Source organism: Oryx dammah, unplaced genomic scaffold (genome assembly GCF_014754425.2).
Source record: "Oryx dammah isolate SB20612 unplaced genomic scaffold, SCBI_Odam_1.1 HiC_scaffold_23, whole genome shotgun sequence".
In the NCBI taxonomy this organism is placed as follows: domain Eukaryota; kingdom Metazoa; phylum Chordata; class Mammalia; order Artiodactyla; family Bovidae; genus Oryx; species Oryx dammah.
The window spans coordinates 7,910,874-7,977,071 of record NW_024070207.1 but is presented as its reverse complement, the minus strand read 5'-3'; the positions used below and the strand labels follow the sequence as shown (position 1 = coordinate 7,977,071).

Here is a 66,198-nt window from a genome sequence, read left to right as displayed (position 1 = left end):
ATTCTTGCAAACGAGATGTTCTGCCCAGTGTAGGAAACAAGGTATAAAGAAGGTTGAAAAGTGCTTGCAAACGAGACTCTCAACCAGGGCTGAACATTCTTGCAAACGAGATGTTCAGCAAAAAATCCTGTTTGTTCCCGTGGGAAAAGAACATTTCTTGCACACAAGGATGTTTCTCTGATTCCTCAAAAGGAACAGACCCAGGGCCAAAACGGATTCTAAGTTGATAAAGAAGTTCCCCAAAACAAAGTCTTAGCTGCAGTAAATAAGTCAAGGTAAAGGTTATCTCGCCCTGCGCCTGCGCACTGTATAGTGTCTAAATCATAGTGCTTGGCAACTTGCCCTGTAGGTTGTTGTGCAAGGGATATAAAATAAAGCAGCTGTAAAAAGCAAGTGTTAAAATATAAAGATTCAAACCACTCTGCAGTGTTGGTGTTTCATTCCGTCGCCAGCATCTGGCGCCCAACGTGGGGCATGACGGGGCACGACGGAACTGAAAGGGTAAGCACCCCGGGGCAAAACGCTGAAGGGGGGACTTTCGAGAAAAAGAAAAAATTATGGGGAATTCCCCGTCTTTAAAGTCACAATATATGGAGCTGGTTAAGGGGCTCCTGCATTCTATAGGAATTAAAACGTCTACTCGCCGCTTGAGTGAGTTGTTCTGTCTTATAGAGCAACATTGCTATTGGTGTCAATATCAAACAAAAGTATAGCTAAATTTGAAGGAATGGAAAGTGGTACAGAAGGAGTTAAGAAGGCAGCATCAAAAAAGAAATGTGATTCCTTTAAGGCTGTGGACTCTATGTAGCGCTGTAACACAGGCTTTAAAATTAATGGCTGCTGACAGTGAGGCCGCCTCATATTATCTTGAGGAGGGGCTTCACCTCCGCCTCCGCCCAAACCTCCAGATGATAGTACAGATTCATCCACTGAGACAGACAGAAATGTGAGTTCAGGGGAAGATTCAGATTCTGTAGACAGTCGGTGGTTTTGGAAGCACCGGAAAAAGTATATTTTGGGAAATGCTTATTAATGACTCTCGTCCTTTAATGTCACTGATTATTGAAGATAAACAGTTTAAAAGATTAGTGGATACAAGAGCAGATGTTTCAGTTATTTCTCTCCAGCAGTGGCCTAATGACTGAAAAAAAGAAAAAAGTCCTCGTTTTAACAGGCTTAGGATCTATAGCAGATGTGTAAAAAAGTGCCCAACCTTTGTCATGCCAATTGTCTAATGGAAAGAAAGTATTTATTTCTTTTTGCATTGTTAATATACCTATTAATATCTGGGGAAGGGATCTTTTCTTTTCTTTAGGAGCAACGCTCACCATCTCGTCGGAAAACCTGTAGCCACTGCTCAGATTCCTCGAGCTCAGTGGCCACTTCCAAAAGTGAAGCTCCAGGCTTTAGAACAATTAGTAGAAGAACAACTTCAATTTGGCCATATCGAACCTTCCACGTCTCCTTGGAATTCCCCTGTTTTTGTCATTAAGAAAAAAATCTGGTAAATGGAGAATGTTGACTGATTTAAAGAAAGTTAACAAATGTGTAAAACCTATGGGAGCTTTGCAATTAGGTCTCCCTTCTCCTGCTTTGATTCCACAGAATTGGTCTTTGATGGTTTCAGATTTGAAGGATTGCTTTTTTACTATTCCTTTGCAATTGGAGGATAGAAATAAATTTGCTTTTACTATTCCAGTGTATAATCATGGGCAGTGTCAGGGAACCTTACTATTGGATGGAAAACTTTACTTTAAATATTAATGATCCTAGAGGGCCATTTCAAGTTCATTTGCATATTAATAAATCTTACTCTGCTATAGCATGTAAAAAATTTCCTTATTCTTTACTGTATGGACAATGGATTTAAAATGAAATTTTGGGAGTTATATCATGTTCTGATTGTAACTTGACTCAATGTATAAATCGTTCCTGGTGGGAAAATGTTGAAAACAAGATGGTCCATTCCAGTAATTACTCTTTGGTCATTGTGAAAGCACGGACTGAACTCTGGTTGCCTGTTAATCTTACTCGACCTTGGTCGGACTCTTTTGCTGTCACTCATCTTGTGAATGCTACACAAACTCTTCTCTATCGATCCCAAAGAATGCTTGGCATTGTCATCGCATCAATTCTCGCCTTGGCTTCAGTAACAGCAACAGCAACTGTAGCAGGTCTTGCTTTGCATCAGGGTATACAGACTGCTGATTTTGTCAGGGAGTGGCATAAAGATGCTCATTTATTGTGGCAACAACAGCATGATTTAGATGCTCAATTGGCTACTGATGTATTAAATTTACAACACACTGTTTCCTGGTTAGGAGATCAAGTGACTGTGTTAGCTACAAAGAGTGTGTTAAAATGTGATTAGAACTCATCTCACCTATGTGTAACCCCTGTTCCCTTTAATATGAGTGAGGGTTGGGAAAAGGTGAAAAGGTCTTTGGTGGGACACCAGAATTTAACTGCTAAAATTATGGAATTGGAACAAACTATATTGTCAATTTTTAGTAAGACGCTGCCTGATATTCTTGGTTCTGATATACTGAAGAGTCTTCAAGAAGGATTAGATAACCTTAATCCTTTAGGGCATATATCTACATCGTTAACAACATCCTTTGTAAATACTTTGTTAATTGTTGCTTTATGTTTTATTGCTTTTATAGTCTACAGGCGCTAGCAAAAAGGAAAACAATTGAAAAAAGAAGCTTTGCGTATTCAAGCGCTTATTCAGCATCTAAAAGAAAAGAAAGGGGGAGATGTAGGGAACAAGGTATAAAAAAGGTTGAGAAGTGCTTGCAAAGGAGACTCTCAACCAGGGCTGAACATTGTTGCAAACGAGATGTTCAGCTAAAAATCCTCTGTTTGTTCCCGTGGGAAAAGAACATTTCTTGCACACAAGGCTGTTTCTCTGATTCCTCAAAAGGAACAGACCCAGGGACAAAACGGATTCTAAGTTGATAAAGAAGTTCCCCAAAACAAAGTCTTAGCTGCAGTAAATAAGTCAAGGTAAAGGTTATCTCGCCCTGCGCCTGCGCACTGTATAGTCTCTAAATCATAGTGCTTGGCAACTTGCCCTGTAGGTTGTTGTGCAAGGGATATAAAATAAAGCAGCTGTAAAAAGCAAGTGTTAAAATATAAAGATTCAAACCACTCTGCAGTGTTGGTGTTTCATTCCGTCGCCAGCATATTTGTAATTTTTTAAGGAATCTCCACACTGTTCTCCATAGTGGCTGTACTAGTTTGCATTCCCACCAACAGTGTAAGAGGGTTCCCTTTTCTCCACACTCTTTCCAGCATTTATTGCTTGTGGACTTTTGGATCGCAGCCATTCTGACTGGTGTGAAATGGTACCTCATTGTGGTTTTGATTTGCATTTCTCTGATAATGAGTGATGTTGAGCATCTTTTCATGTGTTTGTTAGCCATCCATATGTCTTCTTTGGAGAAATGTCTGTTTAGTTCTTTGGCCCATTTTTTGATTGGGTCGTTTATTTTTCTGGAATTGAGCTGCATAAGTTGCTTGTATATTTTTAGATTAGTTGTTCTTCAGTTGCTTCATTTGCTATTATTTTCTCCCATTCCGAAGGCTGTCTTTTCACCTTGCTTATAGTTTCCTTTGTTGTGCAGAAGCTTTTAATTTTAATTAGATCCCATTTGTTTATTTTTGCTTTTATTTCCAGTATTCTGGGAGGTGGATCATAGAGGATCCTGCTGTGATTTATGTCGGAGAGTGTTTTGCCTATGTTCTCCTCTAGGAGTTTTATAGTTTCTGGTCTTACGTTTAGATCTTTAATCCATTTTCAGTTTATTTTTGTTGATATCTTTTCTGAATACATTTCCCCACATGGACAGCTAGATATTATGGTCAGAACTCCCTTCAGCTCATTTTGCATTACTTTTTATCCTGTTTTGGCATGTTTCCTTCTCTCTTATGCCACACTTATGCCATCTATTTCATAGTTTCCTTCCTTAAAGCCTTCTAAAGTGTTCTCGGACCTCTACCTGTTTTAACCTCAAGTGTCTTAAAGAATCTCCCAGACTCTGCTTCTTATGGGCATATTATTATTATTTTCCTTCCTGAAGCATTTGCATGGTCCTGCCAGCATTGGACAACTCCCAAATGATGTTAATTGGAGTACTAGATCTTCTCAACCTTTTTATTACCAGATTCACACATAATTTCTTATGTTATTCACAGAGATGGAAAGCCATATTCATTGCCTGTCAGATTGACCAATTTAGAACTCTCAGAGGGTATCCACATTTTCAAGATTTGAGGTCCAGGTGACCCACAAATTATTTTCTCTGTGTACTTATTTTTTTTTCTTTTTTCCTTTTGATGCACTACACAGATTGTGTGATCTTATGTCCCTTACCAGGGATTGAACTTGGGCCTTGGCAATGAAAGTGCTGAGTCCTAGTCATTGGAAATTCCCATCCTCCATGTACTTGTATTTGTTATTGTTGCTTAGTCGCTAAGTCATGTCCAACTCTTTGTGACCCAGTGGACTGTGGCCTGCCAGTCTCCTCTATTCATGGGATTTCCCAGGCGAGACTCCTTGAGTGGGTTGCCATTTCTGTCTCCAGAGAATCTTCCCAACCCAGGGACTGAGCCCATGTCTCCTGTATTGGCAGGCAGATTCTTTACCAATGAGCCCCTGGGAAGCCTAATGTACTTATGTTAGTCCTCCAAATTTTGTGTTTCTCGAAAAATACAAATGATTTCTTAATAACATACTCTGTGCCTTATTCAATTAAAGTAGATGATAAAATGGTTTCATATACTTGTTTTTTCATCCTGTTCCTTAGGCCTACCTCTCCTCCAATTGTAACTCCATAATAGAACTTTTTTTGTGGGTATTTACCCAACCCCAAGAGTGATTAGTAAGCTGATGATTTATGCCTGTACCTTTCCAACATTGTCAGTCTGACCTCCACTTTTCCTAGCCAACGCTTTTCTTTCTAGAGTTAAACAGGTTATTTTTGCAAATTTGGTTAAGTCTGTTTTCCATTATGCCTGTACCTTTCCAACATTGTCAGTTTGATCTCCACTTTTCCTAGCCAATGCTTTTTTTCCTAGAGTTAAACAGATTATTTTGGCAAATTTAATTAAGTATAACTGTTTTCCAAGATATCTGCAAAATACAAGTGTCAAAATCTCAGATGACTGTTTTGGTTATGCAGTTGTCTATGTGATTCCCTTTCCCAACCCTGATGCTACCCTATATTTTCATTGTATAGAACTGACTAATTTCTTTCTTTACATTTGCTGATTTTCAATATCTGTAGCCTCAGGCCTATGTTGGCTTCAGAAGTTGTGAGACTCTTTCTTAAGCATACACTTTTGTCAGATTCCCAATAGAAAACTTTACAGTAGGTTGTTCCTGTCATTTGCAACCTGACAAAGTCAATAATGCTGCTCAGGAACCCAATTTATGTTTTGTTAGTTTATATAGTTTGTGGTTAAAAATTATGAAACCATTGGAAATTGGAACCATGACTGATTATTACATAATTGTTTTTCACATTTATTTGTGATTATGATACTGTGCTTATGTTTTAAAAGCATTCTTACCCTTTAGTGAAAAACATTATTATCCTTTAGCAGGCTTCCCTGGTGGCTCAGCAGTAAAGAATATGCCTGCAATGCAGGAGACCTGGGTTTGATCTGAAAGTTGAGAGTTCCCCTGGAAGAGAACATGGCAACCCAGTCCAGTATTCTTGAGGACTAGGACTGAGAGTCTTAGTTCCTTACTGCCTGTTGACTGTAAGATACTCCCCCTTCTTTGCCGTATGGGTCTCTCCAATATAGCAGCTTGTTTCCTCAAAGCCACTAAAGGGAGTAGAGGGCAGGGAGTCTCCTAGAAAGACAGAAGTCATAATCTTCTGTAACACAATGACAGAGGTGACATCACATTGCTTTTGCTGTATTCTATTGATTAGAAATAAGACTTAGTGGTTTTGCCCACATTCAATAGGAGAGACAATTAAACCATGGAAGCTTCCCTGGTGGCTCAGACAGTAAAGAATCTGCCTGTAATGCAGGAGACCTGGGTTCAATCCCTGGGTCGGGAAGATTCCCAGGAAGAGGGCATGGCAACCCGCTCCAGTATTCTTAGCTGGAGAATCCCATGGACAGAGGAGCCTGGTGGGCTACAGTCCATAGGGTCCCAAAGAGTCGGACATGACTGAAATGACTTAACATGCGTGTGTGCATGAATACTGTATCTCTGGGTAACTTGAAATATACATATCTCTCTGTCAACGAGAATTTTTTATGTACCTCTATTGCATTTATAAGCTCACTCTAGAGTTCTTTGGATCTGGATCTATTTCTTTTCTGCACAAGTAATCCATATGCCTTAAGACAAATGTAGTTGAGTACAAGGGAAAAAAAATCACCCAATATCCCACAAAAGATAACCACTGTTAACTTTTTAGTGTATATACTTTCAACTTTAATTTTTATATAGTAAACCTAAAGGTCTTTTAAATTTTCTCCTGCTTTGCATTTTAATGCTTCTTTCCACTGAATTCAGATATTCATCTTTATGTTCTTCTAATTATTATGGTTCCTACTGAAGAACAGAGACCATAATAAGTATATACACACTAGTAGCCTTTTAGACATTAATGTGCATCTGAGTCACCAGGGAAGTTTGCTAAAAACAGAAGTTCCAGAACTCCATCCAGTAGATTTGGATGGGTACATTTTTAAGAAACTCCTCAGGTGATTCTCACACAGGTGGCTGATGATCATAGTTTTAGAAACACTAGGACAGTATTAAATGAATCCAGTGTTCCTTTAGGAATTGAAAATAACCTCTTCTAGAGAACTGAAGTTACATATCCAAGATTATTTTATTCAGGGACTGAATGAGACAAAAAGTCAGAGCTCTTGATGCAATCATTATTCATTGTATTTTGCCAAGTGCCTACCTTATGTCAGGCAGAATCACAAACTGACTAGCAGAAAGTGCAGCCCTGAGCGGGAGGAAGGATGCTGGACTGGGGAGATCTATCTTTGGAAGTGAAGTCACTCAGGCGTGTCTGACTCTTTGCGACCCTGTGGACTGCAGCCCACCAGGCTCCTCCGTCCATGGGATTCTCCAGGCAAGAATACTGGAGTGGGTTACCATTTCCTTCTCCAGGGGATCTTCTCGACCCAGGGATCGAACCCGGGTCTCCCGCATTGGAGGCAGACGCTTTAACCTCTGAGCCACCAGGGAAGCCCTCTATCTTTGGGGACTCTGCTAAATATTTGAAGGGAAAATCTGAGGGTAGGGGGAAATCTCAGGGGAAAATCTGAGGTTCTTGCTTAATATGTGGAGATGGGGACAAAAATAGGTAAACACAGTTCAGACACACCAGGCCTTGTTTCACAGTCATGTGAAGCAAATATAGTTTCCAATTTGTAAAGAATTCCTGGGTTTATTCATCAGGCTTAAAGATTCAAATTTCATAACCAAGTCTTTATTAAGTGACTCTATAGCTCTCATAAGGTCATTAAAAATAGCTCCACATCTTCCCAAACTACAGAAATTATAAAAGACATCAACTCATGACACAGAAATGAGTCCCTGTATTAATCTTTTGGTACATTAATTTCAGCATTTTTTTCTTTATGTATTAGATAAATATTAAATTTGAAATAAAAAAGAATACATACAGAAATTGCTTTTTTAAACTGCTTTATTTACTTCACAATATATAATAAGCATCTTGCCATGAAACAGGTAAAATTATCCTGTTAAGAAAATCTTACAGACTGGGTCAAAACATTCAACTAGAAGCTGGTAATCTGAGACCCACCAGAAATGAGTGGCATCAAAAGGTTTATGACAAAGGTACATCGTGAATATGTAAGTTTAGGAAGCAAGTGTGTCTCCCTATTAACATCAGGATTTAAGGCATAAGGCAAAACTCATCATTATGTTCATGGTGAGGGGGGTCAGTGCTAACTGCCCGCAAACTGTGACTCAACTGTTTTTCCTTCAGCTTTTGCATGAGTTGTCTCATCTCCTCCCCAATCCTTTCTATATTCTCTTCTCTCATCCTCGCCTGTGGCTTTCCAAGCCTCTGAGTCATGTCCCATCTATAATGTAGAATGGGCTGCCTAACACGGAACCGTCTGCGATTTCCTCTAGGTACACAATATTCACCAGCTCCCAAAGAGAAGGCCAAAGGCTCTCCTTTATTAGCATCTTGCTCTTTTTCATCCTTTTTTTCATTTTCTTCGTTGGCATTTTCCATGGTGAGATTTTTCAGCACTTGTTCCTCTTTGGGCATCACTGCTCCTAGGAGACAAAAGACAGGAAAAGCGACTGCATTTTTGGTGGTCAGATCAGCACCGAGGACAGAGGCCTTACTAGGAATGTTCAGAGGTCTAGATATCATGGTTTCCTTTCTTTCTTTTTTTTTTAATTTTCACACCTGAAAGGCTTCGTGCGTCCTCTAGGGGGCCCCCAGGTCCGAGCCCTCCCCATTCCTTCTCAGTTCTTTTCCCTCCCTCTTCCCAAACCCACCATTTCCCCTACAGATCCATCCCCTAGGCCATTTCAAACATCAACATGGAGGTCGGGGCTTGGGGACGTTGAGAGGGGGTATGACGGGGTTCTGCACCCCTCTACGCACATTGTCCCCTGCACCGACCTTAGCCTATCCTTGCTGTCTCCTCCTCCTCCCGATTCCTGCTGCAAAGTGAGTTGCTGCAACACTTGACGCGTAGAGCCGCAGGCCTAAGAGGATGGAGGGAGGGAGGACTGTCACCAAGCTCTCGGTGCTGAACCACCGCTCCTTCCCCGCCCCCGCCGCCCCCCGCGACCGTCGTCTCCCGGCCCGCGGCCAGGTGCCCCATCCCCGCCCCACTCCCGGGTTCACCGTGGCCCTGCGGAATCAGGGATGATTTCCCATCGCTCTTAGTTGCTCTGCTGCCCTCCCTGGAACCCTGTCCCTCCCCGCCCCCCGCACGCCCACCCCAGGGGGCCCCTATTTCTGTTCCCAGGAAAGCCGGGGTGTGGAAAGAACTCGCCGGGACTCTCCGCACTGAACCCCTGCGCGGGCCTCAAGGGTTGGTTGGCCACTGCCTCCCTGGCGTCAGCGCGCGGGCCCCGGAGCCCTTACCTGCTCCGCTTGCCGCGGGCCCGATGCCAGCCCGCTGAGCTCAGGGCAGCGGGGAGCTGATAACCAGACAGGAGTGACGCCTGCACCTAAGGCTGCAAGGCTCGGCAGCTCGCGGTCACGTGAGGGCCCCGCCTCATCGCCGAGCTCGCCTTCCGATCCCCCTCCCCTAACCCCCAATAGGACCCGCCCCTCCACCTCTGCACGCAAGAACCTCCCAGTCCACACAGCTGTGTGCTAGGCCCTGGGCTCAGCTCAGTCTTCTCCAATCTGAGACCCATCGGTGGCCTCGCTGCCCTATCGTTGGGGTTTGACCTTCTCTAGGTACAATGGAGTGTCTACATCTCCCAACCACTCCAAGGCCTTGGTGTTAATTTTGGCCTTTTCTGCTTTTTTTTTTCTCTTGTTCTGCTTAGCTGTATATTGACTTCCTACTAATTTCTCTTTATTTCCATTTTAATAATCAGTGTGTCTCAAAAAAACCCTGAGAATTAGGAAATTTCATTTTTGAAAGACATGTTTCAAGCTGGGGAAGTAAAACAGAAAAAAAAAAAACCCTCATTATTTATGTTCTCTTGCACCTCACAGAAAATATTTTCTGTGGATTCCACACCAGCTTCATTTTGAGAACTTTCTAAATTGTTTCATGGAATAAAAAAAAAAATGGGGGAATCTTTCTAAACACACACAGTTGGTGTTTTGAAAATGATCCGTGAAGTTAACCTTTAAGGAGAAGTATGTTTGCCAAATCTTGGCTGTTTTATGTAAGTAATCTACCATTTTTCCCCTTCTGGGACAGATTTCAAATCTTATTAATAAACATTTATATTTTATTCTACTATAATAAACATTCATTAAATATGGAAAGTATTTGCTGGTAATTGAAGTCATCTGTTGAAATTTAACAGCTATTATTAAAGATGCTTTTGAAGACCTCAGCAAAGGGAAGGGCCTTGAGACAGAAGCACGTTGAGGGATACAGAGATAATGGCCTCACCCCATCCTGTCAAGAGATTGGGAAGGGACTGGTCTTCCTGCTGTCACATTCCAGAATATCTCATTTCCTACATTCAAGCTCCTGGCAGTTGCTTACTCCAAAAATATAGATGGGCAGGTGACCAGGGTCATGACCTGAGTAAATTCCTTTGGTTTCTTCCTTCTATTTTTCACCCAAATCCAACCTAGAAACATAGCTCCCAGATAGATGAGGGAAACTAGATGGGGCTCTTCTACACCTCTGTGGTGGGGGATTCCAAGAATTGCAAAAAAGTAATTGCCATGGAGAGAAGCACTGTAAATTTCCTCATTGTGGACATGTCAAGAATGGTGGAAATCTACATATTTTCATAAACCATATAATATGTGTTCTTTGGGTGCTCTCTTCTTCATTTAGCATAACGTTTTCAAATCTCATGGCAACATATGATTAATCATTTGAGGAACTGCCAAATTGTTTTTCAAAGTGGTTGACCACTTTACAGTTCTACCAGCACTGTATGAGAATTCTGAATTTGCCACATCTTCACCATATATTGTCAGCTGAAACTGTATCTACTCATATTAGTGGGCATAAAGTTTACAATGTGAAAGCTGTGAGTTCAGTTTTATTTGAGGACTTATTGAGGACCATAGCTGGGAGACAGCCTCTCAGCTAGCTCTGGGGAACTGCTTTGAAGATGTGAGAAGTCAGTATATTTCTGATTTTCATGAAGGAGGTATGTGCAATCAAGCACAAATCTCAGTAGAAGGTTGTTGCTACTCACGAGGACCAGATATCTCTGATAATGATTTTAAATGCTTTGCTAGGTATGTGAAGATGCAAAAAATCAGGTTCATAAAATTGTGTCCCCAAAATATTTAGTTATCTGAAGGATCTGAAGGCCTATTCTGCCAGTTTTCCCAGCGCAGAGAGTACCTCACTCCTGAGCGCCTTGAAGGATGTGTTCAAGGTCAGTGATTGCAGTAGCTAAGTGACATCATTCTTACAGAACTAGATAGGTGAGCGACCTATTTTTGTTGTCAGTGCTCCTACCTCTCCTCCTCTTCCCACTCCATGGTAATCAATTCAACCATGTTTTGGGAGGTATTTCATGACTATTTTATCCCACAGAGATAGGAATGGTCATTCCTAGGTCAGGCAAAGATTTCATTGATAGGTCACTCAGTGTGCTATTACTGGACTAGGCACTGTTAGTTCAGTTCAGTCGCTCAGTCGTGTCTGACTCTTGCAACCCCATGAATCACAGCACGCCAGGCCTCCCTGTCCATCACCAACTCCCGGAGTTCACTCAGACTCACATGCATTGAGTCGGTGATGCCATTCAGCCATCTCATCCTCTGTCGTCCCCTTCTGCTCCTGCCCCCAATCCCTCCCAGCATCAGGATCTTTTCCAATGACTCAACTCTTCGCATGAGGTGGCCAAAGTACTGGAGTTTCAGCTTTAGCATCATTCCTTCCAAAGAAATCCCAGGGCTGATCTCCTTCAGAATGGACTGGTGGATCTCCTTGCAGTCCAAGGGACCCTCAAGAGTCTTCTCCAACACCACAGTCCAAAAGCATCCATTCTTCAGTGCTCAGCCTTCTTCACAGTCCAACTCTCACATCCATACATGACCACAGGAAAAACCATAGCCTTGACTAGACGGACCTTAGTCGGCAAAGTAATGTCTCTGCTTTTGAATATGCTATCTAGGTTGGTCATAACTTTTCTTCCAAGGAGTAAGCGTCTTTTAATTTCATGGCTGCAGTCACCATCTGCAGTGATTTTGGAGCCCAAAAAATAAAGTCTGACACTGTTTCCACTGTTTCCCCATCTATTTCCCATGAAGTGATGGGACCGGATGCCATGATCTTCGTTTTCTGATGTTGAGCTTTAAGCCAACTTTTTCACTCTCCTCTTTCGCTTTCATCAAGAGGCTCTTTAGCTCCTCTTCACTTTCTGCCATAAGGGCGGTGTCATCTGCATATCTGAACTTATTGATATTTCTCCTGGCAATCTTGATTCCAGCTTGTGTTTCTTCCAGTCCAGCGTTTCTCATGATGTACTCTGCATAGAAGTTAAATAAGCAGGGTGACAATATACAGCCTTGACATACTCCTTTTCCTATTTAGAACCAGTCTGTTGTTCCATGTCCAGTTCTAACTGTTGCTTCCTGACCGGCATAGGGATTTCTCAAGAGGCAGGTCAGGTGGTCTGGTATTCCCATCTCTCTCAGACTTTTCCACAGTTTATTGTGATCCACACAGTCAAAGGCTTTGGCATAGTCAATAAAGCAGAAATAGATGTGTTTCTGGAACTCTCTTGCTTTTTCCATGATCCAGCAGATGTTGACAACTTGAACTCTGGTTCCTCTGCCTTTTCTAAAATCAGCTTGAACATCAGGAAGTTCACGGTTCATGTATTGCTGAAGCCTGGCTTGGAGAATTTTGAGCATTACTTTCCTAGCATGTGAGATGAGTGCAATTGTGCAGTAGTTTGAGCATTCTTTGGCATTGCATTTCTTTGGGATTGCAATGAAAACTGACCTTTTCCAGTCCTGTGGCCACTGCTGAGTTTTCCAAATGTGCTGGCATATTGAGTGCAACACTTTCACAGCATCATCTTTCAGCATTAGAAATAGCTCAACTGGAATGCCATCACCTCCACTAGCTTTGTTCATCGTGATGCTTTCTAAGGCCCACTTGACTTCACATTCCAGGATGTCTGGCTCTAGATGAGTGATCACACCATCGTCATTATCCAGGTCATGAAAAAGAGTCAGACATGACTGAGCGACTGAACTAAACTGAACTGAACTGAACTGAAGATTTTTTTCGTACAGTTCTTCTATGTATTCTTGCCACCTCTTCTTATATCTTCCACTTCTGTTAAGTCCATACCATTTCTGCCCTTTATCGAGCCCACCTTTGCATGAAACTTTCCCTTGGTATCTCTAATTTTCTTGACGAGATCTCTAGTCTTTCCCATTCTGTTCTTTTCCTCTATTTCTTTGCATTGATCGCTGAAGAAGGCTTTCTTATCTCCTCTTGCTATTCTTTGGAACTCTGCATTCAGATGCTTATATCTTTCCTTTTCTCCTTTGCTTTTCGCTTCTCTTCTTTTCACAGCTATTTGTAAGGCCTCCCTAGACAGCCATTTTGCTTTTTTGCATTTCTTTTCCATGCGGATGGTCTTGATCCCTGTCTCCTGTACAATGTCCACAGTAGCCCAAATCTTTGGGCTATCTGACCTACTAGTCTTTGATGGTCTAGGAAATGATTCCCTCTTATTTCTTCTTCTCATATCTAGTGTTACACTATCACAATCAATTGATGTTATAGAACTATGTATTTGGCCAACTGTTTCAACTCACCTTTTTTTTGCAGCCAACGATGGAGAACCTCTATATAGTCAGCAAAAACAAGATTGGGAGCTGACTGTGGCTCAGATCATGAACTCCTTATTGCCAAATTCAGACTTAAATTGAAGAAAGTAGGGAAAACCACTAGACCATTCACGTATGACCTAAATCAAATCCCTAACAATTATACAGTGGAAGAGATAAATAGATTTAAGGGATTCGATCTGATAGACAGAGTGCCTGGAGAACTATGGATGGAAGTTCACAACATTGTACAGGAGGCAGTGATTAAGACCATTGCCAAGAAAATGAAATGCAAAAAGGCAAAATGGTTGTCTAGTGAGGCCTTACAAATAGCTAAGAAGAAAAGCCAAAGCAAAGGAGAAAAGGAAAGATACACCCATTTGAATGCAGAGTTCCAAAGAAAAGCAAGGAGAGATAAGAAAGCTTTCCTCAGTGATTAATGCAAAGAAATAGAGGAAAACAATAAGATGAGAAGGACTAGAGATTTCTTCAAGAAAATTAGATACCAAGGGAACATTTCATGCAAAGTTGGGCTCAATAAAGGACTGAGATGGTATGGACCAACAAGAAGTTGAAGATATTAAGAAGAGGTGACAAGAATACACAGGAAAACTATACAAAAAAGATCTTCATGACCCAAATAATCACAATGGTGTGAACACTCACCTAGAGCCAGACATCCTGGAATGTGAAGTCAAGTGGGCCTTAAGAAGCATCACTATGAACAAAGCTAGTGGTGGTGATGGAATTTCAGTTGAGCTATTCCAAATCCTAAAAGATGATGCTGTGAAAGTGCTGCACTCAATATACCAACAAATTTGGAAACCTCAGCAGTGGCCACAGGACTGGACAAGGTCAGTGTTCATTCCAATCCTAAAGAAAGGCAATGCCAAAGAATGCTCAAACAACTGCACAGTTGCACTCATCTCACACGCTAGCAAATTAATGCTTAAAATTCTCCAAGCCAGGCTTCAATACTACATGAACCATGAACTTCCAGATGCTCAAGCTTGATTTAGAGAAGGCAGAGGAACCAGAAATCAAATTTCCAACATCCCTTGGAACATCGAAAAAGTGAGAGAGTTCCTAAAAAACATCTGCGTCTGCTCTATTGACTATGCTAAAGCCTTTGACTGTGTGGATCACAACAAACTCTGGAAAATTCTTAAAGAGATGGGAATACTAGACCACTTCACTTGCCCTTTGAGAAATCTACATGCAGGTCAAGAAGAAATAGTTAGAACTGGGCTTGAAACAACAGACTGCTTCCAAATTGAGAAAGGAGTACATCAAGGCTGTATATTGTCAGCCTGTTTATATAACTTATATCCAGAGTACATCATGAGAAATGGTGGACTGGAGGAAGCACAAACTAGAATCAAGATTGCCGGGAGAAATATCAATAACCTCAGATATGCAGATGACATCACCCTTATGGAAGAAAGTGAAGAATAACTAAAGAGCCTCTTGATGATAGTGAAAGAGGAGAGTGAAGAAGATGGTTTAAAAGTTAACATTCAGAAAACTAAGATCATGGCATCTGGTCCCATCACTTCATGGCAGATAGATGGGGAAACAGTGGAAACAGTGTCAGACTTTATTTTGAGGGACTCCAAAATCACTGCAGATGATGATTGCAGCCATGAAATTAAAAGACCCTTGCTCTTTGGAAGAAAAGTTATGACCAACCTAGACAGCATATTAGAAAGCAGAGACATTATTTTACCAACAAAGTTCCATCTAGTCAAATCTTTGTTTTTTACAGTAGTCATGTATGGATGTGAAAGTTGGACTATAAAAATGCTGAGCACAGAAGAATTGATGCTTTTGAACTGTGGTGTTGGGGAAGACTCTTGAGCATCCCTTGAGTGGAGAGACCCAACCAGTCTGTCCTGAAGGAAATCAGTCTTGAATATTCATTGGAAGGACTGATGCTGAGGCTGAAGCTCCAACATTTTGGCCACCTGATTCAAAGAACTGACTTATTTGAAAAGACCCTAATGCTGGGAATGATTGAAGGTGTGAGGACAAGGGGTCGACTCAGGATGAGACGGTTGGATGGCATCACTGACTCAATGAACATGAGTTTGAGCAAGCTCAGGAGTGGGTGATGGACAGGGAAGGCTGGTGTGCTGCAGTCCATGGGGTCGAAAAGAGTCAGACATGACTGAGCGACTGAACTGAACTGAACTGAAAGACACAGGAATTCAGGACAATGGAGTGGGGTGGTTACTGAAAACAGGACGAAGGTCTCAGAGTTCTAGACTGACTGCCTAGTAATTTGTACCTCAATCCCCCCCTCTAGAGATGGAGACTCTAACTGCCATTATGAGGAAAGGGGAGATGACCAATCTGGCTTCTTCAAGCTGTGTAGGGGTGTCATTAAGGGATGGCAGTTAGGTCTCCACCAGGGGGCGATCTAGTGGACCTCGGTATGTCATCTTAGGCTCCATTTCTATCACCATTAGAAGTTTGATAGCCTCTATGTGAAACATTACAACGCAAGAGAGACAATTTAGAATACAAGGGCCAAAAAGCAATAAGAGCAAAACACGGCTTCAGAACAGGACCAGGGGTTTCCACCAGATGGAAGTTGATATCTAGTTCTATAGGGTGGTCCCAAAAGGAGAAGTGAAATCAGCCATTGCCTAGACTTGACTTTTCATATCCCGGGCCCTTCTTGAACAGTTGTCCTTTCAGTCCTTCTAAAGGAGTGTATTGATATTCCAAACACTGAGAATTTTCCTGTGAATTTTCTCCTGGGGGTGTTAGATGGTCCTTGTGATTTTCTCCAGGAGAATTCCAAGGCTTTATCTGTGTGTGAGGAATCCAGGCATCAATACTTGTAACCTTACCAGCGGTGGGAGAAAAGAGAATAACAGAATTAGGTCCCTCCCATGTGGGAGTTAAGGTCAGACTATTGTCAGGAATGGCCTTTACTAACACCAAGTTCCCACGATTATATAAGGACTTTTTCTTTTCTTTTAGTTGTGAGATCTCATTTTCTAAGGATTGTAACTATTTTTTGAAAAGAAGTTAGTGACATATTTTGTTAGTTCGGCGGTTTCTTGATCTAGAAGAAAATCATTTTTGAGAAATGGCCTCCCATATAACATTTCAAAAGGGCTGAGTCCCAGTGACTGTGGGGTATTTCTTATTCTCACAAGATCTAAGGGAAGTACTGAAGTCCAGGAAAGGTGAGTCTCTTGTGAGACTTTTCATAAATGTCTCTTAATCATACAATTAGCCTTTTCTACCTTCCCAGAGGATTGAGGCCGCCAGGCACAGTGTAAATGAAACTCGATTCTTATGGCCTGGGAGACGCCCTGGGCTATTGTAGCCTTAAAGGCAGGGCCATTCCACGTGACAGGCCAAAGCTAGGAAAGATCTCCTATACTAAAGTTTTAACAACTTCTTTTGCTTGTTCTATTCTACAAAGGAAAGCCTCTATGCACTCAGTAAAGGTATCAACCCAATCCAATAGGTATTGTTGTCCCTTGGCTTTTGACTTATGAGTGAAATCTATCCAGTCCTCTCCAGGATATCTTCCTGAACACTGTAAGCCTGGGAGAACTGACTGGTTGTTATAGGCATTATTCTTTTGGCAGACTTCACATCCTTTAACAATCTAGCTTACAGTCTTTATTAATCTTTTTCCCTTGAAAAGACTCTTAGCATGTTCGTAAGTATTTTCAATTCCCAAATGGAAAGTTTGCTGTAGAGTTTTAAGGATTTTTCATTGGGTGCTGTAGGGCAATACAAGTTTTTCATCTTCTGTTTGAAGCCATCCAGAGGGGAGTAGAGTATCTCCATGAGAAAGAGGGTGTTGGCATTTCTCTGGAGAATACTGGTATTTTATGTCACTGGGGCTCTTATTCCAGAGGAGGGGAGCCTGAGTATTAAAAGACTGGATGGCTGCCTTCTTTTACCTGTTGGTCAGCTCTCCTATTTTCCACTGTTATGTCAGAATCACCCCTTTGATGGCCCCAACAGCCACTTCTTTGGGTAGTTTAATTGCATCTAAGAGGCACATAATTTCTTGATAGTATTTAATGGGACTGCCATCTGAGGTTTTAGAACTAAACAGACATTTCTCCAAAGAAGACATACAGATGGCTAACAAACACATGAAAAAATGCTCAACATCACTCATTATCAAAGAAATGCAAATCAAAACCACAATGAGGTACCATTTCACACCAGTCAGAATGGCTGCTATCCAAAAGTCTACAAGCAAGAAATGCTGGAGAGGGTGTGGAGAAAAGGGAACCCTCTTACACTGTTGGTGGGAATGCAAACTAGTACAGCTGCTATGGAGAACAGTGTGGAGATTCCTTAAAAAACTGGGAATAAAACTGCCTTATGACCCAGCAATCCCACTGCTGGGCACACACACCAAGGAAACCAAAATTGAAAGAGACACATGTGCCCCAATGTTCATTGCAGCACTGTTTCTAATAGCCAGGACATGGAAGCAACCTAGATGTCCATCAGCAGATGAATGGATAAGAAAGCTGTGGTACATATACACAATGGAGTATTACTCAGCCATTAAAAAGAATACATTTGAATCAGTTCTAATGAGGTGGATGAAACTGGAGCTGATTATACAGAGTGAAGTAAGCCAGAAAATAAAATACCAATACAGTATACTAACGCATATATATGGAATTTAGAAAGATAGTAACGATAACCCTGTATGCAAAATAGCAGAAGAGACACAGATGTATAGAACAGTCTTTTGGACTCTGCAGGAGAGGGCGAGGGTGGGATGATATGGGAGAATGGCGCTGAAACATGTAAATTATCATATGTGAAACGGATCACCAGTTCAGGTTCGATGCATGATACAGGGTGCTCGGGGCTGGTGCACTGGGATGTCCCAGAGGGATGGTATGGGGAGGGAGGTGGGAGGGGGTTTCAGGATGGGGAACACATGTACAACCATGGCAGATTCATGTTGATGTATGGCAAAACCAATACAATATTGTAAAGTAAAAAAAAAAATAAAAATAAAGTTTCTTTCCTTCCAGATAGCAGCATGAAAATGAAGGACTAAGTAAACATATTTAGAATCAGTATGGATGTTCACTCTCTTGTCAGTCTCCAGCTCTAAGGTCCTGGTTTAAACAGTCAATTCAGCTAATTGAGCACTGGTTCTAGGAGATAGGGGATTACTTTATAAAATTTTAGATAATGTGACTATTGCCTATCCTGATCTTTGTTACAAAAAGATTAAATTGTCTCTTGCAGGCAGGCTGAGGAACTTCCCAGGTGGTACTAGTGGTAACAAACCTGCCTGCAATTCAGGAGACCTGGGTTCGACCCCTGGAGAAGAACATGACAACCCACTCCAGTATTCTTGCCTGGAGAACCCATGCACGGAGGAGCTTGGCAGCCTACAGCCTATAGGGTTGCACAGAGTTGGACACGACCGAAGCAACTTAGCACCGGCAGGCTGAGAGCAGGAGCCTGAAGAAGAGCCTGTTTTAAAGTCTTAAATGCATATATTTCTCCAGGTTCCCAGGGTTCAAACTCCATGGGAGAGTTTGAGTCCTAAATCTTTGACTTCTTGTTGGCACATTTGAGCTTTTGATTGTGATATCTTGTAGTCACATGGAGCTAGATAATTAAGAAGGTCACAAATGGCTTGGTTACATTTTTTGTCTGTGTCAGCACAAAGGAGAATATCATCTACATAGTGAAGGACTTTTATACATTCAGTTGTGTGAAAGGCAGCTGGGTCATTGGCTAACACCTGCCCGAACAAGTGAGGGCTATCTCTAAATCTTTGAGGCAACTCTGTCCTAGTTGAGTAGAGGAATCAGATGGATCCTCAAAAGCAAACAAAAATTGTGAACTTTGAGCTAAGGGTATGCAAAAAAAAAAAAAAAAAGGCAGCCTTCAAATTTAAAACAGTAAAATAAGTGGCTGTTTCTGGGATTTGGAAGAGTAGAGTACAGGGGTTAGGCATGACAGGATGTAACGGTATTACAACTTCATTAATGAAGCAGAGGTCCTGAACTAGACACTATTCCTCATTAGGCTTTTGAACTCCCAGAATAGTTGTATTATAAGGGCTGTTACATTCTATTAAGAGCCCCTGTCCTTTGAGGTTTTCAATCAAGGGAATACATCCCTGTTTTGCCTCTGGCTTTAGAGAGTATTGTTTCTGGTAAGGAAAGTTATTAGGATTTTTAAGAGTTATCTGTACTAGTTGAGCTGAGATGTCTCTTCCTATCTTTTCTCCGGTTTCCCAGACTTCAGGGTTAATTTCTACTTCTGTCAGGAGTAAGCATAACTTTTCTGTAGATTCTATTTCCATATGAATTGAAGTTTGCATTTTAGATAGAACATCTCTTCCTAGGATGGGGGTTGGGCTTTTGGTATTATCAAAAAGGCATGAGAAAAAAGAGTAGAATCCCAGTTACAATTCAACTGTTGTGTAAAGAATTTTGTAACCAGCTTTCCAGAAATGCTACGTATAGTAGCTGACTTGGTAGAAGGAGGACCCAGATTAGAGAGGAGGGCTGAGAAAGTAGCTCCTGTACCCAGTATGAAGATAACAGGATGGCCTCCTACAGTTAGAGTCATCCGAGGTTCCTGTGTGGTGATGAGGACATGAGCCAAAGTGGGAAGCCTCTGGTCCCCTCAGTCTTCACCCTGAGTCTGAGTTTCTGACTCCTGAAACCTACGTCCTTGGGAACAGTTACTTTTCCAGTGATCTCCTTTGCAAGTGGGGCAAGGCCTCGGTAGTGGCCTCTGCTTGCACTGGGGGCATTGTCCCTTAAAGTGTGCGTCCTTTCCACAACGGAAAGAGGCTCCAGATTTTTGCTTTTGTCCTCCCACCTTTGCAGCCCTAAAGTTAACTCCCTGTAGGGCCATAATGAGAGATGCCACCTTTCTCTTATCTCTCTTGACTTTTTCCTTACGTTCCTCCTGATCTCTGTTAAAGAATATTGATGTGGCAGCTTTTAGGAGGCGCTCTAAATCCATATCTGGGCTGAAGGCCAATTTTTGGAGTTTCCGCCTAATATCTGGAGCTGACTGAGTAATAAATTTGTCTTTAAGAATCAATTGGCCCTCTGGGGAGTCTGGGTCCAAATAACTTTTCTCAATGCCTCCCTGAGCCCTTCCAGAAAAGCTACGGGATATTCCTCCTTTTACTGAGCCACTCCTGATAGTCTGGAGTAGTTTAATGGCTTTGCTCATGATTTTTTTAAGTCTTCCTTAAAGCATAAAGTGAACTCTCTTCCAGTCATCACTGACTTTGTCACGTGCCCAATTAGGATCAGCTCTGGGCACTGCCTGCAGTCTTACAGGTAACCGGGATGATTCCCTGTCAGATATCCCCTGCAAGCTATAGCATACCATTCATCTCCCCATTCCTGGGCATTTTTAATTACTCTACTTCTTTCATTGTCAGTAAGGGTGCTAGTCAGGATGGGCATAACATCTTTCCATGCCACTTCAAAAGATTGAGTTAGACCGTATAGTTGTCAGAATCTTCAGTGAAGCTGCCTAGGTTTAATTTAATTTGGCTTAAATCTTGGAAGGGGAAAGGGACATGAACTCGCATGGGTCCCAAGTCCCCGTTAGGAACTTCCTGTAATGGAAGGAGGGAAGAATATAGCCTAGGGGTCAGCAGGGTTGCATTAGGAGCCACTAGGATGGGAGCTGCTGCTGGAGCTGGAGGTGTCACCAGAGGCTGTGCAGGCTCCCGTGGGCTAGGTTTGGGCAGCCCTGCATAAGGCAGACAGTTTGAACCCAAGGGTCTGGGGTAAATTATAGGCATCACAGAAGGAATAAGCCCACAACTCCTGCATAAGAGGGTGTTTTCTCTCAAGACAAAGCAAACCTGTATATATGGGACTTCTGACCATTTTCCTTCTCATCTACAAAACAGATCTACTTGGAGGATGGTATTATAATTAAGTGAGCCCTTAGGGGGCCATTTTCCACCATCAGATAGATTCATTGAGGCCATGCCTCAGTGAAGAAAAAGATCCTGTGCTTCTTTAATAGGGCCTGAGGGTAAAACTTCTTCCAGTTCTTCAGTATACGTATCAAAGGCATCAGCTTTGAGCCAAGTATGGGGCTCCAAGAGGTTACTCCCATCTGAAGGAGAGAAGACAAGAGTCCAGTGCCTTTTGTCTTTTCTCTGGTTCCTCCAATAGAGGGCGTCCCTTCCTTGCGGAGTGGGAGTGAGTTCAGTTCAGTTCAGTTCAGTTCAGTCGCTCAGTCGTGTCCAACTCTTTGTGACCCCATGAATCACAGCACGCCAGGCCTCCCTTCATCACCAACTCCCGGAGTTCACTCAGACTTAGATCCATCGAGTCCATGATGCCATCCAGCCATCTCATCCTCTGTCGTCCCCTTCTTCTCCTGCCCCCAATCCTTCCCAGCATCAAAGTCTTTTCCAATGAGTCAACCCTTTGCATGAGGTGGCCAAAGTACTGGAGTTTAAACTTCACCATCATTCCCTCCAAAGAAATCCCAGGGTTGATCTCCTTCAGAATGGACTGGTTGGATCTCCTTGCAGTCCAAGGGACTCTCAAGAGTCTTCTCCAACACCACACTTAAAAAGCATCAATTCTTCGGCGCTCACCCTTCTTCACAGTCCAACTCTCACGTCCATACATGACCACAGGAAAAACCATAGCCTTGACTAGACGGACCTTAGTCGGCAAAGTAATGTCTCTGCTTTTGAATATGCTATCTAGGTTGGTCATAACTTTTCTTCCAAGGAGTAAGCGTCTTTTAATTTCATGGCTGCAGTCACCAGCAGCAGTAATGTTGGAGCCCAAGATTATAAAATCTATCACTGTTTCCACTTGTTCCCCATCTATTTGTCATAAAGTAATGATGCTGTGAAAGTGCTGCACTCAATATGCCAGCAAATTTGAAAACTCAGCAGTGGCCACAGGACTTGAAAAGGTCAGTTTTCATTCCAATTCCAAAGAAAGGTAATGCAAAAGAACGCTCAAACTACCACACAATTGCACTCATCTCACATGCTAATAAAGTAATGCTCAAAATTCTCCAAGCCAGACTTCAGCAATACATTAACCGTGAACTCCCTGATGTTCAAGCTGGTTTTAGAAAAGGCAGAGGAACCAGAGATCAAATTGCCAACATCCGCTGGATCATGGAAAAAGCAAGAGAGTTCCAGAAACACATCTATTTCTGCTTTATTGACTATGCCAAAGCCTTTGACTGTGTGGATCACAATAAACTGGAAAATTCTAAAAGAGATGGGAATACCAGACCACCTAACCTGCCTCTTGAGAAATCTGTATGCAGGTCAGGAAGCAACAGTTAGAACTGGACATGGAACAACAGACTGGTTCCAAATAGGAAAAGGAGTACATCAAGGCTGTATATTGTCACCCTGCTTATTTAACTTCTATGCAGAGTACATCATGAGAAATGCTGGACTGGAAGAAACACAAGCTGGAATCAAGATTGCTGGGAGAAATATCAATAACCTCAGATATGCAGATGACACCATCCTTATGGCAGAAAGTGAAGAGGAGCTAAAAAGCCTCTTGATGAAAGTGAAAGAGGAGAGTGAAAAAGTTGGCTTAAAGCTCAACATTCAGAAAATGAAGATCATGGCATCCGGTCCCATCACTTCATGGGAAATAGATGGGGAAACAGTGGAAACAGTGTCAGACTTTATTTTGGGGGGCTCCAAAATCACTGCAGATACCGTCTGCAGCCATGAAATTAAAAGACGCTTACTCCTTGGAAGAAAAGTTATGAGGAACCTAGATAGCATATTCAAAAGCAGAGACATTACTTTGCCGACTAAGGTCCATCTAGTCAAGGCTATGGTTTTTCCTGTGGTCATGTATGGATGTAAGAGTTGGACTGTGAAGAAAGCTGAGCACTGAAGAATTGATGCTTTTGAACTGTGGTGTTGGAGAAGACTCTTGAGAGTCCCTTGGACTGCAAGGAAATCTAACCAGTCCATTCTGAAGGAGATCAGCCCTGGGTGTTCTTTGGAAGGAATGATGCTAAAGCTGAAACTCCAGTACTTTGGCCACCTCATGCAAAAAGTTGACTCATTGGAAAAGACTCTGATGCTGGGAGGGACTGGGGGCAGGAGGAGAAGGGGACAACCGAGGATGAGATGGCTGGATGGCATCACTGACTCGATGGATGCGAGTCTGAGTGAACTCCGGGAGATGGTGATGGACAGGGAGGCCTGGCGTGCTGTGATTCATGGGGTCACAAAGAGTCAGACACAACTGAGTGACTGAACTGAACTGAGACTCATAAATGACTCTTGGGTCCACAACTATTACCTATGTCCTGTGTGAGCATGTGTACCTGATCTTTGTCCATTGGTGTGCCCTTTCCTTGGGGCACCTCCTACATGCTTGATCCTCCTGGAAATTGCTGGCAGGGCTTATGCTGGGCTGAATGTACCCCACATGCCGCAGGAGGCAGCGTGTGGTCATCCTGGGATCTGGGGGCCTGAGAGGATGTGTGAGCAAATTGTGGCACCAGGTTTGTAGGGGGTTACTGGGATGTACGAAGGTGAGACTCAAACTGGGGGGCTGGTGACAACTTTCTTGGCAAAGCCACCTGGGATGGGGGAGCCTATCCTTGCCTGCTGAAGGTATCACAGACCCACACAGCTCTCCCACTAGGCAGCAAGCCCCCTAGGCCCACTTGCTGGCCTCAGTCTCGTGGTTCACCCCATCTGGATCCAGTTGGGATATTTCAAACCCTCACACTCTGGATCTTTGACCTCGTGGAAGCTTCCAGAAATGGGGGGGTGGCACTGAAATATACTTTTGGTGTCTGAGTGCAAAGGACAAACCCCAGCACTTCTTCTGCACCCCACGTCTCTGAAAGGCCCCCCAGGCTGCCCTCCAAGACCCATTCTCTGCAGTAGACCCTGGCCCACCTCCCACAGGCAGCAGGTGGCCAGGCTTGTGGCATGAACCTGAGAGTGGAAACAGCAGGTGACTCCTGTGTTGGAAGCTCCAGGTTTTCCTAAGCAGAGGATTTATTATGGAAATACCCAGCAGCATCCTCAGCATGGGCTTCCTCCTACCACGGAGACAGATGTCAGCCTTCAGCTCCCCAGGCAGCCTCATGGGGGCTACAGCAGGCTGTAGGGGTCTCTGCCCTGGGAGGGGGTGCCTATGGGAAAGGTGAACTTTGTTCCCCAAAGAGGTGCCTCCTGAAGCCTGACTTGCCCCCAGTCAAGGCCTTGCATGACAGGAGTATATTTGGGACCCTCCAGGCCCCAACTAGCCTAATGATGACCCACTCAAGGCTTGGCCAGATGCAGGAAGAGAGGATCTGGGGGTGCATGGGGTGGCGCCCATGACCTGCACTGACTGTGGGAATGGGGTTTGTGTGGCTGGAAGTGCTTCCATCCCCTGTAGGTATTGGGCACGTTTATTTCTGGGGGTGGATTGGAACCCAGGGGCCATCTGAGGAGCAGCGGTGGCTAGTCCAGGACCCGGGGACAGTGGATACAGTGGGCCCAGGAGGAAGGCTCCTGTGCGTGGTAGCTGCATGAGGAGCCCAGCAGGTGCTAGGGGCAGGGAGGGAACATCCTTCAGAAGGTGAAAGCCTCCAGCATGGTGGGGCACCCAGACCCTGAAGTGTGCTAGCGGCCCTATTCTCGAGGCCCTGAGACAAAGGTTCCAGAACTCTAGGGCCTTGGGTTGAATTGAGGCTTCAGCAGTTTTCTGCGAGAACTCTGCCTTGCTATTTATCTTCTTGAACTTTAAAGTTAAAGAGTCTTAGAAACTGCTATTTAATCATTCATTTAAAACAAACAAACAAAAACCTCATTAGCTGTTACCAGCCCTGAAAAAAATAAAGAAAAAGGAGAGAGAAGGTTGTTATGTTCCTAGCCCTTGCAGGACTGCTAGAGCACTGCCTCCAAGATTAGGCTTTTTAGCTGACCTAAGAGAGGTGATTGTGTTTCCCTGGTGGCTCAGATGGTAAAGAATCTGCCTGCCAATGCAAGAGACCCAGGTTCGATCCCTGAGTAGGGAAGAGCCACTGGAGGAGGAAATGGCACCCCACTCCAGTATTCTTGCCTGGAAGATCCCATGGACTGAGGAGCCTTGGTGGGCTACAGTCCACAGGGTTGCAAAGAGTCGGACACGACTGAGCGAGTAACACACAAGAGAGGTGAGGGCGGACTCTGAGCACTGAGAAGTGTGCAGGAATGACTTCACAGCAAAGGTCAAACAAAAGTCCTTCTGCTGAGAAAACTGGAGTCCTGAAGGAAGCATCTTCATGGAGGCGTGGCCCAGAGGCTTTGAGACTCGATGGCATTGGGCCTGGCTGCCCCAAGCTAAGGGAGAACCCTCAGGTGGTAAGAGGGAGGAAGGGAGCTTGGCGCTTTCCTTCTGCCCTGCTCAGACGCCGTTGCCCAGCATCTGCCCTACTGCAATGGTTGTTAATGCCTGGGAGCTGCCAAGGTTTATTTGTTTCCTTTCTGGATACTTGTCTTGCTGCTGCTAAGCTGCTAAGTCGCTTCAGTCATGTCCAACTCTGTGCGACCCCATAGAGGGCAGCCCACCAGGCTTCCCCGTCCCTGGGATTCTCCAGGCAAGAACACTGGAGTGGGTTGCCATTTCCTTCTCCAATGCATGAAAGTGAAAAGTGAAAGTGAAGTCGCTCAGTCCTGTCCGACTCTTAGCGACCCCATGGACTGCAGCCCACCAGGCTCCTCCGTCCATGGGATTTGCCAGGCAAGAGTACTGGAGTAGGGTGCCATTGCCTTCTCCAGATACTTGTCTTAAACATGGGCAAATACACTGCCTTCCATGGTCATACTGTTTACCTGGCCTTCGGAACACCTTTTTATGTCAAGTGGTTTGATGCGCCCAATTCCTGAATTGTTGTATTGATGCTGAATACACCTTATTAGCATATTAAAATGGCTGTACGCAAAGACACATCCCTTCCTCGTTGGAATCCCAGTGCCAGATCTGTGTGGAAATCCTCGTTGAGCCTGTGACACTACCTTGTAACCACACGCTCTGTAAAGCTTGTTTCAAGTCAACTGTTGAAAAGACAAATTTGTGCTGTGCCAGCTGTCACTGCCAGATTGCTTTCTGGACTCAGTACCATACCCAAAGAAATTCTCTTGTCAATCTGGAACTGTGGGAGATAATTCAAAAAACAGTAGCCAGAGGAATGCAAACTTAGAGTCTCTGGGCAACAGTCAGAGGAAATCGTTAATGACTATCAGCCAGTTCACCTATTAAGTCAACCTGGGGAATTAAGAAGAGAATATGAAAAGGAGGGAAGCAAGATGGAGGCAGAGTGAGGAGCCAATCAGGAAGAAGAAAACAAAGCCAGTGAAGAATACATACAGATTACTGGCAGAGGAGGAAGAAGAGGAAAAGAGACAGGCAGAAAAAAGGCACAGAGAGATGGAAGAACAACTGAAAAGTAATAAAACCCTGGCAAGAAGGCTAAGCCTTAATATTAGCAATATCTGTGAGGAAAGTGTCTGGGCTTCCCCCTCGGATTCCAAAAAATCTGATCCTGTCACAACCAAGTCACAAAGGAAAAGGAAGAGCAAACAAAAAAAAACACTGGTGATATTCAGAAGTATTTGTCACCAAATTCTCAACTTGGGTTAGCATCACAGTTTGAAGTTGTAGAAGAAGATCGGAAAACCTCCAGGTCCAAGGAGACTGTCAGCAGTGATGTGAAGAACCCTACATGGCAAGATACAGAAATTGAGGAAGGTATGCCTGCATTTTCTCCTCAGATATGCCTTGAAGTTCAAAAGCAAGGTGCAGAATCTTCAGTGGAGTCACCTAAACCTCAGTTATGTACCAGAGGTGGAGAATGGTGCCTTGAAGGAAGTCAAAACAAAGCAGTCATGAAAAAGTTATGTGTCGCAAGTCATAAGGAACCTGAAGCCAGAGTTCCCTCTTCTGGAGAAGCTGCAATTAAGCCTTATGGCGAAACTGAGAGTGGATGTACAGTATCAGATATAACACAGACAGTTGAAAATAACACAGCTGTGACAGAAAATGAGGAGTCTCACCTACTGACCGATAAAAAAAAAAAAAAAAAACAAAAAAACAAAGCAGTCAGCAATCCATGCTGTTTTACAAAAAGAAGAAAAATGTTCCCCAAATCTTCCTCAGGCCGAGTAAACAAGTTCACTTTACCCCAAGACTGATAGATTTGGAACCTCTTTGAGAGACATAAACAAGAAGAATGGGACAGGTTATTTTCTGCTTCATTATAGCTTCAGAAAGAGGTGGATCAAGAACAAATGAGGCTAACCTGGCCAAAAGGATCCCCAGATGAATATCAGTTATGGGTTATGTCTTCACCTCCAGACAAAGTACTAAATGGACAGAGGGAGAATGCCAAAGATAGAAGCATTAAAAGACAAACTGATCTACAGCATCCACCCAAAACCTCAGTTCAGTTCAGTTGCTCAGTCGTGTCCAACTCTTTGCGACCCCATGGACTGCAGCACACCAGGCTTCTCTGTCCATCACCAACTCCCAGAGCTTACTCAAACTTGTGTCCATTGAGTCAGTGATGCTATCCAACCATCTCATCCTCTGTTATCCCCTTCTCCTTCCGCCTTCAATCTTTCCCAGCATCAGGGTCTTTTCAAATGAATCAGTTCTTCTCATCAGGTGGCCAAAGTATTGGAATTTCAGCTTCAGCATTAGTCCTTCCAATGAATATTCAGGACTGATTTCCTTTAGGACTGACTGGTTGGATCTCCTTTCCTGAAAAAATGAAAATTGACAACCTTCTAAGATCCAGTTGAAATGTTAAGATCTAGTTAATGGAAGAAAGATACCAAGTACTACTACAGAGAATTGTTCCCAACACTGCTCATTCACTATGGCCTAGTAAGTCACAGAAGAGTATTTTTCAGATGTTTCAGAGATACACACAGTAATGCTTGGGTAAGAAGAGTGTTTTACATTCTAGTAAAGCAGGATTGTGTAACTCTCTATCATAGATTCTTATAAATTTTTCATTCTGCTATGTGGGCACACTCATTGTCCCTAATTAAAGAACTGTGTGCTTACAGGGGAGGAATATACAAATGTGTTTTTGCCAAACTCAGTTGTAAGCAAGAATCCCACTCCTTTCCTTTTTTAATAACTGTGACATACTAAGTTTTAGTTGACGGTTGTTATGGATATAAAAATGCCTTAGCCAACTGTCAAGAAAACTTCGTTTCCATGTATGTCCCCCAAATGCATATTTTATTGCCTTTGAGCACCTTTTTATCCTGACTAGTAATCAAAGTAACATTATAATATACCAAGTAGCTACATAATCCAGGCAGAGTTTAAAATCTCTTTTCTTGTAATTTTCCCATTATATTTGCAGAACACTTGAAAATCACCTTTGACAACTCTAATTTCCATCTCTGCTTTCAGTATTATAGCAATTTCTATGACTTCAAAGGCTTAAGTTCAACATGAAGTCAGAAAAATCAGACTTTCCTAGAAAAGTAGGACTTAGTGTACAGGAAAGAAACTAGACCTTTGATGCAAAAGGAGTTACTCTTGGGTGCGGCTGCCTGGGTAGACTGAGAGTTTGTAAGCACTGGAACTGAGTGGATGATCAGACAGCTGGGTCTAGGATGGAGTAGCAGATGCAGTTTGGCCAAATAGTCTTCCTCATCCTTTCTTTGCTTAATGACACAGAAAACTTTGGATTTTACAGTTTTTCACACTATTCTGTGTAATCTGCTATTCTACAACACAAAATCGGATTTTATTTTGGCAGAGTTATGTCACTGTATCCTATGTTGTAGAACCTCTGTAAGCATGTATTTATTTTATTCTGTTATCATTTGTATTGATACTGACTTTTATTTGAGTTTAAGAACAAAAATAGAAAGTATGATACTTAGATTTTGCCTTGTCATACCCTCGAATGTTAAATAAGAAGGAAGCAATTATGTTCTGTGAAATTCAGACATTATTACTTTTTTGTTTCATTATTATCAACAACTTTGAGCAAACAAACAATAGTTTTAACAGCGTTTCTACTGATGTCTACTTTGTCATCCTTTTAAGGTCGTAATACAATAAAATGTCCTGGAGCTAATAATTCTAGGTTAAGTTAGTCAGTGTTTTTAAGCATTATTGGGCTTCCCTGGTGGCTTAGAGGTTAAAGCATCCGCCTGGAATGTGGGAAACCCGAGTTCGATCCCTGGGTCAGGAAGATCCCCTGGAGAAGGAAAATGGCAACCCACTCCAGTACTCTTGCCTGGAGAATCCCATGGACGGAGGAGCCTGGTGGGCTACAGTCCATGGGGTCGCAAAGAGTCGGACACGACTGAGCGACTTCACTCACTTCACTTAAGATTTTTTTCCCTCCAAATTTTGAAACTGAAATTCTGTAATCTTTTGCATATGTGATGGCATCTACTTCAATATCGATTGGGTAATGGTGTGTAGGATTCTGATGCTAAGTTAAAATTTAGTTTGACCTCTGTCATAAATGGTTATCCTCTGAGTAATGATAGAGCTGAAGTGTAGTTAGCAACTAACCACATTTGTCTCAATAGACAAAAATCTATCCTTTCATCATACCAATATTTTTTAAGACCAGTTTTGGTTTATATTTTAGGGACTCCTCAAATTTAAAGTTATGCAATTAAATCTTCCTGGAATAGTCCATGACCAAAAAGGAGGAAAACAGTGTAATGTATTAAGGTTTACATATATAATCACGTGTTTGTCTGTGAAAAGTCTTCCTGACTATAGTTGGTTTGCAGATAATTTTCAATGTCTCAGTTGGTCTTTCTGATACTCGTACCATATAGGCATTTCTGTGAGAAAATATTGAGTGTTATGTATTAGCCATTAGAATGTACTGATTAGCATTCTTATCACTTTTGTGCAAGCGATGTGAGAGTGTTTAATTTCTCATGGATCACAAACTGTAGAGATTGAGAATCTGGAAATTAAAGTAATTGTTAAAGAGAAGGCAAGAGAGAAATGTCACACAGGAAAGAAGGCCATGTAAAGATGGAGGAAGAGATTGGAGCGAAACTGCCAGAGCCTGGAAGAGTCAAGAAGTGATTCTCCCCCAGAGCCTTTGGAAGAAGCATGGTCCTACCCACCGTCTTGGGCTTGAGGTTTCCAGGATTATGAGAGAACACATTTTTGATATTTTATACCACATAGTTTCTGGAGATTTGTTCAATGATTTTTGGTAGCTGATAACACTGAGTAACAGCATACTTAAATGTATTGTGAATAATCATGACACTATATTCTATATTTTTCAGCCTATGTTGATAGAAGTGCCAATAAAGATACATAAAATGAAATAAATGTAGATAGCATTTATTATTATCTTTGTAAAAAATATATTGTCATTTTAAGTGTTCTTAGCAACCCTATGAGGTAGTCACTGTTGCTAGTTCCCATTTTATAATAGGAACAGTAAAAAAAAAAAGAGGAAAACTGAGAAACAGTGAGAACAGGATTTAACATAGGACTGCATAGTTAGGGAACAGGACAGCTTGTACCCAGTAAGTACCTCATGCTCCAGAGCCTGGGAAACTGTCAAAGATTTATTAAGTGACAGGTGCAGTCTGCTCAAACACGGGTATATCACATGGTCATTAAAAGTAATATTATGTGAATACTTGCACAAAATAGCTGGACCTACAGGCAAATGGGTGGCTTGTGACCTTGGTGAGAGCACGTTCTTTGCTATTATGGGGGCAGAACCGATATCGCAGTGAGATGAGAGGTTGATGGGAATGAGCAATATTTACAGGGAAAGTAAAAATTTTTCTGATGTTAATAGGGAATGTAGAAAAATCTTTGTGGAACTTACATTTTAAAGTGTAGAGGTAGAGAGAGAAGGAGAAAGAGTCACCTGTGTCTCCATAGGCAGTAGGGGACATGAGAGGTTTTATTTTTTAATGTGCAATGTCTGTACTTCCCTGATTGTCCCCTGGCTAATTCTCTGTGCTGGCAAGGCTGAGGGCCTGAGTTCACATCTGGTCATAGAACTAGATCCCACATGCCGTAACTAAGACTTCACATTCCACAACTAAGAGTTCCCTTGCAGCAGCTAAGATCGGGCACAGCCACATAATAAGTAGTTTTGAAAATCACCCGTGGTGGATTCATGTCAATGTATGGCAAAACCAATACAGAATTGTAAAGTAAAATAAAAAATAAATTAAAAAAAATAAAAAATAAAACATGAGGGGGAAAAAAAAAAAAGAAAATTCTCCATGCCAGAAATTTGGAACAAGTTTAGAAATTAATATGAATGGGCCATCTTATGTTAGATTTAACCACTGGATTTTCCTATATGTTCATTTCCTTCCTTATTTTCTTATTTTTTTTTCACAGTAGAGTTAATTAAACACTTTCAATGGACAAGATGGTTTCTAGTATGTATTTGTAGTTAGTAGTGGATACAATAATAGACAATTGTGTCCTAAAATGCTAGTAATTCTTGGATTTTTGCCTTTCAAGGAGGCAGCACATAGCTGAAATCCTGGTGTGACATGATCTGAGGCTCCTTGCACTGTTGAATGGGAGACAGGTCTAGAATTTTCCTATCAGTGTATCAACACAGGGAGCAGTCCAGGAGCAGCAGTTAGGGTAACATCACAGCTCGCTGCCCCAGTGCCATCTCTCACTGAGCTAACCAGGCGTGTCAAAGGCAAGGCTGTCTTCGCAGTGTGGGGAACTGGATTAGGTGCACAAGTGTGACGTGGAGCAGTCCTTGGAGCTTGAGAGTCTCCTAAGAAACTGCAGATCCTTCTGTTATTAAAACTTTGACGTTAAGGCATATCAGAGAAATAGTTGCTTCCTGCATAAAGATAGCTATCTTTTCATTAGCAGAAACAATGAAAAACACCTTTCCACAATGCCTGCCTTAGCCACAAGACTCAGCCAGAGCCTACTACTGAGTCCTGACTTTGAAAGAGCCCTTGAAGTCACTGCTGCTGCTGCTGCTAAGTCGCTTCAGTCATGTTCTACTCTGTGCGACCCCATAGACGGCAGCTCACCAGGCTCCCCCGTCCCTGGGAGTCTCCAGGCAAGAACACTGGAGTGAGATTTCCTTCTCCAATGCATGAAAGTGAAAAGTGAAAGGGAAGTCGCTCAGTCGTGTCCCACTCTTAGCGACCCCGTGGACTGCAGCCCACCAGGCTCCTCCGTCCATGGGATTTTCCAGGCAGGAGTACTGGAGTGGGGTGCCATTGCCTTCTCCCCTTGAAATCACACTCTATGCCAAATGCTTTGGATATGTTTCTTCATTTTCTCCTTGTGATAGCCATGTGACAAAGTATCCAAAGTCCCATTTGATAGACAACAAAGTTTAGGGTCATAGCACCAACAGTATCTCCCCAGATTAATGGCAGGACTGGCAGGAAGTTACGTACCTCACCATAAGCTGAAGACACAGAGAAGCTTGCCTTTTATAAAATGGGCTTCCCAGGCTTGAGAAATGAGCGTCTTCCAGTCGCTGATGTTGTGGCCCTGAGAGTACACACCCCCAAATCCCACCTGGCAATGAAGATGACGGTGCTCATGTACGGGCACATAGAGCCTTCACATTATAGACGTTCACTGTGATCACTTTTATAGAGCAAAGTAAGTTTCAAAGTGGAATGGGCACTGTATCTACGTGTGCGTGCTTGTTTCTGTGCCTCCCATAGCTTGCACATGCTGCCTTTACAAGTGTAGCTTTCTCTTCAGATCAGACTAGAGATTGATTCCAACCTCAGGTTTATATACTCCAGAAAAAGGAAGACACAGGTAAACTGCTACCAGTAAGTGAAAAATTCTGGAAAACCCTGGCTAAAACCATTAACCCACATCCCAATCGTTGTCCTCATTCCTTTGTCAAGCCATCTGTCCTGAGCCTCAAACTGCAGTCAGGACTCTGGCCTGCAGGTGGCTCCCACCTCCATTTTTCTTTCACACACATACAGACACAAGTGAGCACACTGGTCATAGAAAAGAATCTCTTCCAACAATACAAGAGATGACTCTAAACATGGACCTCACCAGATGGTCAATACCAAAATCAGACTGATTATATTTTTTGCAGCTGAAGATGGAGAAGCTCTATATAGTCAGCAAAAACAAGACCAGGAGCTGACTGTGGCTCAGATCATGAACTCCTTATTGCAAAATTCAGACTGAAATTGAAGAACATAGGGAAAACCTATAGGCCATTCAGGTAAGACCTAAGTCAAAACGCTTACAACTGTACAGTGGAAGTGACAAATAGATTCAAGGGATTAGATCTGATAGAGTGCCTGAAGAACTATGGACGGAGGTTTGTGACATGGTACAGGAGTGGATGATCAAAACCCTTCCCAATAAAAAGAAATGCAGAAAGGCAAAATGGTTGTCTGAGGAGGGCCTACAAAAAACTAAGAAGAGGGAAGCGAAAGGCAAAGGAGAAATGGAAAGATATATCCATCTGATTGCAGTTCAAAAGAATAGCAAGGAAAAACAAGAAAGCTTTCCTACATGATCAATGCAAAGAAATAGAGGAAAACAATAGAATGGGAAAGACTAGACATCTCTTCAAGAAAATGAGAGATACTAAGAGAACATTTCATGCAAAGATGGGCACAATAAAGGACAGAAATGGTATGGATCTAAGAGAAGCAGAAGATATTAAGAAGAGGTGGCAAGAGTACACAGAAGAACTGTACAAAAAAGATCTTAATGATCCAGATAATCACAACACAATGGTGTGATCATTTATCTAGAGCCAGAAAACCTGGAGTGTGAAGTCAAGTGGGCCTGAGGAGGAATCACTACAAAAAAGCCAGTGGAGGTGATGGAATTCCAGCTGAGCTATTTCAAATCATAAAGGATGATGCTGTTAGTGCTGCACTCAATACGCCAGCAAATTTGTAAAATTCAGGAGTGGCCACAGGACTGGAAACGGTCAGTTTTCATTCCAATCCCAAAGAAAGGCGATGCCAAACAATGCTCAAACTACCCTGCAATTGCATTCATTTCACATGCTAGCAAAGTAATGCTCAAGAATTTCCAAGCTAGGCTTCAACAGTACATGAACTTAAAGCTTCCAGATGTACAAGCTGGACTGGCAAAGGAACCAGAGATCAAATTGCTAACGTCTGTTGGATCATAGAAAAGGCAAGAGAACTCCAGAAAAGCATCTACTTCTGCTTCATTGACTATGCTACAGCCTTTGACTGTGTGGATCAGAACAAATTGGAAAATTCTTAAAGAGATGGGAATACCAGACCACCTCATCTGCCTCTTGAGAAATCTGTATGCAGGTCAAGAAGAAAGAGTTAGAACTGGACATAGAACAACCAGCTGGTTCCAAATTGGGAAAAGAGTACATCAAGCCTGTATATTGTCATCCTGTTTATTTAACTATATGCAGATTACATCATGAGAAATGCTGGGCTGGATGAAGCACAAGCTGGAATCAAGATTGTGGGGAGAAGTATCAAGAACCTCAGATATGTAGATGACACCACCCTTATGGCAGAAAGTGAAGAACTGAAGAACCTCTTGGTGAAAGTCAAAGAGGAAAGTGAAAAAGCTGGCTTAAAACTCAACGTTCAAAAAACTAAGATCATGGCATCTGGTCCCATCTGCTGCTGCTGCTAAGTCACTTCAGTCGTGTCTGACTCTGTGCGACCCCACATAGTCAGTAGCCCACCAGGCTCCCCCATCCCTGGGATTCTCCAGGCAAGAACACTGGAGTGGGTTGCCATTTCCTTCTCCAATGCATGAAAGTGAAAAGTGAAAGTGAAGTTGCTCAGTCGTATCCAACTCTTCGTGACCCCATGGACTGCAGCCTACCAGGCTCCTCCACCCATGGGATTTCCCAGGCAGGAGTACTGGAGTGGGGTTCCATTGCCTTCTCCACTGGTCCCATCACTTCATGGCAAATAGATGGGGAAACAACGGAAACAGTGACAGACTTTAGTTTCTTTTGGGCTCTGAAATCACTGCACATGGTGACTGCAGCCATGAAATGAAGACGCTTACTCCTTGGAAGGAAAGTTATGACTAACCTAGACAGCATATTAAAAAACAGCAACATTACTTTGCCGACAAAGGTCCATCTAGTCAACACTATGGCTTTTCCAGTAGTCACGTATGAATGTGAGAGTTGGACTATTAAGAAAGCTGAGCACCGAAGAATTGATGCTTTTGAACTGTGGTGTTGGAGAAGACTCTTGAGAGTCCCTTGGACTGCAAGGAGATCAAATCAGTCAATCTTAAGAGAAATCAGTCCTGAATATTCATTGGAAGGACTAATGCTGAAACTGAAACTCCAATACTTTGTCCACCTGATGCAAAGAACTGACTCATTGGAAAAGACCCTGATGCTGAGAAAGACGGAAGGCAGGAAGAGAAGGGGATAACAGAGGATGAGATGGTTGGATGGCATCACCAGCTCGATGGACATGAGTTTGAGCCAGCTCTGTGAGTTGGTGATGGACAGGGAAGCCTGGCATGCTGCAGTCCATGGCGTCGCAAAGACTCAGACAGGACTGAGCACCTGAAGTGAACTGAACTTTACAGAGAAATGTGACTGGCGGTAGGATGGTGCCACCTCGTGACAGTACACTGAACTACAGCTTGAACATCCCTGAGCTAGAAGGTGGGAGGGAAGGGCTATGCCCTAAACCCAGAGAGCTCCGGAAGTCTGTGTAGAAAAGGGACACAGACTGGATACAGGGATACTGAGGTATCTAGACAGAAAGTGAAGTCTCTTTTTATGCTGAGTGGAAAGCTGTATTTGATTTCAACAGAAACACCATTTTTATGTTTTAACTAAAATAGTTTTTGTATGTTTGTGTCATTTATATTTATAAATGACAAAAACCTATTTTTGCTTATAGAGGGGTATACCTCTTTAGACAATCTCTTTAACAAGTGGTGCTGGGAAAACTGGTCAGTCACTTGTAAAAGAATGAAACTAGAACACTTTTAACACCATACACAAAAATAAACTCAAAGTGGATTAAAGACCTAAATATTAAGACCAGAAACTATAAAACTCCTAGAGGAAAACATAGGCAAAACACTCTCTGACATAAATCACAGCAGGATCCTGTATGACCCACCTCCCAGAGTAATGGAAATAAAAGCAAAAATTAAAAAATTAACCTAATTAAACATAAAAGCTTTTGCATAACAAAGGAAAGTATAAGCAAGGTGAAAAGACAGCCTTCAGAATGGGAGAAAATAATAACACACTAAGCAACCTACAATTAATCTCAAAAGTATACAAGCAACTCCTGCAGCTCAGTTCCAGAAAAATAAACAACCCAATAAAAAAATGGGCCAAAGAACCAAGCAGTCATTTCTCCAGAGAAGACGTACAGATGGCTAACAAACACAGGAGAAGATGCTGAACATCACTCATTCTCAGAGAAATGCAAATCAAAACCACAATGAGGTACCATCTCACGCTGGTCAGAATGGCTGCTGTCCAAAAGTCTACAAACAATAAATGCTGGAGAGGGTGTGGAGAAAAGGGAATCCTCTTACACTGTTGGTGGGAATGCAAACTAGTACAACCAGTGTGGAGATTCCTTAAAAAAACTGGAAATAGAACTGCCAAAAGACCCAGCAATCCCACTGCTGGGCATAGACACCGAGGAAACCAGAATTGAAAGAGACACATGTACCCCAATGTTCATTGCAGCACTGTTTAAAATAGCCAGACATGGAAACAACCTAGATGTCCATCGGCAGACAAATGGATAAGAAAGCTGTGGTACATATACACAGTGGAATATTACTCAGTTATTAAAAAGAATGCATTTGAGTCAGTTCTGTGTGTGTGTGTGTGTTAGTCCCTCAGTCGTGCCCGACTGTTTGCGACCCCATGGACTGCAATCCACCAGGTTCCTCTGTCCATGAGATTTTCCAGGCAAGGATACTGGAGTGGGTTGCCATTTCCTTCTCCAGGGGATCTTCCCAAACCAGGGATTGAACCCGGGTCTCCTGCACTGCCAGCAAATTCTTTACCGACTCAGCTACAAGGGAAGCCCTAATGAGGTTAATGAAACTGGAGCCTATTATACAGAGTGAAGTACGTCAGAAAGAAAAACACCAATTCAGTATATTAACGAATACATATGGAATTTAGAAAGATGGTAATGATGACCCTATATGTGAGATAGCAAAAGAGACACAGATGTAAAGAGCAGACCTTTGGACTCTGTGAAAGATGAGGGTGGGATGATTTGAGAGAATAGCATTGAAACATGTATATTACCATATGTGAAATATATCACCAGTTCAGGTTTGATGCATGAGACAGGGTGCTCAGCGCTGGTGCACTGGGATGACCCTGAGGGATGGGATGGGGAGGGAGGTGGGAGGGGGGTTCAGGATGGGGAACACATGTACACCCATGGCTGATTCATGTCAATGTATGGCAAAAACAACTATAATATTGTAATTAGCCCCCAATTAAAATAAATAAATTTAATTTAATTTAAAAAAAGACACAGATCAGCAGGAAAGTTAGACTCATTTGAATATGGTGTGGTGTGATGTGCTTCTGAGCCTCATGCCTTCTGCGATTGGAAATATAGGATGTCAATCTCTGCTTTCCCTCTTAACAAAAGTATGACCCCTAGCCAAGTTGCTTAACCTCTGTACATTAGTTTTTCCAAAATATTGTGAAAATCTGTTATTCTACCTTCTATGAGTGCTGTAGAAAATGCATGAGATTGGAAAATGTATAAATTCACAACAGTTAAGTCCCTGTGGTTTTCTGGGTCACCGTGATAGCTTATGGTGATCGCTTATGGTGAATGGTGTCAGATTCATGATCTCTGAAAATTTAGCTTAGGGACCAGCTTGGTTACTTGATCACTCAAGAGCTTTTGTGTAGCAGAGTTTTACTAAAGTGAAAAAGGACAGAGGAAACTTCTGACACAGACATAAGAAGAGGGACCAATAGTGCCCTACTCCCTAGTCTTATCAAGGCCTTATATACTTTTACCAGACCCACTCCCACAACATACATTAACAATAGAAAGGTCTTACCAGACCCACTCCCATATAAAATAAGATTAGTCAGAAATTCCTTGTTAAAAAAGATAAACATGTCCTCAAGCAAGATATATTGTTGTTATATAATCCTTAGTACAGAGTTAAGATGATGACTGCAAGGAGATCCAACCAGTCCATCCTAAAGGAAATCAGTCCTGAATATTCATTGGAAGGACTGATGCTGAAGCTGAAACTCCAATACTTTGGCCACCTCATGCGAAAAGCCTACTCATTAGAAATGACCCTGATGCTGGTAAAGATTGAAGGCAGGAGGAGAAGGGGATGAAGTGGATGAGATGGTTGGATGGCATCACCGACTCAATGGACATCAGTTTGAGCAAACTCCTGGGAGATGGTGAAGGACAGGGAAGCTTGGCATGCTGCAGTCCATGGGGTTTCAAAGAGTCAGACATGACTGAGCGACTGAACTGAATATTTTTGAAGTCTAGTTGATTTACAATGTTGTGTTAATTTCTGCTGTACAGCAAAGTGATTCAGTTATACATCTATATTCTTTTTATTTTCCATTATGGTTTACCATAGTATATTGAATTTACTTACCTGTGCTATACAGTAGGTCCTGTTGCTTATCCATTCTACATATAATAGTTTGCATCTACTACTCTCAAACTGGAGAAGGAAATGGCAACCTACATCAGTACTCTTGCCTGGAAAATTCCATGGATGTGGGAGCCTGGTAGGCTACAGTCCATGTGGTCGCAAAGAGTCGGACACGACTCAGCAACTTCACTTTCTTTCTTTCTGTAGTTCCTTTTGGAGAAGGAAATGGCAACCCACTCCAGTGTTCTTGCCTGGAGAATCCCATGGACAGAGGGGCCTGGTGGGCTGCCGTCTATGGGGTTGCAAAGAGTGAGATACGACTGAGCAACTAACACACATACACACTCTCAAACTACCATTTCATCCCTCCCCACACCACACCCTGGTAACCACAAGTCTGCTGTCTGTCAGATGGTTTCTGTTTCATAGATAAGTTCATTTCAATATGCATATTATTCTTATGAAATTGACATAGACCATTAAAAGTGGGATGGGAAAGTATATGAAATAATGTGAAATGGACCAATGGAAATGCTACACCCAGTTTTCTATTTTCCTAAATTATCCAAGAAATGACTCCAGCACAGAGATAGGACACTAAAGTGAAGACATAGTGAAAGCATACATTTCTGTGTAGTATTTCCACATTATTGTCTTATGATGCTATTTGGACTGTTTCAAGGGAATCTCCTTTGAAGGAAGGAATGTGAATGTGAAAATCGCTCAGTCGTGTCTGACTCTTTGCGACCCCATGGTCTATACAGTCCATGGTGTTCTCCAGGCCAGAATACTGGAGTGGGTAGCCGGTCCCTTCTCCAGGGGATCTTCCCAACCCAGGGATTGAACCCAGGTCTCCCGTATTGCAGGCAGATTCTTTACCAGCTGAGCCACCAGGGGTAAGGTATGAAATTAGACCATTGATACTCATTTAGTACTATATGTATCCTTTACCAGATTCACTTGAGATATTTTCTCCTTACAATAATTGTCTAATATGAATATAATTATTTCCATTTTTCAAATGAGGAAAGGTGAATTAAAAGATATTGTGATGCAATCATTTTAAAATTTCGCATCTAATTCTCACATCATGTTTTGCAGCCTCTAATGATCATTGCTTAGAACCACATTTCATAAAAGGTTGCAAAAGTGTGGTGTACAAATTCTTCAATTTCTTCTGCATGTATTAGCTATAATTCTTTTACAAAAGAATCCATTCCTCGTCAACTATGCATGGGTGTAATATGCAAGGAAAGGCCAGATGAATATACAATTTATTGGCAATATTTCCACTTTCAAAAATGAGTTTTTACCCTAGGACTCTCAAAGGTGAGCAGTGTTTTAATTTTGTTGGCTTTTTAAAAAGAATGTGATACATGTTAGAGCTCATAGATGTTCCTATATTTAAGGCGTTTTAGTGCATTACATGGAGAAGGCAATGGCAACCTGCTCCAGTCCTCTTGCCTGGCAAATCCCATGGACGGAGGAGCCTGGTAGGCTGCAGTCCATGGGGTCGCTAGGAGTTGGACACGATTGACCAACTTCACTTCCACTTTTCACTTTCATGCATTGGAGAAGAAAATGGCAACCCACTCCAGTGTTCTTGCCTGGAGAATCCTAGGGATTGGGGAGCCTGGTGGGCTGCCGTCTATGGGGTCACACAGAGTCGGACACGATTGAAGCGACTTAGCAGCAGCAGCAGCAGCAGCAGCAGCAGTGCATTACAATTATTAACTTTTTTTTTTGACGTTCAAATTGTTCTATCTTTGGCCAATGGGAGCCCCTCTCGTTATGATTTTTTTTGATATAATTTCTGTATGAGAGTTCAGTCCAGACTCACCTTGCACAATCCTTACCTAGATCGGAAATTAGGCGTTTCTCCAGGAAGCCTGGTCCGTTTTAGTGGGAAATGAGTTTAGAGTATTCAGTGAAGGGATTATAGTTCCTGATTGCTACTGGATTGGTCAGTTTCTTGCCTTTTTCAGTGAATAGAGCCAGTAAACATAGGCCTTATATTTAGAGAATCTACAGCGTTGTCATGCATCCTGAGATGTTCCTCTGTCCCCTTATAGGGACACATTTTTATCATCATTTGTATCAACTGTACAGCTTAGAAAATATAAGAAAAGATAACACACATTTGTTTTCACTACCTTTCATATGTAAAATTTGTTATATTATATTTCAGAGCTATCCAATAGAAATTTCTGTGGAGATGGGAACATACTGTATTCTGCTATTCAATACAGCAACCATTAACTAACAGAGGTTTATCCAGGAATTGAACATTTAGCTACTAAAACATGGCAACTGTGATTGATTCTTAATGTCATGTAATTTTAATTTATTGTAAGTAGTTACCTGAGGCAGCAGCTCTACACACATTTCTACACCTGTTTTTTAAATCACTGAACATTATATCCTGGTGATGACTTCATAGCAATACAGAAAGAGAGTCTTATTATTTTTTTTAATAGCTGCCTAGTCCTTTCGGATGTAGGTGGACCACAGTTTATTCAGCTAGGTCCCTGTTGGTGTATATGTCTTGTATCTTATCTTAAAATCTGATGAATTGTTCTGGAAGAAATGATTTTGTGCTTATGTCTTTTTTTTCTTTTACATTGCTACTTTAGGGTAGATTCTTAGAAGAGATATTGTTGATTCCAAGGGTAAGTACCCTGGTAATTCCATTCAGTTCAGTCCAGTCACTCAGTTGTGTCCCACTCTTTGCTTACACTGTAACAAATCCCCTGGCTAGGAGCTGTACCATGTTACATTACCACCAGCAGTGTATATGTCTCCTTATTTCCTCACAGACTATGTAAATAACGAGAAAGGGCAACTTGTTTTTTTTTCTCTTTACATCTCTTAATCAAGAGTTGGGTTGAACAGTTTGAAACATATTTAAGGAACATTTTTTTGGAAGTACTCCTTTGTGTCTAGTGTGCTTTCTCCTTCAGAATGTTCTAATTTGCCTTTTCTTTTGCATAATCTCTCTTCTACAAGTAGATAAACTTTGTTAGTTACATAAGTTGCATATTTTTTCCTAATGTGTAATTTTTCGTTTTACTTTGCTTATGGGATTTTTTTTTTTGCCAGGCAATTTTTAATGGAATCAAGTGTTACCAGGGTTTTCCCTTACTGCCCGTGGATTTGAAGTCATCTTTGGAAAACTTCTCGACTACTAGCTTATAGAGGAATTTACTGTGAGTGTACGTTTGTGAGCAGGAGAGAGAGAAAAGGATCATATTAGAGTGTCAGGTTTAAGAGGAACCCAGAAAAGAGTGGTCATCATGTGAGAAATCTGGGAAGACCATTTCACTAAGTCAAGAGAATTGGGTATTTGGACTAGAGTCTTCATCCAGTGCTTCTTGATAACTCAGTCTCTAGTTCTTCCCATCTCTTGTGAATACATACCAGGCTGCCATTGACTGGCAGAGAATGTCTTTATGAAGCAGGAATTCCACGTCACCTCAAATGCACCCGTCAGAAGACTAAATGGATAGAACCACTCTCTCATCTTCTTAGAGAGAAGACACCAGTTAGTTCACTCAGTCGTGTCTGTCTCTCTGACCCCATGGACTGCAGCACGCCAGGCTTCCCTGTCCATCACCAACTCCCAGAGCTTGTTCAAACTCATGTCCATCGAGTCAGTGATGCCATCTAATCATCTCATCCTCTATTGTCCCCTTATCCTGCTGTCCTCAGTCTTCTCCAGAATCAGAGTATTTTCCAATGAGTCAGTTATTCGCATCAAGTGGCCAAAGTATTGGAGTTTCAGCTTCAGCATCAGTCCTACCAATGAATATTCAGGACTGACTCCCTTTAGGATTGACTGGTTTGATCTCCTTGCAGTCCAAGGGACTCTCAAGAGTCTTTCCAACACCACATTTCAAAGGTATTAATTCTTCAGCACTCAGCTTGCTTTATAGTTCAACTCTCACATCCATATATGACTACTGGAAAAACCATAGTTTTGACTAGATGGATCTTTGTCGGCAAAGAATGCCTCTGCTTTAAATATGCTGTCAATCTTTGTGATACCTTTCCTACTGAGGAAATTAATTTCATGGCTGCAGTCACAATCTTCAGTGATTTTGGAGCCCAAGAAAATAAATTCTGCCATTCTTTTCATTGTTTCCCCGTCTATTTGCCATGAAGTGATGGTACCAGATGCTGTGATCTTAGTTTTTTGAATGTTGAGTTTTAAGCCAGCTTTTTCACTCTCCTCTTTCACTTCACCTGGAGTAACAGGCAAATTTGGCCTTGGAGTACAGAACGAAGCAAGGCAAAGGCTAGTAGAGTTCTGCCAAGAGAACGCATTGGTCATAGCAAATACCCTCTTCCAACAACACAAGAAAAGACTCTACATTTGGACATCATCAGATAGTCGACACCAAAATCAGATTGATTATATTCTTTGCAACCAAAGATGGAGAATCTCTATAGCGTCAGCAAAAACAAGACCAGGAGCTGACTGTGGTTCGGATCATGAACTCCTTATTTCCAAATTCAGACTGAAATTGAAGAAAGTGGAGAAAACCACTAGACCATTCAGATATGACCTAAATGAAATCCCTTATGATTATACAGTAGAAGTGAGAAATAGATTTAAGGGACTAGATCTGATAGACAGAGTGCCTGATGAACTATGGATGGAGGTCGTGACATTGTACAGGAGACGGGAATCAAGACCATCCCCAAGAAAAAGAAATGGAAAAAAGCAAAATGGCTGTCTGAGGAGGCCTTACAAATAGCTGAGAAAAGAAGAGAAGTGAAAAGCAAAGGAGAAAAGGAAAGATATACTCATTTGAATACAGAGTTCCAAAGAATAGCCAGGAGAGATAAGAAAGCTTTCCTTAGCGATCAATGCAAATAAAGAGAGGAAAACAACAGAATGGGAAAGACTAGAGATCTCTTCAAGAAAATTAGAGATACCAAGGGAACATTTCATGCAAAGATGGGCTCGATAAAGGACACAAATGGTATGGATCTAACAGAAGCAGAAGATATTAAGAAGAGGTGGCAAGAATACACAGAAGGACTGTACAAAAAATATCTTCATTACCAAGATAATCATGATGGTGTAATCACTCACCTAGAGCCAGACATCCTGGAATATGAAGTCAAGTGGGCCTTAGGAAGCATCACTACGAACAAAGCTAGTGGAGATGATGGCATTCCAGTCGAGCTATTTCAAATCCTGAAGGATGATGTTGTGAAAGTGCTGCACTCAATATGCTAGCAAATATGGAAAACTCAGCAGTGGCCACAGGACTGGAAAATGTCAGTTTTCATCCAATCCCAAAGAAAGGCAATGCCAAAGAACGCTCAAACTACCATACAATTGCACCCATCTCACACTGGAGAAGACTCTTGAGAGTCCCTTGGACTGCAAGGAGATCCAACCAGTCCATCCTAAAAGAGATCAGTTCTGGGTGTTCATTGGAAGGACTGATGTTGAAGCTGAAACTCCAACACTTTGGCCACCAGATGTGAAGAGGTGACTCATTGGAAAAGACTCTGATGCTCGGAAAGATTGAGGGCAGGAGGAGAAGGGGATGACCGAGGATGAGATGGTTGGATGGCATCATTGACTCGATGGACATGGGTGTGGGTGGACTCCGGGAGTTGATGATGGACAGGGAGGCCTGGCATGCTGTGGTTCATGGGGTCTCAAAGAGTTGGACACGACTGAAAGACTAAACTGAACTTTCACTTCATCAAGAGGCTCTTTAGTACTTTTTTTGCTTTCTGCCATAAGAGTGGTGTCATCTACATATTTGAAATTATTGATACTTATCCTGGCAATCTTGATTCCAGCTTGTGCTTCATCCAGCCCAGCATTTTGCATGATGTACTCTGCATATGTTAAATAAATAGGATGACCATATACAGCCTTGATGTACTCCTTTACCAATTTGGAACCAGTCCATTGTTCCATGTTCAGTTCTAACTGTTGTTTCTTGACCTGCATACAGACTTTTCAGGAGGCAGGTCAGGTGGTCTGGTATTCTCAACTCTTTAAGAATTTTCCACGGTTTGTTGTGATCCACACAAAGGCTTTGACGTAGTCAATAAAGCAGAAGTAAATGTTTTTATGTAACTCTCTTGCTTTTTCAATGATCCAACGGATATTGGCAATTTGATCTCTGGTTCCTCTGCCTTTTCTAAATCCAGCTTGAACGTCTGGAATTTCATGGTTCACATACTGTTGAAGCTTGGCTTGCAGAATTTTGAGCATTACTTTGCTAGCATGTGAGATGAGTGTGCAGTAGCTTGAGTATTCTTTGGCACTGCCTTTCTTTGGGATTGGAATGAACACTGACCTTTTCCAGTCCTGTGGCCACTACTGAGTTTTCCAAATCTGTTGGCATATTGAGTGCAGCACTTTCACAGCATCATCTTTTAGGATTTGAACTAGCTCAACTGGAATGCCATCACCTCCACTAGCTTTGTTCGTAGTGATGCTTCCTAAGGCCCACTTGACTTCACATTCCAGGATGTCTGGCTTGAGGTGAGTGATCACACCATCGTGGTTATCTGGATCATGAAGATCATTTTTGTATCGTTCCTCCGTGTATTTTTGCTACCTCTCCTTAATATCTTCTGCTTCTGTTAGGTCCATTTCTGTCCTTTATTGTGCCCATCTCTGCAAGAAATATTCTCTTGGTGTCTCTAAGTTTCTTGAAGAGATCTTTCCCATTCTATTGTTTTCCTCTATTTCTTTGCATTGATCACTGAGGAAGGCTTTCTTATCTCTCCTTGCTATTCTTTGGTACTCTGCATTCAGATGCTTATATCTTTCTTTTTCTTCTTTGCTTTTAGCTTCTCTTCTTCTCTCAGCTATTTGTAAGGCCTCCTCAGACAGCCATTTTGCCTTTTTGCATTTGTTTTTCTTGGGGATAGAGAGAAGATATATGAAATCAATTCCAAAGTGTTTCATTCTGACAGAACCAAAAACTAAGAGAAAGGGAAAGTTCCAGCTGGATCTGGTGAGAAGCAAAACTGAAACCAATATTGATCACCTCATCCTTGACTCTCTGAGTCAGAAGATGGTAATAGCCTATTAGTCCTCTGTAAAAGGACAGGGGTTTGAGTTAGACGGTGCCACAGTCTCCCATGTTACAAGCTCTCCCACACAGCTACATTATTTCTTGTTTCCATGATGGTTTCCAGTACTCAGGGTCAAGTTTGGACTAATCTTGCTTAGAATGGAGCCTGAGTCATACCCCAAGGGATGGCTCCAGATGTCCATCTTGTTTCCTGTGGGCATTTCCAGTTATGCCGGTGTGAAGATGAAAAGAGAGGCTGAGATGCAGAGAAGGAATTGGACTGACTGTTCCTGGCTGGTACATACTGCATACCCAGGACCATAATACTTCAGTGAGAAGCAGGGTAGAAACTGCACACACATCCTTTTAGTCTTTTTATACACATCTGAATGTTCAAAGAAAGTTAAGGTCCCACTGTACATACTTTTCCTTTTAGGAAACTTTTTTACTTTTAAAAAATGATGTCTTTGAGGAAAATAAGGAAAAACGTGTAGAAAAAGGAGAACACTGCCACTTGGTGAGCAGAGTCAGAACTGCAGGTGTGAATGTCTGAACTGGGGATTTGGCAAAGGATGGAGGATGGAAAGAGCTGTAGTGTTGGTGTGGGGTTGAACGGATTCCATCCTGCAGTCCAAGATTTCCAGACTACTCAGTGGCCACAGTCCTTCTGTGTTTATGCCCATGGTGGGATCTTCAAGCCTTGGGACTGGAAATCCAGCCCCTAAGTGAACTGAGTAGAAAGCTCCATGAGTTAGTGTATGAGTAACTGGTATAAACAATTTGAGACAAAAAAAAAACAGATGTAAATAGACACACATACAGAAAAATGTAAAATACATTGTGTTAATCTCCTTTTAAAGCAATGAATATATGAATATTATGTCTGTTATCAAGGTGCAAGTTCTTATACTGCCAACATTTTATTCAGTGATCTACATATTGAAAACACTCTAGAAATGCAAAGTTGTAACATAAAAACATCCTCTATCTTTGACAATACACATTCAGTGAATTATTATTAAAGAGATCTGTTTAATATTTAAGTCAATAAATGTATTTCTACACTATTATTTTGTGACTCAGCTGTTGATCAACCTGTTTTATAAAACTTTCTTTTAATATAGTTTTGTTTAAAAAAAAAAAAGTTAGGACTTCTTGGTGGCTCAGACAATAAAGCATCTGCCTCCAATGCGGGAGACCCAGGTTCAATCCCTGTGTCGGGAGGATCTCCTGGAGAAGGAAATGGCAACCCACTCCAGTATTCTTGCCTGGAGAATCCCATGGACAGAGGAGCCTGGAGGACTCCACAGGTTTGTCCAGAGTAAGATAGGAATGAAATGACTAAGCACTCACACATCACACATAACAAAAGATAAAAAGCGCAATGAAAAAAGGGGGAAGATCTAAATATTTTTCCAAAGACATACAAATGGCCAAGATGCCCAGGAAAAGATGCTCAGCATCACTAAATATTCTGGAAATGCAAATCAAAAGCACAGTGAGGTTATGCTTCACATGGGTTGAATGGCTATCATCAAAAAATCTAAAAATAAATTCTGGAGAGAGTGTATAGAAAAGGGATCCTGATACACTGTGGGTTGTAATGTGAACTGGTGCAGCCTCTATAAAGAATGGCATGAAAGTTTCTGAAAAAAGTACAAATAGAGCTACCATATGACCCAGAAATCCTACTTCTGGATATATAACCAAAAAAAAAAAAAGTGTAATCCAAAGAAACATGCACCCAGATGTTCATAGCATCTGCATTTACAATAACCAAGACTTGCAAACAACACAAGTGTCCATCAATAGATGACTGGCTTAAGATTTGATATAATACAAACACACACACAGAGGACAATTAGCCCTAAAAGAATGAAATATTACAATTTGCAGCAACATAGATGGACCTAGAGCATATTATAATTAGCCAAGCAAATCAGAAAGAGAAACTAAATATTATACAATATCATTTACATGTTGAATCTTAAAAATAATACAAATGAATCTATATTCAAAATAGAAACAAACTCATAGATAAACCAAGCTTATGATTACCAAAGGGGATAGGGAGCAGAGAGGGACAAAATATTAATAGGAATATGGGATTAACAGATACAAACTACTATACCCCAAAACAAAGAGCAATAAGGAGTTTTGCTAAAGTACAGAAAATTATATTTAATAATTTATAAAAAGTATGGATAATAATCTGAAATATATATATCCAAATTGCTTTACTGTACACCTGAAACTAACACAATATTGTACATTAGCAGTATTTCAATTTTAAAAAATCATACAAAAATTTCTCTTCCTCAGTGTTTGTAAGTGCATATTGGCCTTGAATAGAGATTAGGACTGAATGAGATAAACTGTAAAACAGGTTTTATATAGTAGTTGTGAACATGTTAATATCCTACAATTCAGGTCCTCTTTCCAAAGAGCAATAGCTTGTGCAGCTTCCTGGGTTCAGTTCAGCACCTCAGGAATCAGCTAATCATTGTGGCCCCCACACCCATTATCATCTTCACATCCAGTAGCGAGCATGACACAACCTAGATCTGACATCAGGTGAGTTTTCCACTATCAGTCTTTAAGCCCTGGAAATCTACAATCTAAGATGGAGCTGCTGCTTTGCCTGTACAGAGAGCAAAGGGTAGACATCTGACCCTGGAAATTTTACATTCTCTGTCAGTCTGAGGTTGGCCATCTGTAAAACAGGACTATGGGCACCTACTTCTAGACTTGAAGAAGAAAAGGGCAAAACCTCAAAGAATGGCTGTCACGCAAGAGGACTTTTAGACGTATCACTCCAGGGCCACCTTCTGTCTTGTGCATGAGTGTGTGCTAAGTCACTTCAGGCACGTCTGACTCTGTGCGACCCTGTGGACTGCAGCCCACCAGGCCCCTCTGTCCATGGGGTTCTCCAGGCAAGAATACTGGGGTGGGTTACCATTTCCTTCTCCAGGGGATCTTCCCGACCCAAGGATGAAGCTCAAATTTGTTACATCTACCTGCATTGAAACATGGGTTCTTTACCATTAGTGCCACCTGGGAACCTGTCTCCTATGCCCTATTAAATAGAAGATTTGAAAAAGTATCTGGAAATGTAGAATCAGGAAATAAACTTTGGTTCCATCTCATCACTTCCTACTTCTTCATGCTTTCTGGTCCCATTTTTAAAATTCTAGTTTGACCAGAAGTAACTTCTTATTGAACCCCCAAAAGGAAGATTAGCAAGTCACTTCTTATTGAAGGAGGACTACTACGGGAAGGATAGTACAAGAAAGATAGTACAGGAGAGCAGAGAGTAGGTCCAGGGCAGCTAGACAGAAGTCATCAAGCAAATGTCCAATTTCAGAGCCATCAACTGACCACAGGGCCTGGGTTGGGTCCCTAAACTGTGTTGGCCTCAGTCCTAACACAGTACACTCATTATAGAAACAGACGATGGGTAGAGCCTTTTCAGTCAGAAGACTAGGAGTTGATGCTGAGATTTAATTTACCTTGATAAATTAGTAGTTTATCTAATATGTGTGCTTGGTATCTTTTATCACTGCTGTGGGTTGGTTTTTTTTTTTTTTCCAGTTTTATGAGTATTATTATTTTTCTTACTACTCAGCCAAAATGTGAATGTTAGGAGTGGTGATTAGCATGAAGTTAAGGGATGAACCCTGGAGAAGGCAATGGCACCCCACTCCAGTACTCTTGCCTGGAAAATCCCGTGGATGGAGGAGCCTGGTAGGGTGCAGTCCATGGGATCGTGAAAAGTTGGACACGACTGAGCGACTTCACTTTCACTTTTCACTTTCATGCATTGGAGAAGGAAATGGCAACCCACTCCAGTGTTCTTGCCTGGAGAATCCCAGGGACGGGGGAGCCTGGTAGGCTGCCGTCTATGGGGTCGCACAGAGTCAGACACGACTGAAGCGACTTAGCAGCAGCAGCAGCAAGGGATGAACCCAACTGAAGGTGGAGAATATAATCAGTGAATACAGAGAATGGAAGTGAAGGAAGCAGACAAGCATTGGACTCTCCCTGGGTGCCTGGCCCTGTGCCCATCCTCTCATGACTCAGGGAAGATTCTTACCCAAGAGCATTCCTGGTTCTCAGCTGCAGACAGTGGTAACCTGGGGGCTGCCAGGGAGGTGCCTAGCTGAAGCACTGCTCTGATCAGCTCCTGCTCCACTGAAGGCCATCAGACCTGCCCCTCCTTTGACATCTCCCTACTCTTTGCTTCTGGGTATCGGAAAATGTCCCCTTGTGGAACCTTCCAGACTTTACCCTTGAAGGGCTTCCACATACAAATGATACTCTATTTTTCCCAGTCTTCAAAAGCTGTCCTGCCCACTAGGGAAGGGGGACTCTGAGGTAAAGAAGGAAATGTCTACCTCTCAGAGGTATGTCATCTCAACATTTTTACCTGGCATGCTGTACTTTTATAAGTAATGACCTTATATATTTCCTATACACAGCCCAATGACACACACACACACACACACACACACACACACACACACACACACAGAGATATGTGGCATGGAATATGCTGGCAATTCATTTTGATTTTAATTCATCTCCACATGAAATTGAACACAGTGAATGATTTTCCTAGGTAATGAATGCATGAGCACATGTATCCGCACTTTCATACTCATCAGTAGGGGCTTTTGAGGGAGTACCCCTTGAGCCTGTTATATCAGGGAGAGCAAAGTGACCAGTTCTCCAGCCCATTGTCTAAAATGAAAGCTGCTCCATTGTTCCCCAGAGAGGGCAAGGGATGGAACCTCACCCCAGGTTCCCGCTTATCTGGACAGGCAATAGAAGCTATAAGAGGAGGAGCTCTGTCATCTGTGAAATGGGACTCATCTCTAACACAGAGCTCTCCTGAGGGATGAATAAGAAAACCTGGGGCTATGGCAGGCATTGTGTAAAGTCATTTCTCCTGGTTCTCCAGGAGAAGAGAAGGTAGATATCATTAGAAAGGAAGCAAATGTCTTTCTGATATGGCTTGAGTTCAAACTTCTAAAGAGAGAAGGATCTCTAGGCTCTAGGGAGACTCAAAAGCTCCTAAGAGGAGCACAACATCATGCCTCTGAGCAGACCCTAACCCAGTTCCTATCCTGGGAATACAGGCTTGCCTTTGACTCACCTGGTAAGCTCAGTGAGAGGTGGCACCAGGGCAGCAAGCTGTGATATGGCTTAATTGCTGCTCCTGGACTGCTCCCTAGGTTAGTGCATTGATAGGATGCTGGGGTCCAGCCCGGGTGGATCCAGGGAATTCGAACGGTGGACGGAGTCGGCGAGGAAAGATTTATTTATTTATTAATATAAGATTGGGTTAGGAAGAAATAGTGTAGTAGGAAGATTAAGTGGAGAGAAGAGGCTGATTAACTTGGGTTACGTGGAAAACCAATAAAGCTCCAGACAAGGAGCTTGCAGCGTCTATGTTAGGCCGCTGATTAACTTGGGTTACGTGGAAAACCAATAAAGCTCCAGACAAGGAGCTTGCACCGTCTACGTTAGGCCGCCGGCGCCCGTTTGAATATCGGAGAGTGCCCTGCCTTGGGCTCTCTCTCTTACGGATCTTAGAAGCCGGGACAAGTAAGTAGACACAGTGAGCCTCCACGTTCCAAGGGATCGGCCTGAAAAGGAGAGGGAGGGAGCAAGAGAAAGAATCGATGCGGGGGAGGCCAGGCTTGTGCAAAACCCCCCTCCAACTTCATTATTTAAAAGGTGTTTATATACCCTAAATTTTACAGAATGGAAGATACAGAGTCACGCAGGGGCAGCAGTCCTGAACCTTTCTGTATATCTTTTTTGTATACAAAAGGTCTCAGGTGATTTACATTATCTTCTGGCCAGGAGGCTTGCTAACACTTTTTTGGCTCTCTTTCTTAATGAATGTTAATCTCCTTTCCCCTGAAGTGTTTTTCTTTAATCTGCATCTCCTTAAAGCACTAAAGTTACATCTCTATAGAACAAAGGTGCAGTGGGTTATAACAAAGAAGGTACTTAACTCAAAGATCTAATGTTGCTAATACCAGGCCTACTACTTGTTTTTCTATATACCAACTATATCTAAAAATAAAGGATATGAACATTTGGCAGCAAGTATTGGCTCAACAAATGAAACCTTTAATCAGTCCTATTCTAATAACTTTGACTCCTCGGAAGCCCCTACATTCCTAAGATGTTTTAAGCTTCCTGTGCCTCCTGCGGTCAGGAGGCCTCAAACAATCACATGCGCAGCTGTAGGAGTCCTGCAGGCAGGCTAGAAAGCCATCAGAGGGGTTTTTGGATTGAAACACTGTTTCAAATGCAGAAGACTAAAGCCCTGAATTGACTTCTTCCAGAGAATGTCAGAAGAGTGGAAAAGCAGGCAGATTCTTACTTTTTGGGGGGTGGATGCTCAGGAAATTCCAGGGGGAAAACCTGAGGTCTGATTAGCTTTGCCATCAGAGCTCTGCCACATGACTTTGTCACGGGTGGAATTCCTCACGCTGGCTCCCAGCAATAGGACAATTCTAGACCTGTCTTCCATTCAACACTGCATGGGTCCTCAGATCATGCAATATCCAGATATGTCACACCAGAATTTCTAATATCTGCTGTCTCTATGTGAGACAAAAAATTAAAAAATACTACCATTTTATTGAAATACAATGGCTCATTCTTTCATTTACTAATAACTCAACATATATTGGGCTCACAATTTACACTATTCCATTTGAGATGTCTCTTAACTCTGCAGTGGAAATAAGAGGTTGAGAAGGAAAATGAGTGTATGGGAAAATTTAAAGGTAAAAAATTAAATGGGATGGCTCTTTCACATTAACTTTTAATCTTGCTCAAGTTTACAGACATTGAAGATTAAGTATCACTCCTTGGACCTCTCTTTCCTATTCAGCCACAAGCCTCTCTTTCTCTTCATATTGAAAGGTTGCTGCTGCAAACCGTGTGTTATGCCAGGATTCATGACCCCCAGAGAAGAGGATTTCGATCCAGGGTCAGAGATGAGACTTGACTACTTGGAGCTTTTTGTGTAGCAAAGTTTTATTAAAGTTTAACAGAGATAGTGAAAGCTTCTGACATAGACATCAGAGGGGACAGAAAGAGTGCCCCCTTTCTTGTTTTTAGCAAGGCATTTTATGTCTGTTAGCAAGCTGCTAGTCAGATGAGACACACCTCAAGGCTGAGGGAGTTTCACCAGGCCTTTCTTCCACAATATGTATTTTTGAGATTGGATGGCATGAGGTGTGTCATCCTCTGGCCATAAAATAATTGACATGAATACTGGTTTGTTGAGCCATTATCAGCCCAAGGTTTGAGAAAAGAAAAAAGAAAAGTTGGTCTTAGGCGGAACTAGTTTTGGCAACAGAGAAGGAAAAAAAAATGTCTGTCACTTGCAGTTTATTTCTTCCTGCCACTTGGGGACCTCTGGCCTTCCTACCTGTTACCTTATCATTCCCCCCTTTTCTTTTAGGGGAATTATGTTGTCTAGGGAAAAAGGGCAGCATTCTTATTCCGTAACTGCTTCTGAGCTGACAAGGGGTGTCATCCCTAAATTGGTGAGGCAACATATTCTCCTAACCCTCATATTGAGGTTCTCTGACCCAGAGGCCCCAAGTAGTAGTTGGAGAAAGCTGTGGCACTCATAGGAGCTTGGACAACCAGTTGTAACTTAAAAGCCTTCATGTGGCTAGATACAAACCCAGCTATGCACTTACAAGTGCAAGGGGCAAACAGCAAAAACAGAACAATCAGAATTATTACAATTAAGATAGTTTTCCACCATGGGGAACTAGTTAACATCTCCCAAATTGAAGCAACTGAGGCTTCAGGAGTATCCATAGCCTGAATCATTGCGTTCATGTGTTTAGTAAAGTGAGTAGCATTAGTGTTCATATCTGGTATATATGTACTACACTGAGTATCAATAATGGCACAAGTTCCTTCTTGTGTGGTTGTTAGAATATCTAAGCCCAATCTGTTTTTTAAAACCACCTTTATAATTTGTATTTGTTCAGCATTAAGGGCTTAAATAGCTTTTTGAGAATCTTGTAAGGCTTGTTGAGTAAAATTAGTCAGAGCATCAACTCACAGGATAACATCTGAGGTTCCCAGAGAGGGAATGAATATTGCAGCCAAATAATCATGCCAGTGAAATATAGACCTTATCCAACAAGTTCTAGGGTATGGCAAATTACCAGGCTTCTCTGGAAGCTCTGAAAATATGAAGCCATGAGTAAAAGCTAGACTTAGGGTGCATGTCCGTATCCAGCCAGGGGGAAGGCACACCCATAGATAAGAACGGCATATCCAGTAGGTTCTGTTTGGAGCAAGCCAGCATGACTGAGGGGTCCAGTCCCAGTCAATGCCTGGTCAGGCAAAAGGAGGACCTGTACTGGGATTATAAAACCTAGACATGATTACATTGCATATTTCTTGAGGCAAAACCCCCAATTGTTTCCATTCATTATAATTAACTTGTTGGCTAACTTCTGGGGATGGCTCTATTTCTTCCCAGCATATGGGGGCACTAGACATTAGGTGTCCCTTTTCAGGAGTTAGCCATATGACCTCACCCCATATTTAAGAAAATCAAGTTAAAAACCACCAGACCTAGACCCATTTGTCTTCTTCAGTTCAGTTCAGTTCAGTCGCTCAGTCGTGTCCGACTGTTTGCGACCCCATGAATCGCAGCATGCCAGGCCTCCCTGTCCATCACCAACTCCTGGAGTTCACTCAGACTCACGTCCATCGAGTCAGTGGTGCCATCCAGCCATTTCATCCTCTATTGTCCCCTTCTCCTCCTGCCTCTAATCCCTCCCAGCATCAGGGGCTTTTCCAATGAGTCAACTCTTCACATGAGGTGGCCGAAGTACTGGAGTTTCAGCTTTAGCATCAGTCTTTCCAATGAACACCCAGGACGGATCCTAAAGGGATGGACTGGTTGGATCTCCTTGCAGTCCAAGGGACTCTCAAGAGTCTTCTCCAACACCACAGTTCAAAAACATCAATTCTTCTTATATGCAGCAAAAGAGTCATTAAACCAAGACAAAGTATAATCAAAGGTAAAAGTGACATTATGTCTGTAGTTAAGGCACAAAGTGTTACAACAGTCGTCTTAGCATTGTTAGACGTCATCAGATTAAGAAGTGGTATCACATATGATTGTTGCTGGAGAAGGTAGTCGCAAACTTGGAGAAAGTCCTTTCTCTGAAGTGGAGATGTCCATCACAGGAAGGCTTCCACTGATGAAGAGGGAGTGCTCCACAGACCCAGCAATTAGGCCAATTGTGGAATGCAGTATAGGAAGGAACCCAGGACAGGAAGGCATTGACTTGAGAATCAAACAGCAGACTCACATAGATTATCAGACCCATCTGAAAAGTAAAAGTATAGAGAAGAAAGACATAAAAATGACGCTCTTTAGTCTGAGGGGTCAGGGTGCCACTTTTTAACTCGAGTGTGGTGCACCCATGAATCAATTCCTGACACCATGACAGTTGTGGGAGAAGAAAGAATAACCTGGTAAGGACCTTCCCAGAGGAGCTCAAGAGATTGCGCCCCCCCTCCAGATCCCAATGTCTTTATCAGGACCACGGTTCCTGCTCAAACAGTGACTTGTTTGACTCAGAGGCTGGGTCAGGAGTCACCTCCCGGAGTTCCTATAATGTCTTTTGAAAAGCTGAAATTTGAGTTATATAACAATGACTGATATTTAAGAAACCAACTGTCTGTCATCCAATATTAACTTCAGAGTTTAAGATTCCACTCACATCATGAGAAGTCAGTACAGTAAGATTTCGCCCACTAGTGAACTTAAGAGCTTCAAGCACTAGTAAAGCAATAGCAGAAATTACTCTTAGAGTCTTTATTTAGATAAGCTGCAGGTTGTTGGTGAGGTTCTTGGGGTTGTGTCATAACTTGCAAGGCCATACCTTTTCTTTCAGTGACAAATAGATTCAACTCTGATCCTGTGGGCAAGCTCAAGTGGAAACTTGCAGGAGAGCAGTTTGAAGAGCCTTAAAAGCCTTTTGAGTATCTGGAGACCAAACCAGTGTGTCAGCTTGGGCTTGTTGAGTTTCAGTTACAAGTTTATATAAAGGCTGGGCAAGTTGCCCATAACTTGGAATCCAAATGTGGCAGTAGCCTGTGATGCCCCAAAATCCTCTCAATTGTCTCAAAGTCATAGGTAGGGGATGATTTAGTACAGATTTAATTCTCTCACAGCCTATGGCCCTCATCCCTTTAGATATGACTAGGCCCAGATATTTAACAGATTGTTGACAAAGCTGAGCCTTTTCTCTTGATGCCTTATAACCGCAGCCAGTCAAAAAGTTTAGGAAGTCTTCTGAGGCTTGTGAGCAAGCTTCCTCTGTCTCATCACAGAGCAGATTATCATCTATATATTGTAATGCCACTGCCTTGGGGCTATTAAAGTTTGTATATCCTGTGACAAACTCTGTTCAAATAAATGAGGGCTGTCATGAAACCCCTAGTGCAAAACTGTCCAGGTTAACTGAGAATCTGGCTGGGTAGAGTCTTCAAAGGCAAATACTAATTGACTTTCCTCCACCAATGGTATAGAATAGAAGGCATATTTTAAATCAATTACTGAAAAATATTTGGCTCATTCCAGAATTTTAGACAAAGTAAAAGGATTAGGCACCATGGGGCGTAAAGGAACCACAGCTTCATTTATTATTTGTGAATCTTGGACTAGTCACCTGACCTGCCTCTTGAGAAACCTGTATGCAGGTCAGGAAGCAACAGTTAGAACTGGACATGGAACAACAGACTGGTTCCAAATAGGAAAAGGAATACGTCAAGGCTGTATACTATCACCCTGCTTATTTAACTTATATGCAGAGTACATCATGAGAAATGCTGGGCTGGAGGAAGCACAAGCTGGAATCAAGATTGCTGGGAGAAATATCAGTAACCTCAGATATGCAGATGACACCACCCTTATGGCAGAAAGTGAAGAGGAACTAAAAAGCCTCTTGATGAAAGTGAAAGAGGAGAGTGAAAAAGTTGGCTTAAAGCTCAACATTCAGAAAACGAAGATCATGGCATCTGGTCCCATCACTTCACAGCAAATAGATGGGGAAACAGTAGCTGACTTTATTTTTTGGGCTCCAAAATCACTGCAGATGGTGATTGCAGCCATGAAATTAAAAGACACTTACTCCTTGGAAGGAAAGTTATGACCAACCTAGACAGCATATTACAAAGAAGAGACATTACTTTGTCAATAAAGGTCTGTCTAGTCAAGGCTATGGTTTTTCCAGTAGTCATGTATGGGTGTGAGAGTTGGACTATAAAGAAAGCTGAGCGCTGAAGAAATGATGCTTTTGAACTGTGGTGTCGGAGAAGACTCTTGAGAGTCCCTTGGACTGCAAGGAGATCCAACCAGCCCATCCTAAAGGAGATCAGTCCTGGGTGTTCATTGGAAGGACTGATGTTGAAGCTGAAACTCCAATACTTTGGCCACCTGATGTGAAGAACTGACTCATTTGGAAAGACCCTGATGCTTTGAAAGATTGAGGGCAGGAGGAGAAGGGGACGACAGAGGATGAGATGGTTGGATGGCATCACCGAGTCAACGGACATGGGTTTGGGTAGACTCTGGCAGTTGATGATGGACAGGGAGGCCTGGCGTGCAGTGGCTCATGGGGTCACAAAGAGCTGGACACAACTAAGGGACTGAAGCGAACTGAACTGAACTGAACTAATCTCCATTTATCATTTGTCTTTTTCACACCCAAAACAGAAGTGTTGTGTGGACTGTTATATGGAATTAGTAGCCCCTACTCTTTTCAATTTTCAATGATAGGTTTTAGCCCTTTATTAACCTCAGGTTTTAGAGCACACTGCATTTGATATGGAAATATGTGTGGGTCTTTGAGCTTGATAACGACAGAAACAGCCTTTTGTGATCGACCTATAGTTTTCCCATCAACCCACATTCTAGGATTTACATTTTGTTCAATTAATGGGAGAGAAAGAGAGGGCTCCATATTCATGAAAACAGAGGCATGGACCTTGCTCAGTATATCCCTCCCCAAAAAGTGGTGAGGGAGACTCTGACATGATCAGAAACTTTTGTGAAAACAGCACAGAGTCCCAGTTGCAACTTAGAGGACAACTGAAATAATAATGTTTGGCTCATCCAGACATTTCCATTACAGTACTGGATTGGGGAGAAAGTGGGCCAGGGGCTTCAGTAAGCACAGAGTAAGTTGCCCCATTGTGAAAAAGGAAATCAACTGATTGGCCCCCCACAGTTATTAATACCCAAGTTTCCTCAGGTGTAATAGGACAGGAGCTTGTGTGGGGACCCCTAGGCAGCTTCAGTCCTGATTGTCCTGAGAGTCTGACCTCTGGGGCCTATACCTCTGGGGGCAGTCTCTCCTCCAGTGTGATCTTTGCAGGCTGGACATGGATTCAGGGGCAGCTTAGAAGCCTGAGGGCAATTCCATTTGAGGTGCCCCTCCTTTCCACAGTAATAGCAAATCCATGCCTTTCCACCTGGGTCCCTCTGGGCACTTTTCTCAGGCTCTCTCAGAATGGTTCTGATTGCCATTGTTAGGGCTTCAGCCTGTTTCTTGGTCTTCTCTGCCTTTCCTTCTTCTCCTCATATTTCTTGCCATACTAAACTATGAACCAGTTGCAACAGATTATCTAAAGCCTGATTTGGTCCATATGCCTGTTTTAGTAGCTTACAGCAGATATCTGGAGCCGACTGAGTGAAAAATCTATCCTTTAAGATCACTCTTCCCTCTTCACTTTCAGGATCAGTCTTGGTGAACCTCTGAAGGGCCTCTTGCAGTCTATCTAGGAATTTACCAGGTGCTTCCTTCTCTTCCTGTTGTATGTTTGCCAGTTTGGCATAGTTTAAAGTCTTAGCACATGTTCGCCTGTGTCCTTCAAGAATACATCTGACAAAATGACCCTGATTCCTTCTTACTTTACCCATGGTATAGTCACAGTCTGGTTCTGTAGTTGGGACTACCTGATTCCCAGTAGGGAGGACGGCTATGTTGTCCTCCCTCTTTCCTGCTGATTCATTACCAAACCATTCATCTCTATAGGCAATATTTTTCTTCAAAGCTTGAGTTTTTGAGTCAGAAGTTAGTGTTTGCCCCAGGATATACATCATATCCTTCCAAGTAAGATCATAAAGCGGAGTAACACCCTTAAAGGCTCTAATATATTTTTCTGGGTCCTCCAAATAGTTTCCCAGATCTTCCTTGATTCTTTGTATTTCTTGATAAGAAAGGGGGTTATTAACTCTGATGGATTGGTTATTTCTCCCAGTGGGGGCTTCATGGAGAGGCAATGGCTTGTGTGACTGTTCCTCAGCCTCTCGGGTTGCCCTTTGCTTGCATATGATCCCAGGGATAGATTGGAGAAACCTGTTCTCCTTATCTCTTTGTCTCCTATCCTCCTTCTCATAGGAGGACAGGAGAGAGCTGAGGTTTTCACACCCAAATCTATATCATTAGGACATAAGTCTGGCATGTCTCACAGAGATAAAAAAGGCAACACATATGCTACTTCTACCCATTTCCCTTGTTTTCTGCAGAACCGGTCTAATTGTAAGACAGTATTATAATTAAGAGACCCTCCAACCAGCCATTGTTCGCCATCTTCCAATGGATACCGTGGCCATGCATTATCACATAGGAAGATCAGGTGTGTTTTCTTTAAGATGTAGGGATTGAATCTATCCCAGTTTTTTAGGATACAGTTCGAAGGAGTGAGGCTGGAATTTTAGCTCCCATCTGTAAGAGAAAAAAATCAACAACCAGTGCTTTTTTTCTATCAGAGGTGTCCCTCCCTGCTCTAGATGGGGGTGGAGATAGGTCTTCCACTTAAGCATCCTTCCCTGGCTGGAGTTAACCTGTTTCTTGGTGTCCCAAGATGTCCCTTCCAAGTGTCACCACACCAGTATGCTAAGTCGCTTCAGTTGTGTCCAACTCTGTGTGACCCCATAGATGGCAGCCTACCAGGCTCCCCCGTCCCTGGGATTCTCCAGGCAAGAACACTGGAGTGGGTTGCCATTTCCTTCTCCAATGCATGAAAGTGAAAAGTGAAAGTGAAGTCACTGAGTCGTGTCCGACTCTTCATGACCCCGTGGACTGCACCCTTCCAGGCTCCTTGGCCCATGGGATTTTCCAGGCAAGAGTACTGGAGTGGGGTGCCATTGCCTTCTCCACCACACCAGTATATGTGATAGCAAAAGAGGTGGTAAAAGGCTGGCCAGTGAGGAAAAATTAATTTTTGTCCTATAGCTATTAGGTTCATCCCTTCCAAAGCCACTGGAGAGCCTCCTCTGGTCCACTAAGAGCTAGCATTACCAAAGGAAGAAGCCCATTGCACTTCCAATCTGACCAGATCCTGGGATTCCCAATCTGTGTCCTCAAAAGCCTCATGGTCACCAGCAGTACTCCTATCCACATCGATCGGAGGCACAGCCATAATAAAGATTCACTTTCAGGTTGCCAGCCCCTGAGGCAGGCGGCCAGGAGAGCAACTGCTTGCCTGAGACACATTCTTGGAGCTAGTGCTCCACCTAGCTACTGAACATGCTCTTGTCTCTAGCGTCTGATAGAACAACCAACAGCATGGATTGCAAGTCCCTTGAAAGATTGTGATCTGACAGGGTTTGGTTAGTAGTTCTAATTCCTCAGGCAGTTACAAAATGGTCAAAGAGACTAGGAAAAGGTGACTGAAAAAGTCCATATGCTTCACCCATTTCTGACTGTTCCCCTTGCATGGACATTGAGTGCCTCTTGGCATTGGCAGGTTGGTATAAACCCCTGACAAGGCTCCCTTTTGGGGGCTGCCTTCAGTCGTTATGAGGCACCACGACACTGTAGAGCAGGGCTCATCACTGGCTTGGAGCAGAGCACGTCTCTTTCATGCTGCTTTCACACACACAGGCACACCACAGAGTTAGTAAAGTACAGCAGAAAACTTTCTTACCAGGAGAGCAAATAATTAGAGGTCCAAGTACCTTTACCTTGTCTTGAAGATGCCAGACGAGCTCCCAAGATGAAAGGCTGCTGCTGCAAGCTGTGTTATGCCAGGATTCGTGACCTCCAGAGGAGAGGGTTTTGATCCAGGATCAGAGATGAGGCTTAACTACTTGGAGCTTTTTGTGTAGTAAAGTTTATTTCTGAGCTTTGTGATCTTTGGCAAGATGCCTGACCCCTTTGTGCTTCAACATCTGAGCTGTGTGATCTTAGCTAAATTGCCTGACCTCTCTGTGCTTCCGCATTTGAGCTGTACAATCGTAGGCAACTTGCCTAACATTTCTATGCTTCCATTTTTGAACTTAGTGATCTGAGGCATGTTGCCAAATCTCCCTGTGCTTCCACATCTGAGCTGTGTGATCTTGGGCTAATTTCAGAGCATCTTTGTGCTTCCACTTCTGAATTCTGTAAACTTAGGTAAGTTTCCTGTTCCCTGTGCTTTCACTTAGGAGCTATTTGTCTTAGGCAAGTTGCCTGACCTCTCTGTGCTTCCTATTCTGAGCTGTATGATCAAACAAGTTGCCTGATCTCTGTGTTCTTTGAGTTCTGAACTGTGTGATCTTAGACAAGTTTCCTAACCTCTCTGTGCTTCCATATCTGATCTGTGTGATCTAAGGCATGTTGCTGAACCTCTCTGTGCTTCCACATCTGTTTGCGTGAACTCACGTAAGTTGTGTAAATTCTCTGTGCATCCATATCTGAGCTGTGTGATCTTAAGCAACTTGAATAGCCTCTCTGTGCATCCATATGTAAGCTTTGTGATCTTCGTAAAGTTGCCTAACTTCTCTGTGCTTCCACTTAAGCTCTGTGGTATTAGGCAAGTTGTCTGAGCTCTCTAGCTTCCACTTCTAAGCTGTATGAAGTTAGGCAAGCTGCATGGCCTATCTGTGCTTCCACATGAGCTGTATGAACTTAGGCAAGTTTCCAAATTCTCTGTTTTCATATTTGAGCTGTGTTATCTTGACAAGTTGCCTAACAATTCTCTGCTTCCATTTCTGAGCTGTATTATTTTAGGCAAGTTTCCTGTTCTCTGTGCTTCCATGTATGTCCTGTGTGATCTTAAGCAAGTTGCCTGACCTCTCTGTGCTTTCACATCTGAGCTGTGTGATCTTATGCAAGTTTTCTGACTTCTCTGTGCTTCCCCTTCTGGGTTGTATGATGCTATGCAAGTTGCCTGACTTTGTCTTCCACTTCTGAGCTATGTGATCTGACATAAGTTTTCCAACCTGTCTGTGCTTCCACATCTGAGTTGTGTGATGTTAGGTAAGTTGTTTAACCTCTCTCTTGTTCCATATCTGAGCTGTGTAGTCTTAAGCACGTTGTGTAACCTCTCTGTGCTTCCACTTTTGAGCTGTATGATATTAGACAAGCTGCCTGACCTATCAGTGCTTCCACATATGAGCTGTGTGATCATAAGCGAGTTGTCTGACTATCTGTGCTTCCACTTCTGAGTGGTTTGATCTTAGGCAAGTAGCCTAACGTCTCTGCTTCCATATTTGAACTGTGTGACTTAGGGAAGTTTCTCAACCTCTCTGTGCTTCCACTTCTTTGGTGTGTGACCTTAGGCAAGTTGTTTAACATCTCTGAGCTTCCACTTTTGAGCTTTGTGATTTTAGGCAAGATGCCTGACCTCTCTGTGCTTCCACATCTGAGCTGTGTGATCTTAGGCAAATTGCATAACCTCTCTCTGAATCCATATGTAAACCTTGTGACCTTAGGCAAGTTGCCTAGCCTTTCTACATTTTCACTTCAGACATGTGTAATCATAGGGAAGTTGCCTGACATCTCTGTGTTTCAACTCCTGAACTGTGTGGTCTTAGCCAGGTGCCAGATCTCTCTGCTCTTCCACTTCTGAGTTGTCTGATCTTAGGCAAGTTACCTGACATCTCTGTGCTTCCACTTTTGAGTTGTGAGATTATAGGCCAGTTGAGCAACTTCTTGGTGCTTGCATATCTGAGCTGTGTGATCTTATGCAACTTGCCTGACCTCTCAGTGCTTCGGCTCTGAGCAGTATGATCACAGGGAAGTTGCCAACATCTCTGCGCTTTGACTTCCAAGCTGCGTGATCTTAGGCAAGTTGCCTGACATCTCTGTGGTTCCAATGAGCCATTGAAATTAGGCGAGTTGCCTAACCTGTTTGTGCTTCCACATGAGCTGTGTGATCTTGGGCAAGTTTCTGAATCTCTCTGCGCTTCTATATTTATGGTGTGTGATCTTAGACAAGTTGCCTAACCCTTCCCTCCTTCCATTTCTGAGCTGTATTATTTCAGGCAAGTTGCCTGATCTTTGTGTTTTCACTTCTGAGTTTTGTGATCTTATGCAAGATGCCTTTCCTCTCTGTGATTCCACATCTCAGCTGTGTGATCTTAGGCAAGTTACCTAATATCTCTGAGCTTCCATACCTGACATGTGTGATCTTAGGCAAGGGGCCTAACCTCTCTAATCTTACACTCACACTTCTGAGCTGTGTGATCTTACACAAGTTGCCTGAATGCTGTGCGCTTCCACTTGAGCTGTGTGAACTTGGGCAAGTTGCCTAAACTCTCTATGATTCTACTTAAGCTGTGTGACATTAGGCAAGTTGCTTGTCCTCTCTGTGCTTCCACTTGTGAGCTGTGTGATCTTAGGCAAGTTGTCTGATCTCTCTGTCCTTCCATATAAAAGCTGTGTGATCTAAGGAAAGTTGCCTAACCTCTCTGTGCTTCCTCTTCTGAGCTGTGTGATCTTAGAAAGTTCCCTGACCTCTATGTGCTGCCACTTCTGAGCTGTGTGATCTTGAACAGGTTGCCTAGACATTCTGTGCTTCCATATCTGAGCTGTGATATCTCTGTCAGGTTGCCCGACCTCTCTCTGCTTCCATTTAAGAGCTGTTTGATCTTAGGCAAGATGCCTGAACTTTCTTTGCTTTGAGATATGAGCTGTGTGAAGAAGATGGCAGAGTTTTTTTTTTCACAAAATACTGTGGAAAATTCTTCAAGAGATGGGAATACCAGACCACCTTACCTGCCTCCTGAGAAATCTGTGTGCAGACCAAGAAGCAACAGTTAGAACTGGACATGGAAGAACAGACTAGTTCCAAATCAGGAAAGGATTACATCAAGGTTGTATATTGCCACCCTGCTTATTTAACTTATATGCAGAGTATATCATGAGAAACGCTGGGCTGGAGGAAGCACAAGCTGGAATCAGGATTGCCGGGAGAAATATCAATAACCTCAAATATGCAGATGACACCACCCTTATGGCAGAAAGTGAAGAGGAACTAAAGAGCCTCTTGATGAAAGTGAAAGAGGAGAGTGAAAAAGCTGGCTTAAAACTCAACATTCAGAAAACTAAGATCATAGCATCCAGTCCCATAACTTCATGGCAAATAGATGGAGAAGCAATGGAAACAGTGAGAGACTTTATTTTGGGGGGGGGGCTCCAAAATCACTACAGGTGGTGACTGCAGCCATGAAATTAAAAGACCCTTGCTTCTTCAAAGGTAAGTTATGACCAACCTAGACAGCATGCTAAAAAGCAGAGACATCACTTTGCCAACAAAGGTCCATCTAGTCAAAACTATGGTTTTTCTAGTAGTCATGTATGCATGTGAGAGTTGGACTATAAAGAAAGCTGAGCACCAAAGAACTGATGCTTTTGAACTGTGGTGTTGGAGAAGACTCTTGAGAGTCCCTTGGACTGCAAGGAGATCCAACCAGTCAGTCCTAAGGGAAATCAGTTCTGAATATTCATTGGAAGGACTGATGCTGAAACTCTTAATACTTGGCAACTTGATACAAAGAACTGACTCCTTGTTAAAGACCCTGACGCTGGGAAAGATTTAAGGCAGGAGAGAGAATGAGATGGCTGGATGGCATCACTGACTTGATGGACATGAGTTTGAGTAAGCTCTGGGAATTGGTGATGGACAGGGAAGCTTGGTGTTCTGCAGTCCTTGGGGTTGCAGAGTTGGACACAACTGAGCGACTGAACTGAACTGAACTGATGAGCTGTGTGAGGTAGGCAACTTTTCTGATCTCTCTGTGCTTTCTATTATGAGCTGTGTGATCATAGGCAAGTTGCCTGACCCCAATGTGCTTGCACTTCTGAGCTCTGTGAACTTAGGTAAGTTGCCTGACCCATCTGTCCTTCCACAAGAGCTGTGGGATATTAGGCAAATTTCTTAGCTTCTCTGTGCTTCCACATTTGAGCTGTGTGATTTTGGCAAGTTCTCTAATCATGGTCTGCATCCACTTCTGAGTTTCATCTTAGTCAAGCTGCATAACCTCTCTGTGCATTTACTTCTGAGCTGTGTGATCATAGGGAAATTTCCTGACCTCTCACTCTTCCACTTCAGCTCTACGATCTTAGGCCAGTTGCCTAAGATCTCTGTGTTTCCAGTTAAGCTCTGTGATATTAGGCAAGTTGACCGTCTTCTCTTTGCTTCCATTTCTGAGCTGTGTGATCATAGGGAAGTTTCCTGACCTCTCTGTGCTTCCATATCTGAGCTGTGTGATTGTAGGCAAGTTGCCTAACCTCTCTGTGATTTCACTTCTGAGTTGTGTTACCTTAGGCAAGTTGCCTGACCTCTCTGTGCTTCCAATTCTGGGCTGTGTGATCTTAGGCAAGTTCCGGGAACTCTCTGTGCTTCCCCCTCTGGCTATGTAATTTTTGACAAGTTGCCTGACCTCTCTCTATGCTTCCACTTGAGCTGTGTGATCTTAGGCAAGTTGCCTAACCTCTGTGCTTCCATTTAAGCTGTGTGATATTAGTCAAGTTTCTCACCTCTCTAGCTTCCACTGTTGAGCTATGTGATCTGAAGGCAACTTGCATGAATTCTCTGTGCTTCCACTTCTGACCCGTTTGATCTTAGCCATGTTCCTTGACCTCTCTTTACTTCCACTTCTAAGCTGCATGATATTAGGCAAGTTGCCTAACCTCTCTGTTCTTCCACTTCTGAGCTGTATTATCTTAGAAAATTTGCCTGAACTCTCTGTGCTTCTACTTCAGAGCTTTG

The 66,198-nt window shown here is 42.5% G+C and overlaps 1 protein-coding gene and 1 pseudogene across 1 annotated transcript; one reads left to right on the top strand and one right to left on the bottom strand.

Annotated features, from left to right (window-relative positions):
* Positions 1-7,676: 7,676 nt before the first annotated feature.
* LOC120882316 (protein BEX2) lies at positions 7,677-9,249 on the bottom strand. Its single transcript, XM_040266294.1, has 3 exons — positions 9,126-9,249; positions 8,655-8,740; positions 7,677-8,299 (listed from the first exon to the last, which is right to left on the bottom strand). Exon 3 carries the CDS (start codon positions 8,289-8,291, stop codon positions 7,908-7,910), a length of 384 nt encoding a protein of 127 aa, XP_040122228.1. The 5' UTR covers positions 8,292-8,299; positions 8,655-8,740; positions 9,126-9,249; the 3' UTR covers positions 7,677-7,907.
* Positions 8,749-28,413, top strand: LOC120882507 (annotated as a pseudogene).
* The last annotated feature ends 37,785 nt before the right edge of the window (positions 28,414-66,198 follow it).

Coding starts and splice junctions, on each gene's coding strand:
- LOC120882316 (XM_040266294.1), bottom strand. CDS start 8,291: ATGCCCAAAGAGGAACAAGTGCTGAAAAATCTCACCATGGAAAATGCC.